This window comes from Mytilus galloprovincialis, chromosome 7, assembly GCF_965363235.1.
Source record: "Mytilus galloprovincialis chromosome 7, xbMytGall1.hap1.1, whole genome shotgun sequence".
In the NCBI taxonomy this organism is placed as follows: domain Eukaryota; kingdom Metazoa; phylum Mollusca; class Bivalvia; order Mytilida; family Mytilidae; genus Mytilus; species Mytilus galloprovincialis.
This window is the reverse complement of record NC_134844.1, coordinates 39,468,313-39,540,401: the sequence shown is the minus strand read 5'-3', so window position 1 is coordinate 39,540,401 and position 72,089 is coordinate 39,468,313. Positions and strand designations below refer to the sequence as shown.

The following is a 72,089-nucleotide window of genomic DNA, read 5'->3' as shown; positions in this document are numbered from 1 at the left end:
TTCTATGTTGTGTCATGTGTACTAATGTTGTCTGTTTGTTTTTTTTTATTTTTAGCCATGGCGTTGTCAGTTTATTTTAGATTTCTGAGCTTGACTGTCCCTTTGGTATCTTTCGTCACTCTTTTTTAATGTAAAGAAAGCTTTCAATATAAGAACAACGAATGTGACCTTGTATTGGAAGATTTTTTTTATATATTTTAAAATGTAGTTTGCCATAAAGAAATGTTATATGACAACAGAATACTATACTCAAATTACAATATCTGTGTACCCCCCCCCCCTCTTTTTTTGGAAAAACAAATGTATTGGCAAGAAAAAAAACGACTTACTGTACTATCAGACTTAAGAAGGAATGTTTTCTCTCTTATGCCCTGGTTTTTGTTTTTGTTTTTGTTTAAGATTTAGTTGTTTTTCGTTGTTGTTTTTTGACACTTTTAGAAGTATGTCCCCTTACTTTAAAGTTTACTCCTATGCCACCGAATGATAGCGTAATATAGCACTGGGTAGACCTGATCTAATAAAATAGAAATGCCAATTTCCTTCTTTAGTCCATTTAATGCCTTCAAATCGTATGACAAATATTTTGTAGTAAGTCATTATTGTGTGAATTTTGTATTCTAAATGGACACACTTTGATAGCTAATTTTGTAACAACTTTTAATGACTCGGAAAGATTAAGAGGTTGACATATTGTATAATTGATATTACAAAATGATTTTACTGTTTACAAATTTTTTAATTTTTGGAAATACTAAGGCTTTTCTACCTCAGGCATAGATTACCTTATCTGTATTTGGCAAAACTTTAAAAATTTTGGTCCTCAATGCTCTTCAACTTCGTACTTTATTTGGTCTTTTTAACTTTTTTGGATTCGAGCGTCACTGATGAGTCTTCTGTAGACGAAACGCGCGTCTGGCGTATATACTAAATTTAGTCCTGGTATCTATGATGAGTTTATTTACAATGAGTTAACATATATTGATAGCATCTAAATGATATTCAAATCGAATGTTAAATAAATGCAACAGCAGTATACCGGTGTTCAAAAGTAAGAACATTGTTTCATTTGTATCTGAAATACATAGCATATGATAGAAGTTTGATTAAGGTAACGAACATTATATTCACCTAATTAAATTTTGTTAGAAGGAGGGATATGTACTTTTTTGTCAAAATATATACAAATCTATGTTATTAGGGCAATTTATATTTGGTAAAATGTTAATAATTTGACCCAATGTAGTCAGAAACTAAATGTACACACATGAATATATGACACTGCGAATAACAAAAATGGTCCTGATAGGTAGTAAATTCAGATAAAATTGGCCTCACATCAAATTTAAACGCAATCCTTAGAACATGTGTTTTCTATTCATAAAAGTCTTGCAACAACTTCCTTTTTGTACCTTAGTTTTTCACTTGCAATAAGAAGAAAGAGCAAAAACTGGTTTGTCTAGATTTAAAAAAATGGGTACGGAATGTCAGTTTATGTCAATAGAATAAACTCATCATAGATACCAGGACTAAATTTAGTATATACGCCAGACGCGCGTTTCGTCTACAAAAGACTCACCAGTGACGCTCTAATCCAAAAAAGTTAAAAAGGCCAAATAAAGTACGAAGTTGAAGAGCATTGATGACCAAAATTCCTAAAAGTTTTGCCAAATACAGATAAGGTAATCTATGCCTGAGGTAGAAAAACCTTAGTATTTCAAAAAATTAAAAAATTTGTAAACAGTAAATTTATAAATATAACCATATCAATGACAAATCATGTCAGCACAAAAAGTGCTTACTACTGGGTTTGTGATACCCTCGGGGAAATAAATCTCCACCAGCAGTGGCATCAACCCAGTGGTTGTAAATAAACTCATCATAGAAACCACCCTTGTCAAATTAGGAGTATCTTAAAATAACACAACACTTTATTGCAATCATTACTATTGTATTTAAATTGCCAAAATAAAACATTATACGTCGAATTGATATTATATGTATGTAATATGTTGATGCTTGCATGAATTCAAGATACCGAAATCCTCAAATGCAAACCCAATTAACATTATATATACATGACGTTTATAATTCAGGAGGTATATATTTTTTTTCAGATTGTCAAGTTAAAAAATGTCGCAATGTATCAAAATCCTTAAAAAGATCCACGCCAAAGAAATACATGAAGATGAATTTGGAAAAGCAAAGCAGTTTGCATTATTTAGCATTGCTCGTCCGCACATGAGGAGTTTCCATTCATCATGGTTTTGTTTCTTTATGGCTTTCACATCATGGTTTGGTATCCAACCTTTGCTTCCCACAATCAGGAAAGAGCTTCATTTATCGAAACTAGACTTGGCTAACTCCGGTATAGCAAGCGTAGCTGCCACTATAGCTGTACGTGTTATAATCGGACCTCTTTGTGATAGATTTGGACCAAGAAGAACTATGGCAGGTTTACTTATGACTGGATCAGTTCCTATGGCACTATCGGGGTTAATCAAAGATGGAACAGATCTAATAGTCTTGCGACTTTTTATCGGGGTTCTTGGAGGAACATTTGTACCTTGTCAGTTTTGGACAAGCGCCATGTTTAGTCCCAAGATTGTTGGTACGGCAAACGCGATGGTTGGTGGATGGGGTAATCTTGGTGGTGGCTTTACATTCTTACTAATGCCCGGATTGTTTCAGTTAATGAAAGCTTTAGGAACAGATGCATTTCTTGCATGGAAACTGGCAGTTGTGGTTCCTGCTGTTATCTGTGTAATTTTAGGTAAATATACACTTATATACATGACTGTGGTTTTTTGGGAGAATAGGATCGTCGTTGGGCTGCTATTACATTAACCTATAACCCCATGCATCATATAATCTATATCACTTCGGAAAGTAAAAAAGACAGTGCATAATAAAAGAGGGACGTAAGATAACAAAGGGACAGTCAAACTCATAAATCTAAAATAAACTGACAACGCCATAGCCAAAAACGAAAAAGACAAACAGACAAACAATAGTACGCATGACACAACATAGAAAACTAGAGAATAACCAACACGAACCCCACCAAAAACTAGGGGTGATCTCACGTGCTCCGGAAGGCTAATCAGATCCTGCTCCATATGTGGCACCCGTCGTGTTGCTTATGTGATAACAAATCCGTTAAATAGTCTAATTCGGTAGGTCACATTCATGAAAGGGAAGGGGATTGTAGTTACGACGTAAGGAACATATCGAATATCATTTATGAAACGGTATGCATAACAGTCCACCAACTCGTGATGGCGTCCGTAAAATTTACGAATGGATGATTTCAACTTCACCATTTGGAACTCTTGGTTTAATAGCTTCCTTGTGAGCATCAACCCTCTATTAAGAAAATCATGATAGGAAATGCAAGCACGGGAATATCGTATCAATTGGGAGATATATACCCCGTATACAGGTGCTGCTGGAATGTTGCTACTTAGAAATGGAAATTTCACAATTGGAAAGCTGAAATCATCTCTTTTGTCGTAAAGTTTTGTTTTCAACCGACCCTCATTGTCAATTTCTAGATGTAAGTCAAGATATGAGGCTGACTTAACTGTATCTGTAGTATCCTTTATCTCTAGTTCGATGGGATAGATGCGTTCCACCTAGTCATCAAATTTTGAATTATTTAGTGAAAGAACATCATCTATTTAGCGGTAAGTAGAGTTAAACTTCTTATATCTCTTCCTAAGAAGTGCCTGCATGAAGTCAGCCTCATAATAATAAAGAAACAAGTCGGCAAGTAGAGGGGCACAGATAGATGCAAACATTCATGATATTTGATATGTTGTTTTTTTTTAACCAGGTCGAAATTCATATTGAACTGAAATAGTTGACGATCAACTGTCCATATTATGAAAATACTGTATTCTACTGAATGCATGTATCTATACAACAAACAGCTGTTGGATTTTTAATTTATAATAATAATATATTTGACTTTATTTTCTATTTTTTCTTACAGGGTTCTCAATTATATTCACAACAGACGATTGCCCACAAGGTCACTGGTCGAACAGAAAACTACCAGAAGTAACAATAAATATCAGTAAAGATGAAATTGTTCAAAACGAAAAGGGCGTCCCAAATTTAGGATTCCAACCCGACTTACCATACAACGAAAAACAGAAGGAAGGTACATTGTAGTTGGTCATAACAAAATATGTTATAATATAAATAGATTACCAGCTATCTAACCTGCCTTATAATTATGTAATATTCAAAACTTTTTTCTTGGGGAAATGTATGTACCAAATTTAGAATACGATTGCAGTTTTCCGTTTATTTGTTTGGTTGATATAGTTTTAAAATTTACCTTGGACTTTTGTAAATATTTTATTTGCAGTACTGTTCTTTGCATTTTTCAAAGATTTTGTTGCAAAAAGAATGAAAATATTCAGTGGGAAATAAAAATTTCTTTTGTGGGATAAGAATAGACAGCACAAAGAGTAAGTAAGACGAACCCTAACAAAAATCTGGGATGCTCCGAAAGGGAAAGCAGTTTAAATTTCAATTGTGGCGCAAACCGAGTTATTCCCTACAAATAAACACTCGATGAATTACATCAAAATTGTATGTTAAAGACATTTATACAAATAAGAAGTTATGTAACATTCCTTATGTTTTTTTATTTTTTTTCAGCTATACAAGAAACACAAGTTGATGTTACGAAAACAAAAGACCTTTCGGAAAAGAAAGCAGAAGACCCCACACAGAAGGGCGGAAAATGTACATCCGGTGGATGCTGTACAGTTGTAACGGTAGTTATTCTTATGATGCAATATGGGATGTGCTTTGGAGTGGAGATTGCCGTAAACACAGTAATGAATCTATATCTATTATACCGATTTAAAAAAGCCGATTGTGAGCAAGGTAATGTCCCATTTTTTAACTCTTCAAACATGACAACTACAATACATATGGTGCCAGAAGAAAATGACAACGCATGTAATATTTTGAACCAAGACACGGCAAGTTTAATTGCATCTTTGTTCGGGCTGATGAATATTTTTGCGAGAGCTCTTGGTGGAGTGTATTCAGACGTTTTGAGAAAACATTTAAGTCTAGCAGGTCGTCTTATTGCCCATTTTACATGTTTAATTTGTGAGGGCATCATGCTCATCATATTTAGCCAGATAAACAGTGTTCCCTCTGCCATTGGTGTAATGGTTCTGTTCAGTACCTGCGTACAGATGACAGAAGGAACAACATATGCGATTGTCCCGTATGTTTCCACAAAGCGAATCGGTATAGTGGCTGGATTAGTCGGTGCGGGTGGAAATGCTGGCGCCCTGATTTGGAATACAATATGGCGGCAATATGTTGAAACCGATCCGAGTGGATGGTTTTGGCTCTTAGGTATCATCGTTTTATGTGGCAGTACTTTGACATTTTTCATACAAATATCAGGCGAAAGCATATGGCATGCGTGTCTACGTTGTAAATCAAACAAAGACAAGTATGAAATGTAAAAATACCTCATTCACAAACTAGTACATAATAGTGTTATTTGTTCTTCGTCTTAGTTATATCGTTACTGTTTGTATATAAAGTTATACATCTGTGTATTATCATGAAGATAATCATATTAGTTTTGTTTAATAAATAAGAATGTTAAAAATGTTTTCATCTTTGTTTAAGTAATAGGCTTCCCTAACCTTTTGACGTATATCTTGAAAAGTATGTTGTTCTCATAAATCATCGATATTTTGTGTAGAATTTATATCTATTAAAACCTGCGATCGTTACCTAAAGAAAGATGTTTTTCAACTTCTTCTGTACAACAGACCATTGGCGAGTAGTCATCTGTATTGTTGATCATTCTGGACATGCGAGACATATATTTTTGGAATGGAGTCGTGAAATGCAATTCATCGTTTATCATACTCTATGGACGTTGAATTATTCTCTCTTATGTGCCGTAGGTGACACATTATTTTATACATAGTTAGACTACTTACCGGATTTGGTATCTCATAAGCAACACGGGGGGTGTCACATGTGGATTACCCTTCCGGAGCACCTGAGATTTCGATTTATGAGTTTGACTGTCCCTCTGGTATCTTTCGTCCCTCTTTTACAAAGACTGCTCAAATACTCAATGTAACAATCTTTCCCTTTCTAATAGGCTGTCTAAATATCTAGACATCCATCTCTGTGGTTGGCCTATATAGCTACTTTGCGATATGTATATAGTTATTTGATAATGGCTTTGTTAAGGAAAATCGTTAAATGAGGAATTTATCTATCCCCTAAGTCCCCACTATATATGAGGTTATATCTTACTTTACATAATATCATACATGCATATCAGACCGAATAAGCCGCATGTTTCAGAAAGACTAAAGTAGATACAACTGATTGCACGTAAAAGACACCCTTGTCGATTTCGAAAAAGAGTAGGCTTATGCAGCTACAAGGCACCACTCGCACCCGCAAAGTGGAAAGGGATTAATATAAGTTGCAAAACTTGTTTCCCAATCCACTATAAATAAATATGTTTAAACTCAGATTGCAAAGAGTGTTCTTACTTTTGGTTGATAGTTGATTAAACAAAATGTATAGCAACTCAGTGATAATGGACGTCACACTAAACTCCGAAATATACACAAGAAACTAAAATTGTAAATCATACAAGACTAACAAAGGCAAGATGCTCCTTACTTGGGACAAGCTAAAAAATACGGTCGGGTTAAACGCGTTTTTTGAGATCTGAACCCTACCCTATACCTCTATCCAATGTAGAAATTCACAATAATACGCACAGTAAAACTCAGTTCTAAAGATGTCCGATCCCGATGTCAGAATAGGTAACAAAAGAAACTAAACAAAATGACAACAGGCGAGGATCCAGGGGGGTCCGGGGTTTTAAACCCCCCTTTTTTTGGACGATCAATTCATTTGAATGGGGACATATAGTTGGAACCCCCCTTTTTGTCCTGGGTTAGGACCCCCCCTTTTTTTTGAAATTGTTGGACCCGCCCCTGGACAATGATACATAAATGAGTAAAGGACTACTAGCAGTAACTGATATGCCAGCTCCAGACCCCAATTAAACTGATTGAAAGATTATGTCTTCGTCATATGCATATCAAGTACCATCCCTTCCGTTAAGGGTTTAGTATTATACCATAAAAAAATATAAGATGAACATATAACCCGTATCATGCCAATTAGAAATATGTCGTGTCTTTTCTGGAAGAGATGAATTAGCAATACATTCATTTGTAAAAACGCTGGAGACATCAGAAGAACAAGCAATCATTAAGTAGCTGAGAGACCGATACATGTGTCATGGCAAAAACCAAAAACCAACGAAAAACAGCAAAAGATAAACACAGTCAATATCCAGCATTACAGGAAAAAAACACTGAGCAACACGAATCCCAAATAAAACCGGGGTAGTATGAGATACTCCTACAGATCCTATATAATTCTGTTACTACGGGCTTGAAGGCCTTTGGGCTGATATTGGGATATCGGTATGATACGACATGTGATATGGATTTTGCCATGCATTGTTCTCTATATAACGCATTACATAAGTACTATCTCCAATGAAACACTGAAAGCTGTGATCACGAATACTAGCACAACCAAACCTACAACATCCACTAAAGATAAGATGGTGCTAGAACCGGCTTCTTCTTTTTTATTGGTCATTTCATTTCTTTAAATACACAAAGGTATGTTATTGAGATAGCTATAGCTGTAATTTTTACAGAATTTTGTATATTACTGTGAAAAGTGGAGCTGCTTATGAATTAATGATTTTTATTAAACCATTCTAAAAAGGCAAACGAAACCAAATGGACATTCAATATAAAAAAAGAAGATGTGGTATGATTGCCAATGAAACAACTATCCACAAGAGACCAAAATATAACCGAAATTAACAACTATAGGTCACCGTACGGCCTTCAACAATACCGCATAGTCAGCTATAAAAGGCCCCAAAATTCAAGCTCATTCGTAAAAATGCAAATAAAAGAAACTACACACAATATAGAAATATTCAGACTTAACAACGCGAACCCCACCAAACAAAACATGGGTTATTAGGTGCTTCAGAAGAGTACAAATCCTGCAACACGTGTGACCACCGTCCTGTCGCTAATTTCAATACAAAACCGGTGATACGTCTAATACGGTATTGCACATTCGAAAAGATGACGGATTGTGGTTGAAGGCTTTTCTAAACTGAAAGATAGATCTAATATCTATACTATTAAACGAAAAGACCTCATTTTGTGTGTCGCTTCTCTTCCTTCCACAATAAACCAATCATCATGCCTCTGTATCCTATAGGTAACATGCATAGTTGCATTTGTCCTCCATTCTTATGATTATTCAGATTGCGTTATTTTGGGAGAAAAACGACAAAAAAAGGAGTCCGGATATGATTCCGTCATCAGACTGACTATTAGTCGTAGATATGATTTCCGGCTTGAAACATGCATAAATACAACCAATCGTATGATAGATAACAAAAATGAAAAATAAATAAGCCAATCAGAGCGTTCTCCATATAATGGTGTTTAGATCGCAAGGACCACAACTATTATACCTCCTTATAGAGGACAATTATTTTTCGCTTTTATCTACATGTAAACCACGATTATACTACTTTAATATATAGATACTCTCTGTATTCTGTCTACTGTTTTCTTTGAAATGTTTACTATTTAAGGGGTCATACCAGTTGCATATATATTAAAATAAGTAAAACAAGTACAACCAATCGTATGATAGATTTAAAAAATGAAAAATAAATAAGCCAGTTAGAGCGTTCTCCATATCATGGTGTTTAGATCGCAAGAATCACAACTATTCTACCTCCTTAGAGAGGACAATTATTTTTCGCGTTTCATATATATCATGGTGTTTGAATCGCAAGAATCACAACTATTATACCTCCTTAGAGAGGACAATTATTTTTCGCGTTTATCTACATGTAAACTACGATTATACTACTTTAATATATAGAGACTCTCTGTATTCTGTCAGGGACTTTTTATGTAAGTATAGAAAGTCCCTGATTCTGTCTACTGTTTCTTTGAAATGTTTACTGTTTAAGGGGTCATACCACTTTCATATATATATATTAAAATAAGTAAAACATGCTCAACTTCATCTAAAACTACCTCGACCAAAAACTTTAACCTGAAGCGGGACAGACGGACGGACGGACGACCGAACGCATGGATGCACAGACTAGAAAACATAATGCCCATAAATGGGGCAAAAATGAAAGTAAGGTAGAGATTAGAGGGAGGAAGGACCTTTTTCGGGGCGTCGGTATCGGGTGTTTTTAATCTCGGGATTTCGGGATTGATCCTTACGGGATCAGGGAATATATTTTTCGATTTCGGGATATGAATTTCTTTAAATTCTGCATCTCGGGATTTCATGGTTATAAGCCCGGGATTTTGGGGTCATGACCCCTCCGACCACCCCTCAAAATAGGCTAAGTCGGTCTTAGTCATTAATACATGATTCATATCCTACCAATGGCATGTTAATAAGGCTCTTTAAAGAAAAAGCACTGATGGGTTGTCCTAGAAGCATATTTTGTTAGACTCATAATGGTCTATATACAAGCAGTTACATTTATTACATGTTTGAAACGGTGCAAATTTTTAATTTGATTTAACGAAGTATTGTAGCAAAGGAGAAGAATGATTGTGGTCTGAGGACAGAAACACGAAAATGAATTGAATTTAACAGAAAGGAAACAAATATCGGACTTTTGGTACCTTTTATGAAATTCTTCATACATAATATCTTTTACAAAAAATCATCCTACAACAGTTCACAGGCTGTATGCCCGCGATTTCGCGGGTGTGTTCTAGTAACATTGAAAAATAAAACAATCGTTCATATTAATAGTATAAAATCAGTTTTTGGATTATAACTCTGAAACCAAAGCATTTGGAGCAAATCTGACCAAGTAAAATTGTTTACTAGGCCAAGATCTATCTGCTTTGAAATTTTCAGATTAATCGGACAATCCGTTGTTAGGTTGATACCCCTGAATTGGTAATTTTAAGGAAATTTTGCCGTTTTTGGTTATTATCATGAATATTATTATAGATAGATATAAACTGTAGACAGCAATTATGTTCTGCAAATGCAGATCTTCAAATAAGTCAACATAACCAAAATGGTCAGTTGACCCCTTAAGGAGTTATTGCCCTTTATAGTCAATTTTTAACAATTTTTCAAAAATTTTTGTTTTCTTTAACAAAAATCTCCTATCAAACCACTAAGACAGATTTAACCAAACTTTCACTCATCATTAGAGTATCTAGTTTCAGAAATGTGTCCGATGACCCCGCCCGCGAACCAAGTTGGCTGTTATAGCTAAAAAAAATACATAGGGTAGAATGCAGTTTTGGGCTCATATCTTTGAAACCGAATTGATCAAGATCTATCTGCCCTGAAAATTTCAGACCATTCAGGCAACCCGTTGTTGGGATGCTGTTCCTGAATTTGTAATTTTAAGAAAATTATGCAGCTTTTGGTTATTATCTTGAATGTTATTTTAGATAGAGATTAACTGTAAACAGCAATAATGTACAGCAAAATAAGATCTTAAATTAAGTCAACATGAACAAAATGGTCAATTGATCCCTTAAGGAGTTATTGCCGTTTATAGTCATTTTTTAACAATTTTAATAAATTTTGTAAATTTTTACAAAATATTTTCCACTGTAACTACTGGGCCAAGTTCATTATAGATAGAGATAATTGTTAGCAGCAAGAATGTTCAGTAAAGTAAGATCTACAAACACATCACCATCACCAAACACAATTTTGTCCAAAAACATATGTGTCCTTAGTTTAATATGCACATAGACCAAAGTGAGCTCTTTAGAGCCTTTACTTTCTATTTTGTTATTTAACATACGTTCTACTTATCATTTTTTTCTTATATATAATAAACCCTTTAATTCGTAAAAAGTTTATCTTAAAAGAGAATTAGTTTATGGTCTGAATGCTACAGACTCTATTGACATAGCTCTTGTCGATTTAATCGCAACATTTTTATCAATATGAGTACACTTAATTATGTCATATAAACTAAGTCTAAGAAGCATGTAGTACGTCAAGGTTTAATAATTGAGAAAAAATAATCTAGGTCAAAGCATTTAATTATATAAACAATGAATATCTGGCAATATTCTTACTTTTCTAAAAGACACATATATAGTTCAGTAAATATTACAGAATTTTGTATGATATTGTACAAAGTGGAGTTGTGTCTGAACTTGTGAATCTTATTCGCAAAATAAAAAAGATTTAAACGATAACAGAGGGACATTCAAATTCATGCTTCGAAAAAGAACTAAATAAAACCATAAAAGAAGAGAAAAACGACCATAATACAACAGTAAACTATTCACATTATAGAACAACTAAGACTGAGACACACGAAAACCACTAAAAAACATTTTATAATGGTCAACCCACTCCTGATGGCGTCCGTAATTTTTCAAAGGGCTGATTTCAACTTCGCCACTTGGTTTGAAAGCTTTTGTTGCAAGCAGCAATCCTAAATCAAACTCATGATAGGCCATGCAAGTTCTGGCATATCGCGTTATATAACTAGGAGATATCTTGCTATTCAGTCACACTAAAAAAGTTGATATTTTTCTATTTCAAAGAAGTGTCCTTTTGTATTGTTGATAGCAGATATATGTTTTGTCTTAAGTTGAGTTTAATAACAATCACATCTCAACTCCAAATAAAATACATTTTTATGGACGTTATATGTACAAGTAGACATGAAAGATAGAAATATATAGGGACAAATATTTTTTTTATGACCTTTATGTATTTCAAAGGTAAATTTATTTTGTGAACCTAACAAATATAATCAAACACACTGCTGATATAAAATAAACTTATTCTATGTAGTAGCCTAGACTAGTCATACAGATCAGGTTTTTTTCCTAAATAAATTTTATATATTTTTATAACCAGAAATAGTGTGAGTATAAAATAAATTTATTCTGTGTATCAACCTTAACATACAATGTAATTACTGTACAAAATAAATTTATTTTAAATAATCATTTTACTTTTAACCCACATTGAATGTAGAATACACCTTAATACAATTACTGTATTTTCAGAATAAATTTATTTTATATATTATTATATAAAACAAAAATCACATTTAATGTAGAATAAATTTATTCTTTGTCTCAGACTCAACATAAAAATGACTTTACTTTTAGAATAAATTTATTTTATATATTATTGCATAGCAATATAATATTTCCCACAGAAAGTAACCAAAAATTAGCGTGCAATAATATCAGATTATTACATGTCATTTTTCATATCGCATGTATTATCAGCCCTAGGTTCAATATCAGCCCAAGAGCCGCATGGCTCGAGGGCTGATATTGACAGAGGGCTGATAATACATGCGATATGAAAAATGACATGTTATGATCTTTTTATCATATGCTTCAACAGCAGAGAAAAATAACAGATTCATATATTGATCCTTTTACGTGGTTCCCGAAAAGAAGTTGAAAGAGTAAAAAGTTCACGGACGTCGGACCCAAAATTTGATACATTCAATATGAAATCTTTCTATAATATGCCTCAACAGAGAAAAAAAAACACATTTTAATATGGACGAATCTACAAAAAAATAATTCAACAATATACATAATGAACATTGTTTGAAAAAGTCAACTTTTTTAAAGTAACTTTCTAAATTATGTTTCAGAAAAACTTAAAAAATGCATTTTTTTTTTTTTTTTTTTAATTTATTTAATTATTTTACTCAATATACTTTCCAGTATTCAAATAATTGTTTTGTACACTACTTTGTAATGTTCTTCACTGAAAACGTAGCATTGAAGTGTATTTTCCGGAATTTGCCGAGTATCACCGGAATGCCATGTGATAACGTTACGGAAAGGCATGTGATAACAATCGAAGCATGTGATAAACTTTTCATATCAGCCCGCTAAGCACCAATTCGAAAAATATGGAAAATACTTTAATTTAATGCTACTATCATACGGTAAAAATCATATGTTATTTAGTCTAAGTATATGATAAATTCCAATATTGCACTAGTGTAATAAATCTTGGCGTTATCAACGACAAAATCTTAGTTTAAACCAATTTTTACTTTCAAATATTATATTGCTATACAATAAAAGGGTCATTGCATGAATATTGGGGAATAGTGTCCCTCGTAGAACATATATTGCACTCGCAAGCACGTGCAATATAGAATTCTACTCGGGACAATATTCCCCAATATTCATGCAATAACCCTATATTATTATATAAGACAAAAATCACATAGAATGTAGAATAAACTTATTCTGTGTCTCAGCCTCGCCGTATAGATGACTTTACTTTCAGAATAAATTTATTTTATATATTATTATAATCATAAATCACGTAGAATGTAAAATGAATTTATTCTATGATTTTCTCGACTAATAATAGATATTAAGGTGGTATCCAACACCTTTACAAAAATTAATTTGGCTCTTTTAATTTTCATGAAATTTTGACAAAGTATTTACTTTGACCCTTTGACAAAAATATTAAAGTTTCAAAACTTTTGAACCAACCGTTGTATCACAAAAATTATACTGTTTATATAGCAGTTTGACAAACAGTAATTTTGATCATTGAGAAGCTTAATATTGCCTTCACAACGCAACGTAATTAAAATGTTAGCTGATTTTACAGAGTTATCTCCCTGTAGTGTTAGGTACCACCTTAAGGCTCTATATAATAAATTTATTTTATAATTGATCATATACAGAAAAGCACCATGAATTTAGAACAAATTTATTCTATGTTGCATCCTTTACAGAGAGTTGACTGAAAATGGACAGCAAAGCGTTGAACTCAGTATAAATTTATTTTGAAATGTAACATATAAATACTAACATAACAGAATTGTCTTTGTTTTTCAAGTTTTTCTCTTAAATACATGGGTTATGGAATAAATTTATTACGTTCTTGTCCGAATTTGTCCTCTAATTGCACTTGTCAGAAATTAGAGTGAAAAAAGAAGAAAATATTTTTTTCCATTTTTATTCTGCTCTCAGTTTTATATAATTATGTTTTTCTGACAGTTCCCACATAATTATCTTTCTTACTTTGATATTTAACATATTTCTTACTTAATACTTTTTATGACATATAATAGACATTTCAAAAATTATTCATATTTTTTTTTATTGTGAAATAGAATTATTTTATGGTCTGACAATGCAAGACTGCATTAACATAACTCTTGTCAATTTAGATGCAACATGTTTATCAATATAATTATAAGTACGTTAATCTTGAACTCAGGAACGTGTACAGTGTGTCAATGTTTAAAAATTGAAACAAAATCATTGAAGTTCAAAAAAATAAACCTTTGATTTCTAATTGAACATTTCATTTACTTTAGACACAAATATATATAACAAAAATACATAAACTGACTGTTTTATATAACTACAAAATGTAACACATATTATGCGCATACATGTTTTTTTTAAACACGTTTCTTCGGCATGTTTTCTTACCAATCATTTTTTATTTAAATAAATTATCAGAGTGAATACGAAATACTTATCCTTTTCCGATATAAATAAATCAAACTGTGAAGCATTATTTGATGTTTGCATATTACTGTTTAACAATGGAAGTATTATATTGACAGGAACTCCAACGAAAAATTAGCACATTCCCATCCCACTGATTTCTTTAAGAAAATAAAAGGTTCCGACTCAGTTTGTCAAGTACGTAATAACTCCTTTGTGGGGTATCTGTGATGCCGCCTTCGCCTGTTCTCTTAACTGAAGCTGGTCTTATCACGTGATTTGATATCGATTGTCTTTTCTACCTGCCAATGTAAATAAACGCGGAAACTCCCGTGGTTATTTGTGAATCGCCACATGAATAACAACACCTGTTTCCGTTCAACAAATGAAGAACAACGCTGAAAAGATCGAAAAAATCGGTCCATATTTAACAGAATGACATAAGAAAATTAACTGCATTCGGAAAGAGGGCAAGCTTATTTTTAGTTTTGTTGAGTATGTTTTAATCATTGGAACTTGGAAATCGGGAAATATCCGATTATGAAAATTACATGATTCTGAAGCAGAGTGTTTGCAGAAAATAATGTGATGCGCTTGTAGTGTGCCAGATGGTGCCAGATAACTCAAATTTTAAGTTAAAGATTGTAAACTTTTATCGAGTGTTACACAAATATTTATGGTTTTCTCTATCGTAAAATGTTGTTAAATTATTTATCAAATATGTTTTAAAGACTAAAAGAGGTTAATAATTACACGCATGTGATGACCTCTACATAGCAATATCAGGTTACGAGACATGCAGATGAATTGTTACACCTTTTATGATAATTCCAAAGTTGTAAACAACCTTAAACATAACCTAGTCCGAGATTACTCGATCTGACGTCTGACAGATTTATTTTTACGGATGGCTTTTAATATTTCTGGATGCATTTAAAGAACGATCACCATGATGGGCCCTAAGCAGTTTATTTTTTTTTATCATGGAAACCAATTTAGAATTTAAATGTATTTATGTGTTTAAAAGCTTAACAGTTCTGAAACATCTTACACCGTTTGCTAAGCAATTTATGTTTCTGTTTCTCGATAAATTGCATGAAATATTTACCATTGTACTTTCAGTAAACAATAAATCAAAATATTTGGTATTTTTTTCGGATCAAAGCTCTTTATCACCCCCCCCCCTCCCCCCGACCAACTTTTGGATTAAATTTTTGTTGGAAATTCTTTCATTAAACACTTCATTCAAAAATATTTGTCAAAGTTAGCAGTAAAACCTAATAATAATTACTGATAAAAACTTTTCCGTTTACTAAAGTACATGCGAATTTTATGATTTTCAAGCCTAACATGTACATAACAGTTACGCGTGTCTAGCCAACGGCTCTTTCATGAATAAAAATCTTACTATTTTAAAATTGATTGCAACTTAAACTGAAATGTTTATGGCTTGTGAGTATTTTTACTCTTCAGTTTTTTGGGAATTCGTTTCTTTTCTTTTTATTTGTTTTTAAGCAGCAAAACCCGTAAAAACTGACATATTTGTCATTCACATGGTCGGTAAATTCTTTCCTTGACAATTAAGTACACATCCGGTTATTTCGGTATGTTCCGTAATTACGATCATTCACGAGGTTCCAAAAATTTGATCGGAACCCATGCATCCATAAGACATGTCGAGTTAATTAACAGATACTTAACGATTTTGCGGCATCGCACTATAAACGTTTGAAGTCCGCTTGTTGGAGTTCCTGTCAATATAATACTTCGATGGTTCTAGTATTCGTGATCCGTGATCACAGCTTCGAGTGTTTCAATGCTGATATAGTACTTATGTAATTCGTTAAACCATGGAAGTATTATATTGACAGGAACTCCAATGATTAAAACATACTCAACAAAACTAAAAATAAGCTTGCCCTCTTTCCGAATGCAGTTAATTTTCTTATGTCATTCTGTTAAATATGGACCGATTTTTTCGATCTTTTCAGCGTTGTTCTTCATTTGTTGAACGGAAACAGGTGTTGTTATTCATGTGGCGATTCACAAATAACCACGGGAGTTTCCGTGTTTATTTACATTGGCAGGTAGAAAAGACAATCGATATCAAATCACGTGATAAGACCAGCTTCAGTTAAGAGAACAGGCGAAGGCGGCATCACAGATACCCCACAAAGGAGTTATTACGTACTTGACAAACTGAGTCGGAACCTTTTATTTTCTTAAAGAAATCAGTGGGATGGGAATGTGCTAATTTTTCGTTGGAGTTCCTGTCAATATAATACTTCCATGCTAGAACCTACAAATTCCATTAAGGGCATACGATACAGTTACTTATCGCACCGCGGGTAAATTATCACGTTGTGATTGGTGTAACGCCCTCACATGGTGACCCCTAAATGACCGTAGGGGGTAAGTAAATTTCATAGGGGGTTCATGACGCGTTAATGGTGACGTCATCTATTAATTTTTTGTGTTACATTGTTTATTTTTCAAAAAAAAACGCAGCAGAAAAAGTCCAGCGTGCGATAAATTCGTTATACGGTTGACTACTGACCCCCTACGGATCCATAGAGGGTGAATAAAATTCATAGGAGATTCGGCCTCCGGCCTCACCCCCTATTGATTTTACTTACCCTCTATGCATCCGTAGGGTGTCAGTAGCGAACCATATATCTTATGAGGGAAGGTAATGACGTTGCTAACGTAAATTGTTATTTTCGCGTCGTCAAACCATGATCACTTATCGCGAAAAGATTCAGTTTTCGACTGATTTTTATCATTCAAACTTATTCAACTTGAAAACGAGTTCATGAACCCCTCTTTTTAAAAATGCAATTTGGTTTGATTACGCGAGAAGATTATGTGTGCCAATTTTCATGAAAACGTAAATAGTGCATTTTTTTTTTAATTTGATAAAGAAACAGCAAAAAAAATATGTTTTTTTCTACATTCATGAATAGTTGATACACAATATTGACTGCTGTACCCCTATTTTTGACATTTTTTACTCTTTGAGTATGTTTATTTTGTTCATGCATCGTTGACAATGTAATGGAATTTGATACGACTGTCATACAAGTGAGAGGTTTAGCTAGCTATAAAACCAGGTTCAATCCACCATTTTCTACATTAGAGAATGCCTGTACCAAGTCAGGAATATGACAGTTGTTATCCATTCGTTTGATGTGTTTGGACTTTTGATTTTGCCTTTTGATTTTGGATTTTCCTTTTTGAATTTTCCTCGGAGTTCAGTATTTTTGTGTTTTTACTTTTTGATAAATATGAGTTATTTCTGAATAAAAAATGTACAAATTTTTATGATACTTATAAAATACAGAAATTACAAATTATTTAACAAAAAACAATTTGTGTTTATCTTTTAAAACAAAAAAGTTATGTCTTTCTTTCGAAAGGGAAAATACGGCCACAAATCCGAATTTTGAGCAAATATACAAAAATTTCGTCCTCATTTTACTCAAAAAATAGCACATGAAGGTATATTTTTTTATAACATATAAATAAATTATTTGATTTAATCAGGTAAAAAATAGTCTATATGGAAATTGTTATCAAAATGTGAATACGGGATCAACACTGTATCGTATGCCCTTAAAGATAAGATGGTGCACGAAACTGCTTCCTCTTTTTTATTTATCGTTTCGTTTCTTTATAATATACGTTGTATGTTATTAAGATAGCTCTAGGATTTTTACAGAATTTTGTTTGATACTGTAAAAAGTGGAGCTGTGTATGAATCAATGGTTTGTATTAAAACATACAAAAAAGACGAAACCAAATGGACATTCAAGCTGATTCGTCAATATGCGAATAAAAGAAACTGCACACACCATAGAAATATTCAGACTGAGCAACGCGAACCCCACCAAACAAAATATGGGTTATCAGGTGCTTCAGAAGAGTACAAATACTGATACACGTGTGACCACCGTCCTGTCGCTCATTTCAATATAAAACCGGTGATAGTATCCTACGTCTTATTCGGTGTGCCAGATGCAAGGAAAAGAGGGCGAATTGTTGTTAAAGGTTTTTCTGAATTGAAAAAATAGTTCTAACGTTGAAAAATATATTAAATAATAGTATTAAATCTTATCCATCATCAGTATCCGTTTCAATTTTTATAGAAATGATTCCTTCACAATTGTTTCTATTAAAAAATAATCTATTCCTATATGTTACTAAAGTTGTTTCTTTCTCTGTTTCCTATTACACTTACTTTTATAAACAAAAATCTGACACTGTTTCCACATAATTCTCATTTTTATTTTGATATTTAACATATTTTCCATTTAGTATTTTTTTTTTTCTTATAATATATCCTGTTAAAAAAGAATAATTCGTATATCGTGAAAGAGGATTATTCAATGGTCTGAATGCGACAAACTGCATTAACATAGCTCTTGTCGATTTAATGGCAACATTTTTATCAATATGAGTATACTTAATTATGTCATATTTGAACTAAGAAAAAAGTAAAATCACAAAAATACTGAACTTAGAGGAAGAAGCGTGTAGTACGTCAAGGTCTAAACATTGAGAAAAAATAATCTAGTTCAAAGCATTAAATACACGATGAACATTTGAGGACTTTTTTACTTTTAGACACATATATAGTTCTTCAAATATTACAGAATTCTGTATGAAATTGTGCAAAGTGGAGCTGTGTCTGAACTTGTGATTTTTAATTGCAAATTAAAAAGAGTTAAACGATAACAGAGGGACATTCAAATTCATTCTTCGAAAAAGACCTAACAACACCATAAAAGAAAAAAACGACCAAAATACAACAGTAGTAGAGTAGTGGTTTGTTACACCCCTCCCCAATATCATACATTGGCATGACTCATTAACGGCACATGTCTTCATTTGGGGGTGTATAATATTTGAACCCCAACTAAATAGATATGTCATCAATTTATAATGTCAAGTGTTGGGGTGTTATAGCTTTCGTGCTTCTTTGAGGGTGTGGGGTTTATAATGTTTGTGGAATATTTTGCCAATTTTTAAAAGTATCATAATATAGATGACAGATGTTGAGGGGGGGGGTTTCTATCGAAGAGGGTCGGTATAAAAGCTCAATCCAATCTAAAAGACGTAATACAAAAATCTGTGAGCTTGAAAGCAATTCAAACTAGAGAGACTAACAGTTAATACAAGAATTTCTCTATTTGTGTTCAAATATTCAACGTGAAATTTGTGGTAAGAATCAACTCAAATATTTTGAAAAAATATATATGTTTTATTAACCACAACATGACAAAAATATATTTAATCTGCTGATTACAACAAATCTACATAATTGTTTATAAGAGTTCCATAGATATAGCATAATTACAATGTATGTCCACATACTGATAGAATCCTGGGCACACACACAGTCACACAATCAGTTTTTTTTTTACATTGTCCTTAAGTTTGAGAATGTAACTTTTTTCCCGATCACTGCTTTTTCTATTTGGTCTGTTAAGCGGCTGGCCTCCTTTAAATTATCTTCTATCTTCCCCTGTATTTTTTTAATTCCTCCAATAAAGTTTTACCTTCATTTGTCTTCTTAGTTTTACATCGCATTCGTTTTTCAAGTTTAACTATTTTATCGTAGGGGACGGAGCTGGAAAAAAAATATGTGATATTAGAAAAAAACATGTATAAAAAAGGGGTTATTTGAATAATATACATGTATACGCGTATTGATACATATATATGTACCTGTGTGTCTATATTTATAATATGTCTGTTGTGTTATTTTGACGATAATCCCACAGTTTTGGAATTTAATCCATTAAAATATTCTGTACAAAGAGGGGGGAGGGGTTACTCAAATTACATGTCATATAATGAATGATCCATTAACAATTAAAATAGACTTAAAGTGTTAAATATGATACACGTACCTGCATCCTTTTCCGACTGTCTTTCCAGAGAAGTTAAAAAGTGGAAATGTATGGGTGTCGCCCCAATCTGGTGACTGACATTGTGTCTCCATCGAAATCGGGCCCTCGGAAACCATTCTATAACACAAAAATGTATAAACTGTATTATGAAATAACACGTTTTCCTAATAATCTTTAAAGAGAGAATTAAATATCTTTTCATTAAAAAAATGTTCACGTTAATAAAACAAAATTTTGACTAGTAAATAATTAATTTTGAGACTTACACGCTTGGAGCTAAGCTTGCAGTCTGTGTACTAAACGGTAGCCATGGGTCATTTTCACGGTATTCGGGACTCGGTAGAGTTGGAAATTTAAAATGCCTGGTATCTTCAATTTCTTCACCAAGATTGCAAACTGGAGGTGTCATGCTAAAGAGAAGGAATTCATCAGAATTGTAAAATAGCCCTTATTTAGAAAAGAATGTATGCATTTTGCAGAAAGTGAAATGTGTTATTTATATTAACATCGACGAGATTTGGTTTTGGATGAGGGGAAAGTTGTCTCATTTGCAATCATTCCATATCTTATATTTTGTACGAATTAAATGTTTTAGTCATAATCTTTAATAGGGAGGGGAGGGGGGATAAGTACCTTTTTTCGAAAAGATCGCAGCCGTCACTTATTTCTCTTAGGAGTTTTTCAAATTCATCATGATCGCGCTTTTCAAGAAATTCTTCTGCCATTTTCTCGATTTTGGAGAGTGTGTGTGTTGCTATACAAGTAAGAATGTTTTTATATGATTTGAAGAAGAAAGAAATGACTTAATATGATTATTTTTAGAAAAAAGGTAACTTAAACGATGACAATAAAAAAAAAGCAGATGTGTTTTTGTCCGAAATTAAAAATCTTTACAGGTATCAATATTTCCTTTTGTTCTAAATATTGTTGACCGAACTATCCGTGACCCCAACTCTGTATTGGACTTGCATACTATTGTGAAATGTATCGGTATATACACCTGTCCCGAACTGGTCATCTAAAAAAAATTAATGTTGTCTTTATTTCCCAAACGAACAATTAATCAAAATGAATAATTTACTTGACTTTGTTTTAAAAGAGAGAGGCAGATGTCCAAAGAAATTGCGCCATCTTCGTTTTTATATAAAATGTTCACCACCTTATCAATGTAAAAATTTGAGTGGCTAACATTCACAGTAAGAAGAACCAATGATTGTTTCAAATGTATTTTGTAACAAAAAGTAACGCAAAAAACTATGAATAATCATATATTTCGAACTAGGTCTATCAAAATTGAAAAAGATGAAATTCATTTCGTGTACACTATGCATTTGACAAAGCACTGATAACTTTCGAATGTTACGATACCCGTCAGAATCAACTAACACTAGGATTTTGAGATGCGTCTCCACACCCAATGTCCGTGTGTAAACTGATACTTATTTTTTTTATTTCTTCATGTAGTATTAGTTATATTGTTTTTATATCATTTATTTTTATGATTTTTTTTTTCAGTTTCAATATCTGTTCGTATAAGGCTACATTTTTAGTGTGAATCCTATATACCGTTTTGTCAACCGTAACATGTAAGGGGTCATCCATAATTGTCAACCATTTTCCAAAGTGTACAAAACGTACACTTGGGGGGAGGGGGTTAAAAAATCAACATTTTTACCGTACGCTTTTCTTCTTCTTCTTCCGAATACGGGAGTAGACTCCTAGGTAGGAGTGTAAAACTTCCCGGAACTTGTGTGCTATGTACATATGGACTTAATTTAAAAATAATATGACAAGAAAAATCGTTATCAATAACATATATACATTATGTACAGTGGCTTTAAAGTTTAATAAGTTGCTGTGGATCCTTCATATGTTAGAGTAGATATGCCACTTTTGAAGGATTCCAGGGTGTCTGACATACCTATTGCTTCAGGTAGTGAGTTCCAGTCCGAAATAGTGCGAGGATAAAATGAAAATTTATAGAAATCTTTATTTGTTGATATTTGCCTAAATTTATGTTTCCCCCTAGTGCGTCTATCAGATATTGTTAAGTTGTCCTTAGGAACTTCAACTAACCCCCAATTTATTTTATACAGCATAGTTAATCTAGCCTTTTTCCTTCTTAATTCTAAATTTTCCCATTCCAATGATTTTATTAAATTTGAAACTGCTCCAGGTGATCTGTCTTTATAATCATTGAAGACAAACCTGGCTGTCTTACGCTGTACCTGCTCAACCTGAGTGATGTGTTGTTTTTTGTACGGATCCCAGACAGGGGATTTTTTTTTATTTCCAGAATTTATTTCGTTTCCGTAGGGAAGGTCGATGTATAAAATCGAGAATTGGCTTGGGTGTGTTCTCTTCTTATTTTTTCTTTATTATTTTCACTTGATGATATTTATTTTTATCATAATTCTCCTCAATCCGGATTGAACGATTAAAAGATCAAATCATATGAAAACTAAATCTTCAAAAATGAAAACTTGTAAAACATTTTTAACAAAAAAGTTTGCAAGCATTTCTCAGTATACCCCCGATAGTCAATTTCACCTGCTTTATTATAGATCGTTATCGTTTCACTCTGTTTAATAAACAAAACTGATGGAAACACTTAATTCTTCGAATGTTTTGATTTTGACAAGACGCCATTTTGTGAAAAGATTTTAAACTGGTCCTTCGATTAATTTCCTTGTAATGTATTCCAAAACAGTAAACCGGAAGTAAACTTATTTTTCTTAGTATAAGCCTCCTTTAAATAGGAGCACCTCCATATGAAGTTTAACCTTAACCTTAAAAATTATCCGATATATGTACACGTTACAGTATATATACATAAACGATAATAGTGCCATGAATGGCATATTATTTACAGGGACCTTTTAAATAGAAATACAGGTGGGAAATTAAAAACTTCAAATGTTTTAAAACATTACACTTTTATTGATTGCTGTCTTGAGCTCTGATTCCATCAAAAACTGTCAGTCCATACTTTACCAATGCAATATAACCATGCATTTCCTTTTCTGTGATTCTTAGCATTGTTTATGTGCCCTTTTGTTAATCTTTTGCATGCTCTAGGTGCCCTTTTTCATTGGAGTTCACACTGTGTGATAGGGGAAACACTAATCTTTGAACGCTCTATTCTAACAAAACACAAGCATCACAGATAGATGTCATCAAATAAAACAGTCAGATATGTTTTAGTTTATTTTAAAATTTAAATTTCTATATGAAACTAAAATATAATAAACAGGATCTTCTTTTTATTAATGATTGATTCCTCTCTTGAAATCTGAAAATGGTTGATGTACACTTTTTGAGGGAGGGTGGGGGGTCTGAAAAAGTGTACGTTTTGTACACTTTGGAAAATGGTTGGCAATTATGGATGACCCCTAAACACTTTTACAGTTATTTAAAAAAACAACTTTAAGGTCAACAACGGTCAACAACAATGAGTTAAATACAATACCCCATTTTCTCGTCTAATACTCAATAAATTAATTCAAATCAAATGTTAACGGGATTTTTACGACTTGTAAATTTATTTTTGATAGTGTTACAATTTTAAAGTTTAATAGCCAGTTATACGTTTGACTTTTGTAAATTTAATGTATATAGATTGCTTTAAGCACGGTTTCATCTGTGAGGGTTGTTAGACGTTTACACTATCTCTGTGTGTGTGTGTGTGTTTTGAGAGATAAAAGAGAGTAGGAAAGATAATATTATTAGTGTTCAAAAATCTATGTTGAAATTGAAAAAAAATAAAAATGTAAATATGAACTAGTGGTTTGTCTTATCTCCTCTAAATATATATGTGTATATATGAACTTCAATTGCCACCTTTTTGTTGTTATACATCTTACTTGATCGAATATATCATCACTGCAACATGTATCTGGTATAGTAATGATAAATAAGCAGGATTTGAGAAACATTCCCTCTACTATAATCTGAAGCTAGTTGCCCCCCCCCTTTTTATATCATTATTTTTTTTAACTTTTTTGTATCACATTTCTCTTCTCAGATGGAAGGGTGTCCGATTCTAAGAGAATGGTTAAGTAACCAAGAAAACTACGAGTTTCACATGTTATATCACGAGACAATTCAAGATTTTGACTTGAGTTTATTTGATGACACTCCTCCTGACAAAAATCATATAGAACCGACTAATAAAAGGACCATATCCATTCCCGATTCATCTGACGTTTACACACCACCTCCAGCTAAAAAAGCAAGTTTCCCCTCCGACCAGTATGGTGCCGGTGACGACAACCCTACAACACACACATTTCACAAGAAAAGAGAACGCACCTATGCCAACAATGGGGCTACAGACATTACTTATGAAGTTAAATTTTCTAATCAGTTGCAGAATAAAAAACTGACGGACATAGTCGACGATTTACACAACGTATTCGACGATGTTCTCGGTCAAGTCCGTGTAGGATCTCAAGACAACAGTCTTGCACAACTTATCATCGAACATAATGGTTTAACGGACCCAATCGTCGTCCCTTTACAAGAACTTAATACAATGGATGCCTCCACGGTGATGGATGAAATAAGCAAAGTCTTGCAAAGCAACGAAGAGCTACCTGTAAACGATAGTTTTTCTGTTACGGTAGGGCGAATAGATATTCCGTCCGGTGGTGGTCGAGTTTATATTACAAAATTGACGGGTGACGATAACAGTTTAAAACGTAAACGTTCTATTGTCAGTAGGCCTAGTGACACAATGTGCATGCCTATGGCAATATCGCTTTGCTTCCTGAAAACCTGTCGCGTTGTATCCCCTAGTGAATGGCGAACACTGACGTCAGACGACACAGAGTGTATGGTAGATAAAGTTCTGAAACACAGAACCACCCCGAAATGGTTCTACAATCATGTACTTGATAAGGGGAGAAAGGAATGTATTAATTTTGCGAAACGTCTCTGTGTATTAGCCGATGTCAGTACGGAGAAACAATGTAGCATTAATGACATAGAACGCTTTGAAAAGGTGGTGGACTTGCAAATTTTAGTCATTTCATCAAAACTAGGTAACAAATTCATTCGGGTTGGTGAAGGAGAAACGGACAGAAAAAAGGTGTTTCTCTACCTTATTGAAGAGAACGATTGTGGACACTTTGCAGCCATATTGAGTATATCGGGCTTCTTTTCTTGTAGCTACTTCTGTACAGACTGTCTTAAACCGTACAGTGTCAAAGATCAACATTCTTGCCAAACGCATTGTACCGTATGCTGCAGTTTGGATTGTGTTCTGACAGGGAACAGTTTGTCTTGTCGGGCTTGCAATAGAACGTGTAGATCCATCGCTTGTTTTCAAAGGCACATAGAGGGAAAAGATAACAAAGAAAGGAGTTTCTTACACGGAATGTGGTAAAAAATACGAGTGTAAAACTTGTAGAAAAGTGCTAGTCCGAGAGGAACGCCCACCCGAACTTCACCAATGCGGAGAATGGAAATGTGTCTGTTGCCATGATTATAAACCCGAAGAACATTTATGCTACCAGAGGGCAATCAATACCGAGAGAACCGACAGACAAATGATATTCTTCGATTGTGAAACGACACAAGACACACTCATACAATGTGAAAACGGGAATCTACTATCCACTTCGAGATGCCAAAATTGTAAAGACAAAGAGGAAGCGTGCAATCAGTGTACACTTTGTCAAAACTGCGGCAAATCTTTGTGTGGTTCAAAAGAACATAAAGTGAATTTCATCTGTATGCAAACAGCATGTGACCACTGTAAAGACAAACATATATCTAATGAACCAAAATGTAACTTTTGCGGTGTTCGCTGCTCGATGTGTGATAAAAAGGACAAGAAAGAATTTAAAAAAGAACCATGTTTCAAAACATGTGGTTTTAGGGAAAAAATATTTCGCGGTGAACACGCCACTGATGCATTCTGTAGAAGAATTTTTACGGAGCAGTACACAAACGCAGTCGTGTTGTCTCACAATGGATCTGGTTACGATAATTATTTTCTGATTGACTGGTTGATAAAGAATTCTATTCGCCCAGACGTTATCTTCAATGGATCCAAAATCATGTACATGGCGATAAATCGGGGTTTAAACATCCGAGTTTTGGATTCGTTGAACTTTTTACCCATGAAGTTATCGAAAATTCCGAAAGCGTTTGGACTAAAGGAATTGAAAAAAGGCTACTTTCCTCATTTTTTCAATACAATGGAAAACCAAAATTACATTGGCCCATACCCGGACAGTACATATTACGGTTGCGACTACATGAGTAAAGATGACAGGAGTGATTTTTTGTCGTGGTACAAAACGAAAACAAACGAAGTATTTGACATTGCAAAAGAAATGAAAGAATACTGTTGCAGTGACACGACGATCTTGAGGGAGGGAGTGTTAAGATTTCGTGATTTGATGTTGGAGGTGACAGGAACGGGGAAAACGAAAAACACACACGGACAAGGGGTTGATGTTTTAGATTATGTGACCATTGCAAGTGTGTGCATGGGTGTTTACAAGACTAATTTTTTAAAAGAACAATATGACGTGGAAGTATTGAGGCAAGACACTGACGATATCGACCAGACACCCATGACATTTACAGAGAAAGGATTCGACGTTTTAGATCATGACACTTGGAAGTCTTCCGAAACATTTCTCTCCGAAAATCCACAGAGTAAATTTGGTCAGCGAAAATTCGTCAAAAGTCCGCTGGCCCACGTACCATCAGAGGGATACACCAAAAGATACAATCATAGCAAAAGCTCGAGAGTATGGCTGGAATGGATGATGAAAGAAGAAAAGATGTCTATTCAACATGCCTTGAATCGAGGGGAGTTTAAAATTCCTGGAACAAAGTTTCATGTCGATGGGTACTGTCAAGAAACCAAGGAAGTCTTTGAATTTTTAGGGGTAAGTTTTTCCTTTGTTACGGAGGGGGAGGGGGAGGCCGCCCGCCCGCCCGCCCGCCCGCCACCGCCGCCGTGAGAGCACAGATTGTTGATACGCGTTTTAACGGATAACTTAGATACGCGTATTGAGGGAAACGTTACCATGGGGGCGTCACTTAATAACGCGTTTTTTCTTACCAAAAGGTGAACTGTCATTTACTGTTTAATCTTCTGTTTCAGTGTCTTTGGCATGGCTGTAAAAAATGTTTTCCGTGTGAAAGAAGCGGAACGAAAACATCATTAACGAAACAATCGATGGAAGAACTGTATGTGGTTACCAAAAAAAGGGAGAAGACCATACGAGAACTTGGCTATAGATATCGCAGGATATGGGAGCACGATTTCGCTAGTCAATTGAAATCAAACGAGGGACTGAAACTATTTGCGGGTAATCTGGATATCGAAGAACGTCTTGATCCTCGTCTTGCCTTTTTTGTAAGTATGCCATCCTTATTTAAAAAAATATAAATGAAAAAAAAATCATTTATCTTGATTGCTCTATTGTTTGTCTTTTTGTCACCATTTTTTTTTCTTTCTTCATTTTAATTATTATTATCTTTTTTTTCATTTACAGGGCGGGCGAACAGACACGACAAAACTGTACCACAAAGTTGAAAATGAAGACAAAATTAAATACGTAGATTTCACATCTTTATACCCATGGACAAACAAATACTGTCGCTATCCATTGCATCACCCAGAGATCATTACTAAAGATTTTGAAGAGTTGGGTTCATATTTTGGATTATGCAAGGTGAAAATTTTATCACCCAGACACCTTTATCACGCCGTTTTACCGTACCGATGTCACGGAAAGCTCACTTTCCCGCTATGTAGAACTTGCGCTGATACAAAACATCAAGGTAAATGCACACATAACGAACAGGAACGCAGTATTACAGGAACGTATGCTACACCTGAAGTAATGGTAGCGAAAGAAAAAGGGTACCGTGTGATAAAACTGTACGAAGTGTGGCATTTCCTGAATGATACACAGTACGATGAAAACACTAATTCCGGAGGATTGTTCACAGACTACGTCCAATTGTTTCTGAAAATAAAACAGGAAGCCAGTGGATTTCCACCACACTGTCAGACAGAGGAAGACAAACGAGAATACATTCGATTGTATAAAGAAAAAGAAGGCATAGACTTAGATTACGACAGCATCAAGGTAAATCCAGGTTTACGTAGTCTTGCCAAACTGTGTCTCAACAGTTTCTGGGGAAAATTTGGACAACGCCTGTTCATGAAAAACACCAATTTTTTCACGAATCAGAAGCTGACAAATTCTTTCAGATCATATCAGACCCTACTAAAGTAGTCGAAAATTTCCACATTGTTTCAAACGACACAATACAACTAGAATGGACACAAAACTCTAAGTTCCCTCCTGTGGATGCAAAGACCAACATCTTCATCGCTATTTTCACAACGATGTGGGCTAGATTAAAACTGTATGAAGTTTTAGACATGTTGGATGATAGGGTGCTTTACACAGACACTGATAGCTGTATCTACGTAAGCCAGAAGGGAAAACCTGAACCGTCGTTAGGAAATTATTTGGGGGAACTCACTTCCGAAATACCGGCAGACGAGGGGCATATAGTAGAATTTGTGTCCGGTGGACCGAAAAATTATGCGTATCGGACACTCAAGACTGAAACGTGTAAAGTCAAAAGTTTTACACTTAATTTTACAAATTCTAACATTGTTAACTTTAATGCTGTCAAGGAGATGATCACATTGGACAGGGACATGTGCAAAACGTTAACTAATCCAACTAAAATAAGTCGACTACCTCACCAGAGAAAAATATTCAGCAGAAAAGAAAAGAAGAAGTATAAATTCGCGTATGACAAACGTGTTATTCTTGACAATTACGATACCGTCCCTTATGGGTATATATAAAAAGAAAGAAAAAGACTATTACACGATGATTTTATTGAATAAAAAATATCGTATATGTTGTAAAAATAAAGTTAGTATTTTATCCAACGAATCTGTTCTTTTTTATGTGATATGCCAGGAATGACGTCTCTCCTTCCCTTCCCCTGTACGAATAAGCCTCCCGTCTGTGTTAAAGGTTTTTTCCTCCGTTCTGCAAATAATCTCTTTGGTACATTCAGTTTCCTCAAAATGGCTTGAAAATCCGTACTTCCAATTGGCTTTTTTCTATGGAGTGTTGACACGACGTGGTGAATAAGATCTACAATGTGCGAGCCAGTCATTGTTTTCCCGTTTACTAATAATTCGCCTTGTTCATTATGATTCAACAGGTTGTTGTCTTGAGCTAAAACGAATCTGTAAAGATCGTTCGCGCGTTTCTTTACTTTTTGGGGTAAAGAACGATCTATCATTGGCAGAAAGTTAGCTATGGGTTTTTTGTCGTGGTCTGTTTGATGGTGAGTTTCTGGTTGATTCATGAGACGTTCTTATCTTTCCCTAGACACGAGTATGAGCTCTTGTGCCATTACTGTTCGTTTAGAAGTGACAAAACCGGTTTAATCAAAAGACAAGTCAGAGTAGGATGTCTCACTAAAATATTCCTTTTCCGTGTGTATGTGATCGATCGGGATGACAAGGAACGAATGTGAAGGATGTAAGATCTAAGCTTTCTTATATGAGAGGGGTTCACCGGTAAGCTTCCTCTGTATATATTTAATGCTATTTCCGATATGATATCGATTTGATCATTCGAAGCTGCCTGAATTAACACTTTCTGTTGTCTAGGGTTAGCATCATATACGAATTTCAGAAATGTACTGTATGTGGTGATCCTTGACGGCATCTTTCTTGTGAACTGGTGGTGTAGGTGTGCTTGTCTCCGGTTTTATTTCTTTGGGGCATATACAATGGTGACGTCATCAGTTGGAAATATCGAAGTACGCAAGCGGTACTTTTTATCCGTATAAGGGGATAAGTCGCATACCAGATATCCCCCAACTGAAACATAACTGATGGCTTTATCATAGGCCTCTTTGAAATATTTCGTCTCACCGGGGAATGCCTGACTTGCAAAGGCGAGAAGTTGTTTTTTATCTCTGTTATTGGCCATAAGTACAAAAATATGGGTATTCAAACTTATCGATCTGAAATGTGTTCCTTTTTCAAACAGGTTTTGGGTTATGAAAATTACCGAACAGTTCCTGTGATGTGATAGCGCGGTTGACAGGTGTAAAGCCTCGTCATTCTTACTGATCAATCTCATCATGTCATCCAGTACAAGGACTGTGTGCTTGTCCGGGTTGGTCCATTCTATAATGTCACTTCTTGTGGGGAAGCCCTCGTACAGTAACAAATTGGGTATAGTTTGTTGAACTTGGTCAAAAATGGGTTGAAACTCCGTATAACAGTAAACTATTTGAACCGGTGGGGTATTAAACATGACAGATGCTTGCCTTAGTAATTTCATTACAAATGTAGTCTCCACTTTGAGTCGCTCCCGATATCATGAAAGTGCAAGGACTTTGAAAAGGTAAAATATCGTGAAAAGTTGTCATCTTGACGTCCGGATAAGGTATGAGAGCATTTGACACAGGACAGATAATTTAACACGATGGACGCATGATATATTTTATTGACACAAACTATAATAAGTGTTGACAAAATTAAATACAAAATGGTTGTTAGCATAAACGTTTGAATCGAAAATATTGACAATACTATTTAATGAATATTTAAAACATAGATTCAACATGAGAAAAGTTAACACAAACAATCCACAATGAGAAGACGACTTTGGTTGCACTTGTACATTAAAACACTCGTATTGTTTCACGTAACAGTTCAGAAAATGTGTTAATTCTTCTCCATAGAATTCCGGTGGTTTTCCAAAACTGTCGAAAAACACCCCATGTGATTTACTTTCTAACACAATTGCCATCCAATGTTCCCCTGGCAGATCACTCGTATGGTTGTTGACAATGTAGGCACTGGGGTAATGTATTTTTCCTGTTGGTAAATTGTTCCTTGCAAATACTCCTTTCACCTGCATTTGTATACACGAATTGGATCGGATGGCACATTCTAGTTCGTTCCCATTCATGACTGTATATAGCGAACGTTTCGGGAATGGTCTATCTCTAGAAACGAATCGAATACTCCAAACGCTATGCACGTGACAGCAGAGGGTAGTCCCGTCTTGAATTTTATTTCAGCTTTTACGTTCCCATGCTTCACCAAGTTTATATAGTCATCTCCAAGTCCTTTCGGGTCCAATGGAAAAGCATACAAGGTGTACCCTTTTCCATAGTCTTCTCTAGTAATGGTGAGTCCTGCGTCTCTATTCATTTTTTCACAGACCTCAAATAGATTAGCGTATGCCGTTGCATACTGTCTATTATCCCCAAAGTCAAGTTTTAACGGTTTCGCTGGAACGCTCTCTCCGTTTACGTACAGTCCTACATCAGTTGCATTGTAATGGTTGAAACAGAAAGGGTTAGTATCGTACGTTCCATTTCCGCTTTCTTGTGAGATCAGCCCTAAGACCAGAGTACTTGGGCGGATGTTGAACATATTGTCCCAAATAAACTCCCTTGAGTCTTTATTGATAGTGTTTCGTTTCACTTCTGTCCTTTGAAAATAGTAACGGACTGGTTTGGTTTCTATCTGTTTCATATGGTTAACAATAATGCCAGGATCGACTTTAATTTTGCATGCCTTATAAACACATTCTAACAACTGTAACTTGTAGGCGGGGGCATCTTCACCCGAAATGACAAAAAACTGGTCGCTACTACGGTAAAGTTTTATATACAAATCGACGCCTTGTATTAAATGGCGATCCAGTGAAAATATGTCTTCAAACAGCGGTCCCTCCATTTCAAATTCTCTACTGTTCTTGATAAAATCTCGACGAAGAATCAATCCAGTGTTAGCTCCGTTTTTTCCATCCGTATTCGCTAAATCACCGGAATCTTTCATGAACAATTGTGACTGAAGTTGTGATTTCTGTTCATCGGTCCCACTGGTAAGAATAGTGTTAATATAGGCTTTCTATGGGTAGTTTGACGTATTTAAAGACACTAGTTTATTGTTCATATACACATCCATTTGTGTCCACATAGCTTGAAGAGGCAAATTTACAATACTCGACGTATCGGTATCGTCAAGTGCCGTTCCATCGGCCTTGACAAGTTTTGCACGAACATATAATCTACTCCGTCTTAAATCCATGTATTCGGGACCTTGTCCAGAAACGAAAAAATCTACTGTAGATACATCTGGCGAAGTAAAGTTTGACATTGGCCTAGTTTCCGAAAAAAATATCCGATCAATAGCTACTTGATTTTTTGGTTCTTCAAACAAATCCAACTCCATCGGAATGCTAATGTCTTTATTTTCGTCGTTTAAATACGCCATTTCTTTGCTGCTCCTCTATTAAAAATGGAAGGTTCAGTTTCGAAATCTATTTTCCGAGGTTTATTCCTTGTAGTGTGTTTTTTCTTGCTCGGTGCACTGTTTTTAGCTTTCTGTTTTTTACCTGTTGCCTCTTTGAGGTTTCCAACTTTACTGTTTTTTGGTTTTGATTTCCTGCCTTTTATACCGTCAGATTTAGCCTTTTTCCCTGTAGGACGTGAGGGTCTTTGTCGTTCTTCTGTTGTTTCAGTTCTGAAGCAGCACGTTCTTCGATTGCCACTGTTGGGGCTATTTGCTCCACCTTGGTTTCAATTTTAGGTAAGTTTTTCTTCAGAATGACAAATCGATGTCTGCTGTAACGTCTAGGAAAACCCTTTCCTAATTGATTATTGTGTTGTTTTTTTTTTTAATATTTGGCTTGATTTATGGCCTCTTGCCATACCAATGCATCACTGATGTAAGGAGATTTAGACATCTCTACAGAAAGGAATACTTCTTTAAGTGAAGTGTTACACAGGCGTCCAAATTGACAACTGAACACGGTTGTCCCTTGTCGTCTTTTAAATAGATATGAACTTGGTTGAATTGTCCCTAACGTACAGGAACATAATAAGGAGTGTTAAAGATGATATGTGACCTGTAGTGTTTTTTCTTGTTAATGACATGTGCCTCCGTTGCGTCTTTACTGATGTAAATTTTTCGAAGGATTGGTTTCTCAGTAGATCCGACAAAACTCTCTTCACAAATGTTTGAATAGACGTAAACATCGTCTATATATTTTGACGAGCTTTTATAAGTGAGATCGATTTCTGTCAATGCCACTACCCAGTATGCTTCAAGATTTATTTGCCTATCCAATTGTACAGTGAAGTCGTGAGCCATGTTCTTTTCAAACAAATCGGAACCATCGGACGACTTGAGAACCATACGTATACTCATCTTGAACGAAAATGACGTTGTGTTAAATGAAGTCGTGTTATTTATTTACTTCTGGATGTCCAAAGCGGGAACCCATGAGTCGAACTTTTTAGGGTAGCCAAGCCAACGAACCAATACCTGTTTAACGCCATTCTTTTGTCGTCTTTTAACAACCTTTTCTATTTTCCATATGGTATCGCCATCCTTCCGTACTTTCTAAACTTCACTATCTTGGAAGGTCCCTTCTATTTCGTCATTTTGAAGGTCAACGACCTTATACAGACTAAGATTTTGTCGAAAATACCGACGAGAAATCTTGAATATCTCCTCTGTCCATTTCTGTAGATAGCCACGTTGAAATGGATGACTTTTGAATGTAAGTCGGACAAGATCATTTATTTTATACCTAAAGCTTTTTTTCCTTCTTTTGATCTCTGTTTTTTTAATAACTTTCTTTTCCCTTTTCTTAGGATTTCGGGCAAGATACGCACTTAAACGAACTTCATCTGTATTGCGTTTAGTCACATCAACCGGTGAGAAACCACCAAGTGTACGATGCGGCCTTGCGTTATACCCCTTGACCATATCTTGAAGAACATTTACGTATTTATACGTTTGGTTGTGTCTGAAATACCTGAATAAAATCGACTTAACAGTTCGAATGCTTCTCTCGACAATTGCACATTTCGTATCGTTAAGAGAATAATACGTGTTTACCCCCTGACTCGAAAGATACTTCCGTACGTATTGGTTTTTAAATTCTTTTCCTAAGTCTGATCGAATGGAGGTAGGCTTCCTTTTTCCACTCATAATTGTTTTCAAGGCATTTAGTACACTGGTGTGGGTTTTATCCACAATTGGTTGTATCCATAGAAACTTTGAAAAACAATCAATAACAAATAATAAGAATTTGTTTCCCGAGTTGAAGGTTTGGAATTTATCTAGTTGGGCCAAGTCCATTTCCCAGAGACTATCTATTGTATCCACAACATATCGACTTTTTTTAAATTTGTGTACATTATTTCGTGATAGACTGTAGGTGTCCTGGTCTTGTAGCCATTGCTTTATTTTGTGCCTTCCTATTTTAATTTTTCCTTCTTGTTTCACTATGTTATATAATTTGTCAGAACCCGTAAAGGCAGCAGCATGTTTAGGGTCATGCCATATTTTTTGCAAATAGTCCTCGTAGTTTAACGAACTCATATCGAATAATACACTTTATGTGAACCTGTTATTTATAACGATTTTGTTTTTTTCGTAATTTCCGGTTGCAGATTTCCGTTTTTTTTTTGTGACTGCATTTGTCTTTGTATACCGAATGAAACAAAGCTTTCGTAACAGTTTCAATAAATACAAAACATTTGATCTTTTTTTCCAAAATTTATTTATTATAATATAAAAAAATACATAAATAATCATAATCAAACAAATTTATCATGTCTTTTGTCTTAGTTCTTCACCAGCTCTTTTCATAGCACTGTTTATATTTGGTTCCAATCTCTGCCAATATTTCCATTGTTTAGGGTTGAACTGTATACCGCACTTTTTAAAATGTTTAACATCCACCCAGACTTGTTTTCTGATTGAACATACAGTGACTTTATAGTTTCCCGGGAGATCAAACTGTTCAAAATATCTACATGTCCTATTGTTTATCATCATCATATTTCTGTTCGTATGATCTATCGAAATCCTTTTACAGTCTGTCTGGTTATTGGATACTCTCCGGGACATTTCACTGGTTACAGCTAAACTTGATGACATCAGAGCAACAAGTACAACGACACCAGTCCATTTAATCACGTCTAAATGCATTGCATATTTTTCATACATGGAGGAAATGTTGGACGCCAAACTTAACTGAGAAGGCATTTTACGCCCCATATTAAGCATTAAAGGTTCGTTTCGTTCTACAGACTCGAACGATATTTCTCTTGAATTCATGTTGTGTTCTGAACCAACAGGAGACGCAATGGATCACTCAGACAGGTTTAACGCTTTTATACCTCGTCCTTCATAAAGGTTCGGCAAATGGGTTACAGTTTGAACACATGAGCATCCCTTCTTGGTTTTGATGGTCTTCTGATAAAATACAAGGGGTCGTAGTTTCTATTTCAGGAACAGTCTCTCTGACGTCAGGAAATGTCCCTTTCAACGCTTCCCACTTGTCATATGTGAGAGAAATGCCCTTCTTTGTTGAAACTATCTGATTGGTTTCAGGTATCTTCCAGCGTTGTCTGACATCAACTGTTGGGTACGTTTTGTTAACAGAAACGTACACACCTCTACCAAGATGAAAAGTCATTTCAGGAACCCCTGTAACGTCATCAATCATCTGACTTATAGCCTCTTCGATTTCGTTAACATACATTTCTAATAGCTGCCATTGGTTCAAATCCAGTGCGATTCCCTTTTTTATAGGAACATACACGTCTGCTGAATTCTTTTCGTATTTACGGATGTGAATCAACACCTTGTCACGCCATTCATTGACGACGACAAATATATCTCCTCCTATAGGTAACATGGCTCTATCTTTTGATACTTCTGATTTAACCTTTGACTCTTTCAAAAGATGTACTAAACTTGACTTGCCTTCATCAGTCAGTGCTGTACAAAAACATTCAAATGCCCTTGGGCCCCTTCTCTGAAGTGTTGTAATGAGTTGTCTAGTTTTCGAATAAGAGTTTGAATTCTGTAAAATTTCTTCCCTCATCTCATCTGTCAGGATCCCATTCTGATACAAATGATCAACAACAAGATCTGTTGGTGTTTCTTTTACAAATTGCACGTAATTTCTCTTTAAGGACTGTCTGTGCTCTTCCTGCATGTTGACGATTGGATTGTATTTCTTATTATGATACCCTGAACAATTCCAGACGTGTATTTATAATGATCTGAGAGAACAGGTGCTAGAGGGCTGAAAATCTACGGATTGGGGGTTATAATATCTGAAGGTCGTAAGTTTTTATACACCCTTTGTCTGTGGTCTTGTGATAAAATTGGGGTACATATCTTCTCCATTGTAAAAATACGTCGCCTGAATCGATCGGCATCAATGGCGTATGTCATCCAATGCCCCTTTCGTGCCTCATGGTTTGCAAACGACCAAACTATCATGGGGTGGATTTCTTTAATTTTTTCATCCGATAGAAAGCGAACCTACAAAGAATTAGATTTAAACAATAATAAATTTGGGGGGCGACAAAAAATAGTTTTTTTCACAATAATAAATTGGGGGCGAAATAAAAACAATATTCAACATATGATATTTTATAATCCACGGCTAAAGAAATAAAATAAAAACAAAGAACAATAAAAACACGGGGGGGGGGGGGAAATATTTTTCAAAATGTTTATTATAATTAAATTGGGGGCGAAAAAATATTTTACAATTCACAGTTTAGAAAAGAAAAAATAATAAAGACAAAACAATGTAAAAAAATATTGAAGGGGAAAACTTTTTTTTTCATTGATATTTTACTCACCCTCTTAATTTCTTTTGAAAGAACGTTTGACATTTTACATCAATTGCATAGATAAAAAAAATAACACGAAAGACTGATTTCTATATATAGTAATCATTTTTATGATTACATCTATTGATAGAAGAAGAAAACACAGGTAAATGTATTTTGAACCAACGGACTTTGATGACATGAAAATTATAACCCCCAACAGGTGTTTATAACGTGGTAATTATATTCCTTAAATCTATAAACCCCATCATATTATACACCCCCAAATAAAGACATCTGCCGTTAATGAGTCATGCCCATGTATGATATTGGGGAGGGGTGTAACAAACCACTACTCTACTAACAGTAAACTATTTAAATTATAGAAAACTAAGACTGAGAAACACGAACACCACAACAACAAAACCGGAGCCACTGATCTATCGCTCATGTCGGTACAACCCTGGCGACTAATTCGGTAAGTCACATTTCAGGAAAAGTGGACGGAATTGTGGCTACGACGATTGGAATAGTCCGTCGTCATCTGTGAAACATATATTCTATAATGGTCAACCCACTCGTGATCGCCTCCGTAATTTTTCAAAAGGCTACTTTCATCTTCACAACTTGGTTTGATAGCTTTTGTTGTAAGCAGCAATCCTAAATCAAAGAAATCATGATAGGCAATGCAAGCTCTGGAATATCTCGTTAACTAGGAGATATATACGCTGCTGTAAAGTTCACAATTGAGAATATGATACCTTCTCTTTTGCCGACATTGTTTATTCTCAACCGATCCTAGTTGTCAATTTGTAGATGTAAGTCAAGAATGTGAAGCAGACTTCACTGTATAGCAAAAACTCGTTTAGGGATTACATAGGATGTATTGATTGTCTATATTTACATAACATTGTTATGGTTAAAATCTCAATTTCTGAGATTAATATTCCAGATAAAATTATAGAATTTCTAACAATTCGGATTAAGACACTTTTTCACATTTATATTTGTCCAGGATAAGTTTTTTCCTTCCTTTCGTATCCACAAAGATTAAAAATTACATAGTGGAAAAAATTCGAAAAGAAAACTCAAATGTACCACAATAAAACCTTTTGTTTCCCCATATTAACCAAAGTGAGAATGACATACTAACAGTTTGTGTACCAGTTTTCTCCATAATGTATGGAATGTTCTTATATTCGAGTGTAAGGAGGTGGCACTTCACTGTCAACAGACAAAGTATTTTGCCCTTCATTACTGTAATAGGTAGCCTTCGGATACTTCTGAATTAAGAATAAAGCATGGGAGAATTCCGTCATCTTCGCAAATACGAACCGCTAACGTTTTTACTGCAATTTGCTAATTTTGATGCAGATATATATACAGACTTTATGTGGAAATTTTATTTTATGGTAATATTTGTGTCTTCAAATGCGGAATGATTTTTGTCTTTTTCTTACTTTTTTATAATGTCTATGTGATATGAGAATAAAATCAGATTATTAATTGAAACTATACCAAAGGTCTACATGTGGTACCGATGAAAAAACAAATGTTTCCGCAAAAAGTATTATTAGATTCAGGTTGAACAAATTGAAAGTACCATTTAATATATCTTTTCAACTTATACAATGCAGGTGAGTCTCTAGTTTCTGTTTATTTCTAAAAGAGCTATCTCTCATAACTTATTTCTGGATTCTATCTCTTGACATAATATAACATTTTCCGTATTTATTTTGTTACAAACTTTAAGATTTTCCACATTCCGTAGCTTAGAATATACACGGTGAAAAAGGTTTTCTTTTTTGTTTCGTTTTTTTTTTTTAATTACCACTATCACAATAAAAAAAATATTTTGACAATTGAAATTATTTTATTTATTTTTATCAAATGGTTCAAAGTTTTTAAGATATTTTTTTCGTCTAGTTGTCTTTACATGTAGTATATACAGAAATAGTTTCACCACTACAAATTCTTTTCTGTCAGGTTCACGTTTTTATCGTAGATGGGCATTATGTTTTCTGGTCTGTGCGTCCGTTCGTCCGTCTGTTTGTCCGTTCGTTCGTCTGTCCCGCTTCAGGTTAAAGTTTTCGGTCAAGGTGGTTTTTGATGAAGTTAAAGTCCAATTAATTTGACACTTAGTAAACATGTTCCCTATGATATGATCTTTTTAATTGTAATGCCAAATTGGATTGTTTACCCCAATTTCTCGGTCCACTTAACATAGAAAATGGAAGAGCGATTGGGGCTTCCGTGTTCTATGGACACATTCTTGTTAAATATGTTTTTATCAAATAATTTGATGATATCAGGTCTGTTGTCGTCTGTAATAAATAATAAATTCAACTTTAATTTGTAACGTGTCTTGAATTAGGTCGACAAGAAATCTAACTGAGAGTCTGTTCAATCCAGTACAACTTGAGTGTATACGTTCTAGGGGAATATGTTGAAGGAACCTACCCAATCAAACTTGCAATAACAGATACACCAAATACAGTTAAGTCTGTTTCTTATATTGACTTACATCTGGAAATTGACAATAATGGTAGCTAGGTTGAAAAAACAAATACGACAAAAGAGAAGGTATCATAATACCAATTGTTAACTTTTCAGTAGTACCTACATATACATATATATTTATCTCCAATTTGATACGACATTTCAACACTTGTATTACCTATTATGATGTAACTGATAAAGGGTTACTGCCAACAAGGAAGTTTTTAAACCATGCAAGAGTTCCAAGTGTTGAAGTTGAAATCATCCCTTCGAATATTTTGCACGTGTCCAAAATTTGAAACTTCTGTTTTGAAAAATCTCTTATTGGAGCCGGTTTTACAACGAACAAAAGTTTATTGAGGCGATTAATTTAGTTGTGTTTTTTTTCTCGTGAAAAATATGTTAAAAAAGATTTCACGGTTTATTTATATTAAGTACATCCGAAAAATCATCACCACCACAGCAGTTTTGTGTCACTGTGTATACCGTACATCTCTTCAAGACTTCCAATCCATTATAATATTTTTTTCGGAAGCTTCCTTTACGCGTCTGCATGATTCAATTATTTTTTTTAGGTATATGGATTTACCGGGCTGAAGTACGTTCACTATTCACTTTTCACTATTCAAAATTCATGAATAGTGAATTGTGTTTTTGTGCACTATTCACTATTCAAGTTTATTCTTATTGAATAACTTTAATATCTTCTTGTATGTCCTGGATATATAAAAAGAAGATGTTATATGATTGCCAATGAGACAAAACTTCACAAGAGACTAAATTACACAGCAATTAACAGCTACAGGTCATTGTACAGCCTTCAACTATGAGAAAAGTTCATACACCATAGTTAGTCACCGAATAATAACGGCCTTATTAATGTACAAAAAATTCACGAAAAACAATAAAGTATTTAACACAGCAAAAAACGACAACCACTTGATTACACACTCCTTACTTGGGACAGGTACATACATGTATACAGAATGTGGCGGGGGTTAAACATATTAGCGTGACCCCCCCCCCCCCCTAACCTAGGATAGTGGTGAAACAGCGCAACATAAGAACGACCTTATACAAATGATTTGTGTAAGGCTAAACTAAACTCATCGAATGAATACAAATAGAAATACATGTAACAAAAAACATAGAGTAATCGTGGACAGATAGATATACGTGTACATCTCAACAACAAAAAGACACTAAGTACAGTTCTGAGAGTACTCGCAGCTACTGATACATGTATAATACATTCTATGCATATCTACAAGCTTACGGTACAATTGTCGCACTTAAGTTGTAACATATATTTCGTAAAGGGGGGAAAAGGGGGGTCCACTTTTATTCATCAAGCATTAATCTTATCATTCGTTTCCCCCATCATTACTCTATCGGGTTGTTCCCACCAAATGAAACCCACCTGCTGAACGGTACACATTGCCTTGTGTAAGGGGAGGGCAAACTATTTATAATGTCTCAAAGTGCCAATAATTCTGTTCTAAATCTCATTATCCAATTTAATATAAATACTCTAATCTCATTTTTTCACATTTATGCATAAAACATGGAAAACTATAAATATATATATATACAGGTAACAAAAGTTTCGTATAAAAAAAGTTTCGTATAAAAATCTAATAGTCGCACTAAAAAAGAGGAGATCTACCGAATACCGTAAACCCTTGAATCATAAAACATAAAAAAAAATACTTCCAAAGGACGTTACGATCGAGTTTTGAACCCTCGAATCCCCTAATTTCAGGTATATCCTATATGCCATAAGAAAGCTTATAACATGAGGAACACAAGCTATTTTGTGAATAAAGTGCACGGATTCGGTTTAAGGGGTATTACGGCGCCCAAAAATAAAAAACGGCCAAAATCAAGAAAAATTAATTCCAAAGGACGTTACGATTGAGTTTTAAACCCTCGAATCCCCTAATTGCAGGTATATCCTATATACCATAAGAAAGCTTATATAATAAGGAACACAAGCTATACAGTGAATATAGTGCACAGATTCGGTTTAAGGAGTATTGGGGCGCCCGAAAATAACAAACGGTCAAAATCAAGAAAAATTACTTCCAAAGGACGTTGCGATCAAGTTTTGAACCCTCGAATCCCCTAATTACAGGTATAACCTTATGGATTTGACGTGGTGGTATCAGGTTTCCGTGCTTGTAATATATTTCATAAATTTTGCTGACACACATTATGATATATATATACACGTATGGTTAGTGAGTGCTTTATGTCACTTAAACCATTCGCCAGTACTTGTTATTTTTTACTTTTTCTTTTTGTCTATCACAACAAAATGTATCAGTTGCGTTGGTTTTTTCCCCCTCATTTTTTGTCATTTAATCCTACTTAAATCTTGTTCCTATATGATGTTTGTTACGAGGTCAACAACGTGTAGTTTTCAAGAACTATACCTCTTGATGATAACACATTTAAAAAAAACTACTGATATGATATATTAAATGACATTATATGTTATACATTGCTATTCAGAAATGAGATTTTGCAACGCTGATAATAAATGAAAAAAGTCATAATGAAAGAAAAAAATATAGGAGTCAAATGATGGATCGATAGTTTCCTAACATATTCAGTGGAGAGGTTTGACCCAGAGATTGCTATAAAATATGTGTTTATAGTAATCTCAGTTTTACCCAAATCTTCTAAGGAAATTTAGTTGCCTTTTATAATATATTTATAACACTTGTTCAAAGTTGTAACAATGAGTCCATTTACTAGCTGATGTTTTTAAATTACCAGCAAGCAGCCGGCTACCTATCTGGAACTCATAAAGTGTCTATATTGCAATTGGGAGAACTGAGAATACTGTTAATGTGGTTATAAGAAAATTTGTTTATCGTGTTGAAATTTGTTTTGAAAGAACATCCTTTTCTTGTTACTTATTTGTTTTGAGATTATCCCCAATTCTTATCCATTTCCTGTGTTGTTTTAGACATTAGTTGCTGAATAATCACAGTCATACGAACGCTTAAAATGAAATTAGATTACATTAAACGCTAAATAAACAAGGATCACATCATGATCGACCTTGACAAAATGCAGTGGTAACAGCAGACGTAAACTAGTCTTTGAGGGTCAAAATAGTTCAGGGACACTAACACACGATGGACGTTTCTCTGTCTAAAGTCGATGTACCAGAAATACAACATCTTTTAGATTTAGATCCATATCTAAGATTGCACGAAGGAGAAATAAGAAGAAGGTAAGTTATGCATGTTTTCAACTTCTACGCAGACAAAAAAAAAAAACGTTAAAAATTATAAATTCCATGATGCAGATATACTGAAGGCGTTAGATTTTTTTGGCATGTCAGCAATCTTGTGATTACCAGTTTCCTAATTCGTACATTTTTAATTGTTTCCCACGTTGTCATTCTCCCTTTACTCTATTCTAATACTAAAAAAAAAACATTACAGGCATTTAACCTCAAATTATGTACCTGATAAAACTAAAAGTACACTTGTAACTTGGTGACCAGTTCAACGTTCTGCAAATCAGTTCTCGAAATCTTCGAATTCGGTAACAGTTACTGAATTCATTATACATGTATGAACCATTAGGGAATTTTGCAACTGCAGAATTTGGTTTAATTTTTGCATTGATAAATGAATGAGAAAATGATTTTGGAACATTTGTCATCGGTTTTCATCAGCCTGCAGATAGATTTTAATTTTACCAGGCAGAATTTAGAAATTTGTCTATAGTTCTGTCTGAAATTGTTCCCAGCAAATACCAAAACCAAATAAACCTTGAATTAGTTAATGGTTTAGTTAATGAATTTGTTAAAGTCTGTTACTGAATTCATTTACGTTACCGAATTTGAAGATTTCCAGAACTGAAATGCATTAATTTAATTTTATCAAATTATGATTTATGTGATATTTTTTTTTCACCACTGGTACTAGTGTTTTTATGGTTTTACATGTAGCTAAGATTTTAGGATAGATTAGTCACTTTTGCATGAGATAAACAACTTTTTTGTCAGTTTGTGGGTATATTCTTCTGCAAACGGGAGTAGATTCATCTATATAGGTAGGATTGTCAACTTCCCAGTACAACCACATACATGTGTAACAGGAGGGTCGGGCGGCTATGCGTCACCAAACCCTGCTGACTACTAAAGTGTCTGATATTGCCACAACTACAGACTGACAGACTGACGACGGATGCGACAAGTGATGTACTTTTGTGTTATGTGCATTCAGACTGGTTCTTCCTTGTTGTACTGAGACGTATGATACTGGCAATGAGACTCTAATTTCAATCAGTTTTACATACTTTATTATCACAAATGTGAAACATAACAAGTGTAAAAACAAGTGTAACAGTTTACAGTATAAAAATAGATCTGAATAAATATTCAACAGTAATCTCAAAATGTAGTAGTAAACATAGGTAGTACTGGCAAGGACTACAACACTCACGACCCTAACGGATAATCAACCGCGAGAACACACTGTGGTAGTTAGCGAAAGTTAAATATTAAGTTACTTTTTAAATGTTTTTCCTAAAGTTTTTAAAGTGAAGTTTATAGTCTTTAAATTGCTAGAAACTTGTTCAAAAGAGTGAAAAGTCTACATTTTAGAGACTTATTTTTGTAGAGACTTCATTTATTGGTCGGATTAATGATAAATCCAAGTGTAATAAACGAATGGCGGATTATTGATAAATCCAAGTGGTCATATTACCTTTATACAGTAAAGTATTCGACAAATTACCAATGAGACAGTCATTTACTATAAGAAGGAAAACATAATATTTCTCATATGCGGTCTAAAACTGTATTTCAGTCTCCAAAATATCATCAAATTCTATTCTAAAGATACAAATACTACTTAAATTTCTTACATTAACAACTTATTTAACTAAATGACATACTTTATTTAGAAATTTATACACAACACACAAAATAATTCATCACCTTGTAAATCCGTCAAAATAAGGGGAAGTAATACTTGGTGTCATTCATAATAATTGAAAATCTACCCCTAACAAATAACCAATGAAAAACTTCGTATATTTAACTGCTAAAGTGAAAGGAAAATGTCAACAAAGAAGCATGGGAATTTTATATCAAAAAGATCTAAAGAATTACTAGCGAACACAGGTAAAATTAAGCACCAAAATGTATGAAATTAAAAATCAAAATGTGTGCAATAACCACATCTGCCACATTCCTTCCCCCTCAGAACAAATTAGATTTTTGATTATAATTTGTTCTAAATGCATTAATTTAGAAATAAAAGCACTAGTAACACGTGTCAAAAATATAGTAATGCATGTAGACAAATAGTATCAAAGTATAACATGTAATATATGTAAATTAAACAGTATCAAAATATTGCAATGTATGTAAAACAAAATAAATATATATAACAAAATAGTATAAACTTGCATAAATGCACCACCCCTTTTCACTGTCCTGAAAAGTTTATTAATGATCAAACTAAATTTCACCAACGTTTAACAACCTTAGCTTCTGTTAAGTTATTATTAAAATCCACATAGTGGCCTCTACACACTTGTAAATCTCCGGACGGTTGATCACGAACCGGTAAATTTTGTTCTCTATTGACTAATAAAATCCTGTCTAGCCTTCCTAGCGGCGTCCCTTGCTTCTGTGTTTACTTTAGAAACTTTACGATAGAGCACATTTCCAGGACAAACATAGTGCATGTTTTCTTCCTTTGAAACAGGTATTTGAATGGCTGAAACCATCTCTGAACTATATTTATGGTTTGACTTTAGATGTCTGTTCATTTTCCACTTCTCTGCATATTTCTGCTTACATTTACTATGTGGACAAGAGAAGATATTTATTTGCGTCACATGCTTTAGCTTCCAATGAGCAGTGTATTTGGCATGTGTTTTGAGGATAGGGCCTGTGCAACCCACTACCTCGCAACACATGCCCTCTGACGGCCAAATATCCCTCAAGTCGTCTTTAAAGGAAGAAACAATATCTTTAGACATTCTGTGAAATAAAATTTACTTTTAATTAAATGTTCAATATAAATAAAAAATACATTCATATAATTTTACAAATTTTTAAATCTGGGTAAAACACTTCCAGGATTTATATTTTTTGTGTTTAATTTTGTTTGTCTAATAGCCTCAGGCAATGCCTTTTTAGCTGTTTTATCATTTAATTTATGGGATTTCTTTAAGTGTTTCAATAGTTTACAGTTATTATTGAACTCTTTGATACAATTAGTACATTGTAAAATTTGAATTTCTGTTATATGATATCAGAGGCGGATTTAGGGGGGGGGCCCAGGGGGCCCGGGCCCCCCCTTTTTGGCCAAAAATTTGGTTGCTTATATAGGGAATCATTGAAGCGTGACTGGAGCAGGCCCCCTCTTAGGTCAGTCAGTGGGCCCCCACTTATGAAAATTTCTGGATCCGCCACTGGATATTTCTTCCAATGTTTGATGTAACTATTGTAGGAGGAGTATATATAGTCTGAACAATCTTTAACGTCACATGACATGCCATTGCTAGGCCATGGTAATCTTAAATCCTTGTCTAAACTCATCATTTCATGATCGTCTACGTCAATTATAATACTATCTATTTCGGCCATAATGAAGCGAATCTACAGAGAGAAAAAAAATTTAGTCATATTTTCTATCTTCAAAAGCTGGTACTTATATTCCCAAGCATTTATTTCGATAAATATATATATATATTTCTTCCACACTATTTAAATACACAAAATTAAATTGCTAAACCAAATACCCCTACTAATCTCGGAAATTTTGGCTTGAATGATATTTCTAGCAATTCTTATAAAATTAAAATATGATTCCCTACTACTTTCGGAAAAACAATTCTTATTTTAATTCAACTTCTACCATAACACTAAGTTAAACTATACTGCGCAATATAGCTTAATCTCGATCTCCACATAAATAGTGTTCAAGAAAAATATATCTCTACTTGGAAAAAATAAATTCTCTCCTTTTGTGATCCCTAATTCGGAAATATAAATTTAAAATTACATCCCTACTAACAGATCAATATTTAATTTCTCTCTTTATAACCATCAGCATATATTTCCGGTATACATTCATTAATATTCACCTTTAGAACTAATTGAGCTACTTGAATCATTTCATTTACATCGTATTGTTTTAATACAAGACTATTTACTCTCTTTTCCTTACAATTTTGATATTTGCCTACTTTTCATTCTATCTATATATCCAAGTCAACACCAAGCCTTAACGCAATAATGCGATATTTTAAAAACTAAAGTATATCAAGAAATAGTACTAAATTTATTCCTATTCTTAATTATTCAGTTCAAATATCCTACTTATGTAGAGAAGTTGTATTTCAACACCGTAAAGTTTAATCGATTAACAAAAGGATGGTACAAATAGCTACACACTGTTATCAAAATATATACATATTTACAAAAGGAACTCTGTTAATTCAGTAAACTCTATAAAGATGGTGAATATTTTATTGGTTTTTTAACTGAACGACCACAGCGTGTTCTGCGGGGAGGGGTTACTGGTCTATCATCTACAGGGATATCATTATTGACCCTCGCATCGGGAGTATTTAAACTCGGTATTTCCGTAGAACAATTCAAGTCGTCAGCAAAATCAATATTTTCGGTTTCATCCGGTAATTCCACAAAACTATTATCTAATTCCGACTCTTCAATTTCCCAACCGTTTGGCCTATTTAAACCCGTATAAGATTTAAGATGATCTACATGTATGACCAAAAATCGTCGTTCTGGTAGCAACCTAATTTTATATAAAACATCGCTTAACTTCTTTACGACATGATAAGGACCAGTCCATCCCAGGGCTAATTTTAATCCTGCCTTAGGGGGATACCAACGCCAAACAAAACTACCCTCGTCAAAAGCACGCGGTTTTGCACCACGATCATAATTTTTCTTCTGACGAGAAGCAGCTCTATTGAGGTTAGAGTTTACAAATTCATAGGTTAACGAGAGAGTGTGTTTGACCCATTCGACATATTGGACAGGACATAAAATATTTTCATTTTTTGGCATAAATCCAGAGATTATGTCTATAGGGCACATCATGTCCCTACCAAACATTAATTTATGTGGGGCGAACCCAGTACTATCTTGAATAGTAGACCTATAAGCCATCAAAAGGTATGGGAGATGATCATCCCAATCATTTCTATTGTCATTCACAAAAATTGACAACATTTGAATTAATGTCCTATTCATTCTTTCCACTAAGCCATCTGATTGGGGTCTATAGGGGCAGGTTCTGGTTTTATCTATATTTAATAAAACACAAATTTGAGTGAATAAATCCGACATAAACTCTCGACCTTGGTCCGAATGCAACTGACTTGGAACACCAAAACGACAAAACACCTCTGTGACTAACTTATCTGCTACTGTCAGGGCTGTATGATTACTCACTGCAAACGATTCAGTCCACTTTGTGAAGTAATCAGTAATTACAATTAAATATTCATTTGCATTTCTTGTAACTGGACAAGGGCCTAAAATATCTATTGCAATTCTGTCAAAAGGAAAACCAACCGTTGACTGTTGTAAATAATAATGACCTAAACCAGGACCAGGTTTTGCTTGTGCACATTGATTGCATGTTTTACACCATTGACTAACATCCGAAGTCATACCAGGCCAGAAAAATCTACGTCTGACTGAGTTTAGTGTCTTATCCCTACCTAAATGTCCAGCCACATGAGCATTGTGTAAATGATTCAATATTTTAGATCTTATCACATATGGAGCTATCAATAAGTTTTTAACCTCTGAAGTGTCAGTTTCAAAAAGATAATATAAAACATTGTTTTGAACTATCAAAAGATCCCAAAGATTCCATAAAGTTCTTACAGAATATGAACACCCTTGAATGCACTCCTTTGGAGGTTTGGCTAAATGTAGCGACTTTAATTCAAAAATGATTTTAATGTCTGGATCAGCTTTTTGCCAGCATGAAATTTGTTCCTCGGACCACATAGACAACCAGTTAGGAATTGAATCATCCTCTATATCGTCATGTACTGCAATTGAAGTCTCTCCTGGGTCTGTTTGAATAACCCGTATAGGAGTAGGAATTTCTGAAGCTGCTTTTGTACTGCAAGTTTCAGTATTCTCAACCGACAACAAATCTGCATTTGTACAATCTGGACAATCAATCCTTTTACACTTCCTATGGGGACGTCTAGATAAAGTATCTGCATTGCAGTGTAGGGCACCCCTTCTATGTTCGAGAACCATGTCATATGTATCTAAGACACTTATCCATCTAGCTACCATTCCTTCGGGATTTTTGAAATTTTTTAACCAAATAAGGGAAGCATGGTCTGTCCTAACCTTGAAATTTTGACCCCATAAATAATGCCGAAACTGTTTAACAAAAGTGACAACTGCTAATAATTCTTTATATGTGGTACAATATTTTCTTTGTGGCTCATTCAAAGTTTTACTACTATAAGCTATTACTTTTTCATGACCATCCTGTATTTGTGATAAAACTGCACCTATTCCATTTGCACTAGCATCGGTATCAAGAATGTATGAACCCTCCTGTTGTGGGTAGGATAAAATGGGAGCTGATATTAATAATTCTTTTAGTTTTTCAAAACTTAACTGGCATTCATCTGTCCAAATAAATTTTCGTGCCTTTTTGGTCAACCCTGTTAATGGGGATGCAATTTGTGAAAAATTTGGTATAAACTTCCTATAATAACCAGCTAATCCAAGATAACTTTTAACCTCAGTGACTGTTCTGGGAATTGGCCAAGTTTTAACAGTTTCAACTTTTAAAGGGTCGCAACTCACTCCATCTCTTGAAACAACATGACCCAAAAATAAAACTTGGGTTTGAAACATGATACACTTACTGGGTTTTAATTTTAAATTGTGCTGTCTGAATCTTTGAAAAACAAGCTTAAGATTTTCTAGTGTTTTTGCGAAAGTATCACCAAAAATAATAACATCATCCAAATAACAGAGGCAATGTTCCCACTGATATCCTTTTAAAACAAGTTCTATGAGCCTTTCAAAAGTGGCTGGGGCATTACAGAGCCCAAAAGGGAGTACTTTAAATTGGTATAACCCTTTATGAGAAGAAAAAGCTGTTTTCTCTTTACTTTCTGGGGACATCTCGCACTGCCAATAACCAGAAGTTAAATCGATGGTACAGAACCATTTGTTGCCTCCCAACGCATCTAACGAAGAGTCAATTCTGGGCAATGGATAGGCATCTTTTTTACTTAAAGAATTTAAAGCTCTAAAGTCCACACAGAAGCGAACAGAATTGTCTTTCTTAGTCACGAGTAAAACTGGACTTGACCAAGCACTATTACTAGGCTCAATAACATCGTTCTTTAACATTTTGTTAATTTCGGTTTCAATGACTTGTTTTTGACCTAATGGAATTCTACGAGGTGGAACGCGTACAGGTTTTGCATCTCCTGTGTCGATAGAGTGTTTAACGATGCCAGTACGACCTAGTTTACCATCAGGACTAGAAAAAATGTCCTGATATTCAAAAATACATTTTTCTAACTGTTGTCTTTGTTCACTAGTTAACTCTGGTGAAGCATTATCAATAAGACATTTTAAATGTTCTGGTAAACATACTTGCTCTATATTTTCTTCTATTTTATTTTCCTTTTTAATAGGCTGTATACTAACTACAGTATCTAGCTTCCCTATTAAGGTTTCTTTTGGCAAATGTATAGCCTGACTTGTCAAGTTAATTGCATTAACAAAAATATGCCTATCAGATTCATGACATAAAGTTCTAGTCATTAATAAACCATCTTTATAAAAATCCTTTCTGGGTTCTAAAACAGAAGGTGTATTTAATTTCTGTCCAAAAACATTGCCTTTTATAGTTAATTCTGACTCAGGGGGGATAACTACTTTTTCAGCTAATTTAATGTGGGCACAGGTAGTAAACCCTAATTTATAAAGTCTAATTTTATGACCAGCAATTATCATGTGTGATTTTGAAACAAATAAAATTGCATCAAATTTTTCTAAAAAATCCATGCCAAAAATTCCAGATGTTTCATAAACTTCTGCTACCACAAAAGTATGAACAAAAACTTTATTTGAAATTGTAAATTTTAATTTAATTTGTCCATAAACTTTGATCTCTTCACCATCTACAGCTGTCAAGGTCGTTTGAACCTCTTCTAACAGAGCTGTAGACAGTTTCAATTTATCAAATGAAAATTTTGAAATCACACTTGCTACTGCTCCAGTATCAACTAAAAAATTTAAAGTACAATCCTGTATTTTAGTTTTGGCAAAAAGGCAATTTTGTTTAATATAATTTATTTGAATATTGGGCCTTTTGGTTTGCTGAACTTTTTGGACTGACTCTTTGGCCACAGAACCAGCCCTGTTTATTTTTTTTCGTCCTTATCTTTGGAGTCTTTTTGAACTTCATCATTTTTATTTACAGATGTCTTACTGTAACAGTATCTTTCAATATGACCTTTCTTTCCACATTTCCAACATTCAATTGGTTCCCTTCTGTCTCTATAAAAACTCTTTTGATTTGTTTCCCTAGTGGGTTTCTTAATATCATCTAATTTTTCTGATATTTTTTCAAAACATTTATTGAAAGAAGTGATTATCTCTTTAATTTCAGAATTGTTTTGTACCTCTACTTGTTTTTCAAGTTTTTCTTCTTTATTTTGTTTATTTTCTTTATTTATGGCAGCGATTTTGTATGAGAATTCTTCCGCTTTGGGTTTTCGAGGCATTTCTTGTGCATTTGTAAATGCTTCAAACTCGACTGCTTGCGCTATTGCTGTCTCTAGAGTAGTTGGATGAGCGAATTGGACATGTTTTTCCATTTCTACATGTGCTAAACCCAATATAAATTGGTTAATAACAAGTTGTTCCAGAATATTGCTATATTCGTCATCTGGATATGCCAACCTCACTAGACGACGCAACGCGTAACCAAAATCTGGTATAGCTTCTCCTGACTTTCTTTTTCTAGCCCGAAATTCACATCGATATGCCGTTACTCGTTCACGAGGATTAAATCTTTGTCCTAAAATGTCTTTTAATGCGTCATAATCATTTACAACGGAATATTTAAGATCTCCGAGTAACTTTTGAGCCGTACCTCGTAAGCTCATAGACAGTTGTTGTGCCTTTTCAAAGTCCGTCCACCTAATCCACTTTGCGGCTTGTTCGAAATGAACAATATAATCCTTCCAATCGGTTGATTTACCGTCAAATTTTTCGGGTTCTTTTTCCCTCCTTACTACGGGAGTAGTGATACGAAATCGATCAGCTCTTAACGATGGCGGTAGACCTTGAAAATCATTCGCTACACGATCATTAATTCTGGGAATGTTATCTCTAAATTGATCTTGGTCGTTTGATATGAGCAATTGCTCATGATATCCACGATTTAACCGTTGATCATGCGTTCTACGTTCATTCTCTGAATTATTTGAAATATCAGATGCTTGTCGAGAGATATCGTACATTGGACGAGATATATCATACGTTGACCGAGAATTATCATACGGTGGACGAGAAGTATCGTACGTTGGACGAGATATATCGTACGTTGGACGAGAGATATCATACGTTGGACGAAGGATGTCATACGTTGGTCGAGGGATGTCATACGTTGGACGAGGTATATCATACGTTGGACGAAAAGTATCGTACGTTGGACGATTATCATACGGTTGACCCAAATCGGTTTGCGACATTGGCGTACTGTGCCGAACATAGGGATAACTTGAATGTGCAGACAGATCATATTCTGACCTTTCTCTGTACAATTCTGGCGTATCTGGCACAGTAATTGACGGAAACGATGATCTGCTTTCTCGTTCTAAAGAGTTGTCCACATACAGATTCACACGAGGTTGTGGTGGTCGCGGTGGTGGTGAATCATCTCTGTAAAAACTTACTCGCTTTTCCCTTCTACTGTTTTGATAATCGGGCCTATCAGCATCTGATCGCGAATTCTCATATCCACCATCAGCCATAATCCCTTACTTTATTATTCCTTTATTTTTTTTTTTTTTATTTTTTTATTTTTAGTTCCTATGACTTTCTTTTTAAATCGTTTAAGTTACTCAATGCCAACATACACACGTTCTCAGATAACACATTGGCCACCAAAAATGTAACAGGAGGGTCGGGCGGCTATGCGTCACCAAACCCTGCTGACTACTAAAGTGTCTGATATTGCCACAACTACAGACTGACAGACTGACGACGGATGCGACAAGTGATGTACTTTTGTGTTATGTGCATTCAGACTGGTTCTTCCTTGTTGTACTGAGACGTATGATACTGGCAATGAGACTCTAATTTCAATCAGTTTTACATACTTTATTATCACAAATGTGAAACATAACAAGTGTAAAAACAAGTGTAACAGTTTACAGTATAAAAATAGATCTGAATAAATATTCAACAGTAATCTCAAAATGTAGTAGTAAACATAGGTAGTACTGGCAAGGACTACAACACTCACGACCCTAACGGATAATCAACCGCGAGAACACACTGTGGTAGTTAGCGAAAGTTAAATATTAAGTTACTTTTTAAATGTTTTTCCTAAAGTTTTTAAAGTGAAGTTTATAGTCTTTAAATTGCTAGAAACTTGTTCAAAAGAGTGAAAAGTCTACATTTTAGAGACTTATTTTTGTAGAGACTTCATTTATTGGTCGGATTAATGATAAATTCAAGTGTAATAAACGAATGGCGGATTATTGATAAATCCAAGTGGTCATTTTACCTTTATACAGTAAAGTATTCGACAAATTACCAATGAGACAGTCATTTACTATAAGAAGGAAAACATAATATTTCTCATATGCGGTCTAAAACTGTATTTCAGTCTCCAAAATATCATCAAATTCTATTCTAAAGATACAAATACTACTTAAATTTCTTACATTAACAACTTATTTAACTAAATGACATACTTTATTTAGAAATTTATACACAACACACAAAATAATTCATCACCTTGTAAATCCGTCAAAATAAGGGGAAGTAATACTTGGTGTCATTCATAATAATTGAAAATCTACCCCTAACAAATAACCAATGAAAAACTTCGTATATTTAACTGCTAAAGTGAAAGGAAAATGTCAACAAAGAAGCATGGGAATTTTATATCAAAAAGATCTAAAGAATTACTAGCGAACACAGGTAAAATTAAGCACCAAAATGTATGAAATTAAAAATCAAAATGTGTGCAATAACCACATCTGCCACACATGTATAACTAAATCAGCTATTGTTTTCTTTTACTTTATCATCACTTTATTAGTAACTAGCTATAGTTTAACCATGAATAAAAATATAGCAATAATGATTTACAACATATATGCAAGTCTAATTCAAAAGATTAAATGAATGTACATGCAATGACATGTACACATGTAAAATGTAGCTGTCATTCATTAACTTATTTTCACCAAGATACAAATGTATAAAAAAACAATAAAAAAAGCAACAGATACTTCATGTGTACTTAACAGATAAATGAGCTAGACAAAGACTAGACTATAATGCATATAAATAGATTCACATGTTCAGTGTTCATTATGGTAACAAATGATCATTAAATTTCAAGAAAGATTTTCGCATTGGGTGACATACTTAATGGTCATATGACAATGCCGTTTTCCAGATTTGTAAAAAATCTATATCTGCTGTGAAGTAACTCTAAAACGATCTGGGGCATGTGGGGAGAACACTGATTAGTTGTTTGTTATTTATCTTCAATGAAATTATTTTAATAGATATGGATGTTTCCAAGATGTTATTAGACATATTGATAGTACCGAAGGTGGCATAGAAAAGTTTAGTCGAGGATATGAATCATTTGGTCTACACAGAACGCCAGACAATGGGATATGTATGAAGGAATGGGCACCGGGAGCAGAAGGATTATATCTTAGGGGAGAATTCAGTATGACATTTTGTTTAACTAATTTTTTTAAGGACTTTGTTCATTATGAAAATATTTTATTGTTTATTTTTTTATACTTGTATCTTTTAAAGTAGCGACTACTAAAAGTAAGGTCATATATTATATTTCAACATGTTCAAGGAAACAAAATTTTGTTGATTTGCAGAATTTCAAATCAATTACTAACATTAACAAATCAATTCTAAATCCCCCCAAATAAATGAAAAACATGAAAAAAAAATAGTTTAAAAAGACAATTTTCATCATGTTCAAATTGAGGCAAAATTGACTTCATTGTGTCAAAATTTTTCCCAGAACCTGCTGCATGTTGTATATTGCAATCCCCTGTCCAGGCAACATATATTTCTGTCACACCTTTCTAATGAACAGAATGACTACATGTTTGATCAGCAGCTTGAGAGTGATTAGACAGTTTGCTTTCCCATACATTAAACTTTTAAGTGTGTTGAATGAAAACAAATGTTTTTGTTACCATCTTCTGATCAGGATCTACTAAATATAATGACTTTACATTTGGTCAGCAGCTTCACATTGATAAGTTGTATAGTGTGTGAACTTTAAGGATCTGTCAGACACTCTCTATCTATTTACTAATACTTTGAATTATATATTTTCACAAATAAAACAATGTAGTTGAGCTTAAGATGCTAATTTCTTAGATGAATCAGTAGTTGTACTGTTAATGTTTTTATGCCCTACCTAAGATAGTAGAGGGTCATTATGTTTTCTGGTTTGTGCGTTCGTCCGTTCATCTGCCTGTCCCGCTTCAGGTTAAAGTTTTTGGTGAAGGTAGTTTTTGATGAATTTAAAGTCTAATCAAGTTGAAACTTAGTACACATGTTCCCTATATATACTAGCTATGATATGATCTTTCTAATTTTAATGTCAAATTAGAGGTTTTACCCCAATTTCATGGTCCACTGAACATAGAAAATGATAGTGCGAGTGGAGCATCTGTGTACTGGGGACACATTTTTGTTATACTGTTTAATACTATAAATTCAGAAATTATTGAACGATTTTTATTAAAGATAAATGCTTTGACTGGTTGATTATCACAATAATAAAAACTTGCATTCTGAAAGCAAATACAGATATATATATGTGTATGCAGATTTTCTCACAATATAATCTCACATTTTTGTCCTTATAATATCACAATAATTTTTGAATTGCCTGTAGGTCAATGTTTCATATTGTTATATTTCAGACAACTGGAACCAAACACAATATCCATTTACAAGACTGGAATTTGGCAAATGGGAAATAAAAATCCCTCCAAATCAAGATGGTTCATGTCCTATTCCTCATAACAGTAAAGTAAAGGTAAATTTTCCTATAGTAGATTTCTGTTTTTACTACTGGAATAATCATGATTTTGATCAGGATAAGTGTTTGCCAGAAAGTATTTAGGAAACTGTATCAAGATGAAACACATTATCTGTAGTAGAAAAGTAAAGAAAATCATCTTTATCCTGTCTGTTTAACTCCATTTGGTGTATAATTATTTTGACAAGGTTAAACCTTGTATTCAAAGGATTATGCTGACTAATTATATAATTAGAGTTATAAATCAATTTTATGATCACGTTTACTACAAAATCAATATTGTTGAATGCTCTACTTGAAAAAAAAAAGCATTTAATAATATGCAGGAAATTGGGACTGCCGAAGAAACTGTTTTTTAGATTTATTATACCCCGCTGTATCGGAGGGGCATTAAGTTTTATCCTTGTCCATTCATATGTCCCATGTTGGTATCCTTTATCTAACTTTAGGTTGCCTCAACCAAATGTTATTAAACTTTTACACAATAAATGCTTATTACCACAAAACACTGATCAAGTTTGAATTTTGGTGGCCTCTCTACAACCATTCTAGAGTTATGCTCCTTAACAATGGAAAAATCGCAAAATTTTTCTTTACTGTTCTCTAATTTAAGTTAGTCTCAACCAAAAGTTTTGAAAGTTATACACAATACTTATTACCACAAAACAGATATATACACAAGCATGGTTGGTGAGTGCCTTATGCCACTTTAAGTACAAATTCAGGTACTAGTAATGTCACTTAAACCGTTCTTCAGTTTTGTCTCTTTTATAACTTTATATGATTGGAAGCAGGGGCATCAATTGTTCCCCATTTATTTGAGAGACAGTTAATCTTCAAAAATAAATGATCAAAATGACAGTCATGTCATGTTGTGGTAGCCTAATTTATACCCTTCAATTTATTATTGATATGCAAACTGTGACAATTTTTGCCAGAATTTCTAATTAATAATTATTTAAAAGTTGCTTAGTAGGTATCTTTAGTGATAATGTATTTTAACATCCAATCAAAACAGCAATTTAATTGTCACTAAAATGTCAAAGTCAAATGAGAAATGCTTGACCTAAGGAATTTGTTTTATATTTAGATCTATTTGAAATAATACAGTACTATAGTTTGTGTGCATGTACATGTAAACTCATTTAATTTGATTTATGATGCATTAATAAAGTCTGATTTCAAAGGAGATTTGTTCCTAACAGTGCATCAGTGATAAACCATGGTGTTGAATAGTTAAGTCTGTCAGCACTGCAAAAATAAAGCAAAACAATAAACACACACACACACACAAATCAAACTGGACTTTTGGAGAGTTTAAGATTTATTATAATTCATTACATTTTCAGTTAGTTGTAAAAACCAAATCAGGTGAATTAGTAGACAGAATATGTCCATGGTCAAAAGTAGTAAAGAGACCAAAAGATGTGCCTATTTTTGAACAAATTAACTGGGATCCTCCAAAGGAGCAGGTCAGTAAACAGTGATTTTGCTAGCGCTCGTCACTTTCGTATTTTACGAAAGGGTTTTCTCATTGACGAAAGTATTTCAAATCAATTTCGTCACTTTAATTTTGAAAGTGTAAAAAAAATTTCGCAATAAAAACTATAAATCTACCTGTCTTCATGTTTTTGACAAGTTTATGACCTCCAGGTAATTAACATTTTCAACAGGTGTTACAAGTTGTGATTACAACTAATCCGCTTATCGCCATTAGATGGGTCACTTATCAGTAATTTATTAATTAACCTCTAATTGAATGACCATCATAATTATTTCCCCAGGAAAATCAGTCAGTCGACATTTCAACAACCAGGAGAATAATTTCGTCATTTAATCAAAAATGTAACAACCCGGACAGTTTGCATTTGAATTTCAATATTTCCCAAACAATCACAATCTGAAGTTAGTTTGTCATAGATTCGTCATTCGAAGGCATTTTCGTCATATTTTATTTAAATTTTCATCAAAAACTTTCGACAATTTCCATTTAAAATAAAGAACTTTAATGTGTTTATTCAAAAAGTTCACGAGAAATGTTAAACAGGTGCTTCCTGTATTGTGTTCTACGCATGCGTGAAAGTATTCCTTTGACTATTTATAGACATTAAAAACATAAAATACGAAATCATTTAGAATCAATTAAACGAGAGAGACGAATATATATCTCTTACTAAAGGAATTTGAATCGAAAAATGATAATTTCCTGATGAATCCGGACTCGTTTTTGAATTTATTATCCACGTGTCACTTCCCGTTTTCGTTTCATTTTAAAACCGAAAGTAGTAAACGTGATCTATTGTTGATTTGTTTACAACCTCCTTTCAGTCATTATAATCGTTCCAAAAAGGATTTTATACATTTCCAACTTGATAGAAATGATTTCCAAATATCGACTTAGACGTTTTATAAGGATAATGATTATGCAGTGAAATAATCATTGCAAATTAATTTCTGCTGTGATTCCTTGTTTAAAAAAAATAGAATCCAACTTTTGTTGATCAGGAATGACCCCTGGAACAAACTGAAGAGAAATTGTGAACTAAATTTCTGGATTCCATGTCAGAATCTTTCATAATAATGGCCAATACAGTCAAATCATACAATAACTGCCAATAATGCTGGTGCCTCAATCCCTTAAAATCTGACTAAGTCAAAAGATGAAGCTAGTAATATACATCATTGGTCCATTGCTTTTACACAAAATAAGGTTGATTTTAATAGTGCGCAAAAGTGACTAAAGCCCTCAAAATCCTAGCTTAAACCCTGACAGTAAAGAATTTATAACTAATGACAGGAGAATGCATTTCACATGTACAGCTCTGAAATATAAACAATTAAATATAAAAAACTGGTGTTCATGAGATTGTATAAATATTGAACAGAAAAATCCCATTGTATCAGAAAGACAAATTGTAATACAAAATTTACATTACAATAGCACTGTGTTTAAACTGCTGTGGGTAACTTAACCAAGATGGTCTGTTTATTCTTACATTCAATAGGTAATCACATTGTAATAGAAAAAAAAACTTAACAGAAAATCACATTGTAATAGAAAAATTACATAACAGAAAATCACATTTTAATAGAAAAATTACATTACAGAAATCACATTGTAACAGAAAAATTACATAAAAAATAACATTTAATAGAAAATTACATTGTAATAGAAAAATAACATTCAAATAGAAAATTACATGGTAATAGAAAAATTACATCAAAAACAGAAAATCACAATGTAGTTGAATAGTGTTTCAGAACTCATGATTAATGTCACTGTAGAGTAATATAAAAGTTGATTATAATTTTAAAAAAAATAAGTAGTTTAATAGTTTAGATGATTCACAAATTCTATGCTCTTCCATTATGAGTGTTTTTTTTCAGCCAGGAATATTTTCTAACATTGAACAGAAAAGCTTACAAAATAACAGTTTCATTCAGATGGTATTACTAATATAAATCATTCTTCGCCAGATTGCAGCAACATTTTAAAATATATTTTGTAGCTATATCAGTTTAAACACAGACGACCAGATAAACCAGCCTCATTACGTATCTATGAATCTCATGTTGGGATAAGTTCACACGAAGGAAAAGTTAATAGCTATAAAGAATTTACAAGGGATCTTCTACCTCGAATACATGATTTAGGTAATGAATTTACTTTGCCTGCAATCAGTTATTATAATCAGTCTTCACATGAAACGTTGGCAGCCAAAAGCATGAAAATTCTATATTGATTCATTTGCCCTGCAGAACATTAGAATTTGAATTATTATTCCTATCACCATTGTGAGTAAACTATTTTTTTGCATGTTGTCAATGGTGTTTAAATTTTATTTCTCTGACTATGCCTGTTGTATTAGTTGATGATCTCTGCTGTAAAAGCTGTTGAGCATTGAAATGAAAATAATGCTGAGTTCACACGTAATTCGAATTCGATTCGCATTAACTAATTCGAATAAATTTAATTCGCATTCGAAACGTTATACGTCCTAACGTCAATTCTAATTCGAATTACAATGCGCGTCAAATTCGCTTTACTGTCCAAACAACGTTAACTTTTACTTTGTATTCACAAAAGCGTATTTCTAATGCGAATTTGATAATTCGAACTAGCCAATTCGTATCAATTCGAATTAAAAAAAGAAGAGTGTGTGAACACGATTTGCGAATTCGATTTGCCTTCGATTCGCATTCAATTCGAATTAAATGTCCGTGTGAACGAGGCATAAGTCAGAATTTTTGTGATGTTATTTTTTTCAAAATTGGATGGGATAGGTGTTGCAAAAATAAAACTTGCATATTATAATGATTATGAATATTGATTGCACTAATGATATGCATCACTTTCAGAAATCATAATAATTAAACTCACATTTTGTCCTTTGCTCATCATCAACAATAGCAATAATGATTGCGCACAAAAGTTCTGAATTTGCAATAATAAAATTATTTAAGGTTATGTTTGCAAGAGACAGCAATTTAAGAAAAAGATAAAGATATGATCTCAAATGACACATTGAATAAAAATGAATAACAATGTTAATATTAAGGATTTTTCTATTTTCATTTCAGGTTATAATTCAATACAGTTAATGGCCATTATGGAACATGCATATTATGCTAGTTTTGGTTACCAAGTCACAAGCTTTTTTGCTGCCTCTAGGTAATTATGTTTACATGACGCAGACTTAAGTTGATATTTGGGTATAGATTTTTGTGCGGAGGGACCAAATTCTGTATTATTAGTTGAAATAATAATTTATAACCTCATTTTTCTATTAAACCTTTAAAAGTACTAGATAGTTTCTGTCTTAAGTCATTTTCACTGAATGAAGTGAAAGTTACAGCTTCTAGACAACAGGAGCATTATGTTTTACTCTTGTCTGTCAATACATCCTAATTTATTTTGGTTTCCGTTATCCAACTTTATTTTGCCTCAACTAAATCGTATGAAATTTATACACAATGCTTATTACCAACAAACACAGATCAATTTCTTATTTCATTCTTGAGTTATGTCCCTTTCAAATGGATAAATGGCTGAATTTGCCGTTTCCAAACCTTATCTTATCTCTATCAAATGATATGAAATTTATACACAATGCTTATAATGCTTATTACCACCAATCACAGATCAAGTGTAAATTATGGTGGTGTCACTTTCACTGTTCTTGAGTTATGTGCCTTTATTTATGGAAAAAATGCTGAATTTGTCATGATCATATATTTACAAATTGGGGCACATGTATCCCATTGGCACATTCTTGTTTATTGTTTCATAACCACTTTTAATGCTCCATTTATGGGCATGATGTTTTTTGTTCTGTGCGTCCTTTTGTCTGTCCGTCTGTCCTGCTTCAGGTTTAAGTATTTGGTCAATGTAGTTTTTAATAAAGTTGAAGTCCAATCAATTTGAAACTTGGTACACATGTTCCCTATGATATGATCTTTCTAATTTTAATGCCAAATTAGAGTTTTGACCCCCAATTTCATGGTCCACTGAACATATGATAGTGTGAATTGGGAATATGTGTACTATGGACACATTCTTGTTGTACATGCTCTTGTTAAACATACAGTATGTTTGAAAATTATTTAATATTTTTATTTTATTTTAGTCGATATGGAACGCCAGAAGAATTAAAAGAATTAATAGATACAGCCCACTCCCTAGGTATTGTAGTATTATTAGATGTTGTACACAGTCATGCCTCAAAGAATGTTGTAGATGGATTGAACGAGTTTGACGGAACCCAAACCTGCTTCTTCCATGATGGTGGACGAGGCACACACGATTTATGGGATTCACGTCTTTTCAATTATACTGAGTAAGTATTGGAATTTATACTTGAAAACAGAGGTTAAACCTTATATAGTCCTTTTATATCAGTTGTGATTTTTTATCCCTATTTAATTATGTTTTTTTTAATTGTGCATTCAGTTTATTCATTATTATTCATGTTTCCACATTTTGTCAGTTTGCTCTTTAAGATATATGCATATTGATTGTTTCACTAAAAAATTGCTGAAATTGTAATTTTTGTATTTTTTTAGACATGAAGTTTTACGCTTTCTTTTGTCCAACTTGCGATGGTGGGTTGAAGAATACCAGTTTGATGGATTTAGATTTGATGGGGTGACATCTATGTTGTATCATACTCATGGCATGGGTAAGTTGTAAATCTATCACATGATATATTTAAGATCATGTGATCTTATATAACACAATTATGCAATGTCGAACATTTCTACATTTATAGGAAGTAAAATAGAATATGCAAATAAGACAGTCAGAAATTATATCACTTAGAATGAACATAAGCTGACTATACAGTATAGGTTTTTCTCATTGTTGAAGGCTGTATCATTTCCTCTATTTTAATAACTACATCCCCTTCAATTGAAGATTGGTGGATAGCTATCTCATTGGCAATCATATTGCATTTCCTTTTTTTTTTTTGTAATAATCATGTATTTAAGGATTTAAGGAAATTCTATATATATAATTTTAGACTACATGTTCAGTTGATAAGTTTGAAGTGTTCTTTATATATGATTCAAAGGTGAATTTTTGTATTTCTTTTATTTACCACAGGGATAGAGTCTCTTAGTCTGATCCTTTTTTTCAGGTCATGGGTTCAGTGGCGACTACAATGAATACTTTGGCTTGAACACAGACACAGATTCACTGGTCTACCTAATGGTGTCAAACTATATGTTACATCAGCTGTACCCAAATATGATAACGGTAGCAGAGGTATGTATATATAAAAAAGAAGATTACCAATGAGACAACTCTCCACAAGAGACCAAACAACACAGAAATTAACAACTTTAGGTCATTGTACGGCCTTCAACAATGAGCAAAGCCCATACTGAATAATCAGCTATAGAAAGCCCTGAAATGACAAATGAAAACAATCAAACGAGTAAACTAACAAACTTATTGATGTAAAAAAAAAAAGGAATGAAAAAAAAATATGAACAAATGAGACATCTCCACTATTTTTTATTATGATTTGAAATGGGTCTTTGGCTTTTGTGTTGTTGGCATCCTACCTCAATGCTGTATACTCCACATCAACTGTTCAAATTATTAAGCCTTAAAATTTGGCTAAATATAATCCTAACCTAAACATCAAAGTCTTCTTTAGTTGTTGTCTCTTTGACACTAACTTAGTTTCCATTCTTAATTCTGTTCTCTTGCTGGAGTGATTTATGAATTTCCATGCTGTTTGCAAGAAAAACAGAACAGGGTTGATTTACATTTTTATACTCAAACTATGATAGTAGAGAGGCATTATGTTTATTAGTCTGTGTGTCCGTTCATCTATTCTTCCGCTGATCCCAATTTAGGCTAAAGATTTTGGTCATTGTAGTTTTTGATGAAGATGAAGTCCAATCAACTTTAAAATTAGTACACATATTTCCCATGATATGATCTTTGTTATTTACCAAGTTATAATTTTGACCCCAATTTCACTGTCCACTGAACAAAGAAGATGATAGTGCGAGTGGGGCATCTGTGAACTATAGACACATTCTTGTTTATATTATTTCCATGCTTTTAGCATAAAATGATATCTTATTCACGCATTCATACTTAAAGTGATTACACAACAAAGTCTTTCATTCTTCATTCAGTTTATTTTTAGAAGTGAGTGGAAATGACCATAACATTTATATTTTATTAAGGTTATATATTATTGTTTGTCTTTTTAAATGTCAATATGTTTTGATTAATATGAATAACTAAAGTTATTATATTTATATAAAATAAATTCGATAAATACAAAAGAAATCTTTTATAATGGGAATTTGAGTAAATGTTACATTGTCTACATAACACAACTTCTAAAATATATTTGAAATATATTTTACTTTATAGGAAGTTTCTGGTATGCCAGCCTTATGTAGACCTGTTGAAGAGGGAGGAGGAGGATTCGACTATAGATTAGCCATGGCTATTCCTGATATGTGGATAAAGGTTTGTGTTTGATCTAAGTTTGAATTTCTGAGGTAGTTTACATGATATTGTTGCATTGCTTTATTGGAAGATCCTTTTTTTAGTGGATTAGTCCTTGTCCATTTGAGTAGAGCAAGGATTAAGGATAATTTTATTTAAGAAGCAAACTTTAAGTTATTTTAAAAGTAGTAAGGGCTGTTCCATAATAAAAAAACCCAACACATTGGACCTAGGAAAGGCACTTCCAAATCTAAACTATGGGTGACCATCATCTTTTGTTTTTGCATAGGGGAAATGTAAGTGAAATTTTTATTTGCCTCTATATATGGTTATCGTCTGTGGGTACCATGCATGTTTTAATGGAACAGCCCTAAGTTGTTGTAGAATAGAATTGAGAAAGAAAAAAAATACAGCTATAGAATGATATTGAACAAACATACTTTTGGTACTTAAATTCTACTTTTTATATTTTTCAGTATTTAAAAGAGTTTAGTGATGATGACTGGGATCTAGAAAAACTGGTTCATACGTTGATTAATAGACGGTATAGTGAGAAGTGCATTGCTTATGCTGAGAGCCACGATCAAGCCTTGGTTGGTGACAAAAGCTTGGCATTCTGGTTAATGGACAAAGAAATGTACACATCTATGTCAGTGTTATCTCCCCCTAATCTGGTGATAGACAGAGGATTAGCGCTACATAAAATGATACGTCTAATTACAATGGGTTTAGGTGGAGAGGGATATTTAACGTTCATGGGTAAGAATTGTTTACTTTAAAATATTCTGACAAAATATTTTTTAAGCTGATAATTATATATACATCAAATAAATAATGTATTGTACATAGAATACCACCAATTTCTCTCATAATCATGAAAAATTTCAAAATTAACCTTTTAATTATAATTTAAAAATTCTGTCCATATAAATAGTGATGTTAAATTCTGTGAGCTATGTTGTGGTAGTTCCTCACTTTATGAGAAAAGGCTTTACAACGCTTCATATGTGACATGCTGCAACAGTAAAAAATATTCTATCATGTCCCCTAGTTCTCCTATTTTTCAAAATTTAATTGATTGTTTGTAGGAATGCTAATTCAAATAGCCAAATGTTTTTTTTTTTGAGAAATTCACACACACACACAACACTATTGAATTTATACTTTAGAGAAAACTTATTTTACCGTTATAAATGTTTATTTTATAGGAAATGAATTTGGACATCCAGAATGGTTGGATTTTCCTAGGATAGGAAATAATGAGAGTTACCATTATTGCAGACGTCAATATCATTTAGCAAACGATCCAAACTTGAAATATAAATACTTGAATCAATTTGACAAAGCAATGATGCACCTAGAGAAAAAATATAATTTCCTGAGTCATGGCCAGGTAACAATCTATATTTAATATAATACATATATTTCTCACTGTGTTGTGTCTATTATTGTTTTTTATTTAAATGTTTTTATGATACTAATATTGAAAGAAGAAAGCTGAATAGATTAAAAAAAAATAAATTTGGGATCGTATAATGGTATGATGTTGTCGTCTGCGTCGTCTGAAAACACAATGTTTCCAGACAATAACTTTTGTGTAAGTGAATAGATCTTAATGAAATTATTTTAGAAGGTTCAATACTACAAAAGGAAGGTTGGGATTAATTTTGGGGATGAATGTCCCAACTGTTTAGGAATTAGGGGCCCAAAACAGCATTTTTCTAGTTTCAGGATAATAACTTGTGTAGAGTGGGGTGCTCATTTTCGCCGGGGACACAATTTGCCGTTTAAGGATTTTGAGGTGTAAAAACTTCAAAGGATGGCTGAAATGGAAGAAATGTACCCGTAAATTATATTTTTATAACAAATATAATATTTTTTTAAACTGAGACAAAATTGCGGCTCCTACCGCAGTGATATTGTTTGCCTCAAATAACAGCCGAAATTCGGCTTTTTCCCCTAGAGAAAATTCCCAATTACTAAAAAAAATGGCTTAAAATTCCTCCCAAAAAGGTCTACATTTTCCCCAAACAGTGATGGCATTGGTAGTAATGTTTGTAAATATCGTATTCATGTTATTATTTTGATATTATAAAGCACTTTTGAGATCCGGTTTTCTGATCAGAATCATCATGGTGTTTGTAACACATGTGGTTTTCAATGCATTAAGTACCATCATTGCTTCTGTTTCTTTCCCTCTCCGAAAAGTACCTTCCGGGTTGAAAATGTCTGACAACCAAAATATACATGAAAAAAAACAGTGCAAAAAAGATAGCAAAGGTCAGCAAAAAATCGGAGATGTGTTTAGAATAATATTTCCCAATTTCAATAAAAAATATGCATTTTTCCCAATAAAAAACGGTAGAGGTAGTTTTGAAAAAAGACAACAATATCACTGTACCGAAAATGACCGAAAAACGGACAACAATTTTCGGAAAATTTCCTGAATAAAAAACACGATTTCAAAGAAGTATTTCTAAGTAAATATTTGACTGAATGCCCTAATTTTGAATTCTTTATACCTTTGAAATGTCTGCTATTCATCTATAATGCAATTGATTTGATAAAAATTGTTAAAAGCTGCGGTTATTTGGTTTTAAATAGATGTGTAAAAACGACGAATATGTGTCCCCCATTGACAAAACATCCGGAAATTTCAAACACCCTTTAATCTAACTTTTCAGATGATTTTCTTAAACAAACCGGTTTTCAAGCTTAAGTATATTTTGCATTAGAAGTTATCTTCATATAGAAATATCAGTATACTTCAAAAACATTTAGACCTGAACATAAACTGTAGAAAACATGGAAAGATGTGGCGAAAATGAGCACCCCACTCTATAAGTATTTCAATTGCTGTGAAATTGTACCACAATGTTTAAAACCGCAAGTAGAAGGTTGGGATTCATTTTAGGGGTTATGGGACTAACAGTTGAGGAATAAGGGCCAAAAAAGGACACATTCTTGTTTTTCTTTTAAATCACAAGTCATGCTAAGTCAGAGCAAAACAACTTATATTTAAAAGATGAATATATTACCATTGTTTGTTAAACATACCTGATGTTGTACTTGTCTTATTTTTCTTTTTAGAATTATATTAGCAGAAAACATCAGGGTGATAAACTTGTGGTATTTGAAAGAGCTGACAAATTAGTGTTTGTATTTAACTTCCATCCAAATAACAGTTATACAGATTATAAAATAGGAGTCAACATTCCTGGAAAGTATCCTTTAATACAGTGAAAACTTTGAAATAAAATATAATATTACATATGTCTTATTAGACATTGTATTGCAATATCACAGTGGACCAGGCACAAACATGACATTGTCAGTTTATTTTCGATATATGAGTTTGACTCTCCCTCTGGTATCTTTCGTTCCTCTTTTACATGGATTTCATTTTATAGAAATCTTGCTATTATATTTTCAAAAATCATTTTGAATCATATATAGAATGCATCTCCAGATTCCTTGTATGGTTTGGCTGTAATTTTAGTCCCTTTTCTAGATCAATCAAATCTTCAACATTTGTAATAAGTTTTTGGTTTTCAAATATTTAGGCCTTGAGGGTCACTAAGAAGACAATTGTTGTCAAAATCAAGATCTCCTGCAGTTAAATTGGTACAGTCATTTCTTTGGCAAGGAACATAACACTTTTTCAAATGAAGAATGTTGAAGAATGCTAATATGGATAAAATGATTTAAATATATTAAGGAATGAATATTTATTCTATGACAAAAATAAAAAAAAGTACAATAATTTGCTCAGATTTGTTACAAATACTGATATTTTTACAAAAAATGTCTTCCTTGAAATTGTGGTACAGTAACTTTCAACAGTGAAATCTTCAATAAAATAAAAATTGAACATTAACTTTGTCAGTTTTCAAAATAATAAATGTGAATTCTGTTTGTTTCTTTAACAATGATAAGATATAAATTAGTACTAGATTCTGATGCTGAAGAGTTTGGTGGACACAAAAGATTGAATCATGATACAGATTTCTTTACAGCTAATGATCCCTGGGACAATAGGAGATGTAGCTTAATGGTAGAGTATTATCATTCATTTTGTAAAATTTACTTTTATTTATGTAAAAAAAAAAGAAAAGAAGATGTGGTATGATTGCCAAAGAAACAACTCTTCACAAAAGACCAAATGACACAGATATAAACAGCTATAGGTCACCTCACTCTTTTCCTTTTATAGGGGTTAATCGTAAAAACATGAAATAAGGAAACCTTTGAAGATGTCCAAATGTATAATGTTGTGAAAACAGTAAAAATTGATACCGAAAATTAAATTGTCACTTTTATGGTAATTGAATGAGGCATAAAAAGTTATCAAGGGTACCAGGATTATAATTTAGTACGCCAGACACGCATTTCGTCTACATAAGACTCATCAGTGACGCTCATATCAAAATAGTTATAAAGCCAAACAAATACAAAGTTGAAGAGCATTGAGGATCCAAGCTTGTTTTGTAAACAGGAAATTTATAAAAATGACCACATAATTGATATTCATGTCAACACAGAAGTGGGCTGGTGAGATACCCACACAAATGGTTTGAAAAGATATTTAATATAGGGTGATAAGATTTGCCAAAATGATTTTATAAAATCAAGTTTCATACCTATGGTAAGATTTCTATTCTTTGTTTATATTCCTAATAGTTTATAATTAGCCAAAAAAAATGCCCCTATCTTCCACCTGAAAGACTTGGTTGGCCAAGGTTTATGAGGGGCTACTTTTTCTGTGCCAAATATTTTATAAACTTTTATTTGTTTAAACACCTGTTTAGCTGTGCTTATAAAAAAAACCCACACTATTTTAATGTTTATAACCTTCTATTAAATGTACATGTGTTGTTTTGGTTGTTCCCTGATGACTTGTTAGTTTTCCAGTTTCACAAAGTCTTCATAATGTCTTACTCTGATTTGTATACATCATTATCTTAATCAATGGAATATTTTTATTTGTAGGTTTACATTCCTTGTAGAACAGCATTTGTGTTGGCCAAAGTGGACTGAGAAAATTTTGGTGCTCAACTGCAACCTGCCATAAAATATCCAAATATCAAAGTGTTATCCTTGTTTTGCTAGTCAAAACAGCTATTCACCAAATAGGCTATATGTTTTATGCATTATAATCATGATATATGTTATTTTTTGTATTGAAGTACATATATAAAAAAAAATAACCTGTGATTTGTCAGCATTTTGAAGTATTTATAATTCTAAGTCACATTTGTTTTATATTCAAATTTGTTGCTGATCTAAGCTCATTTTTTAAAGCTTGGCTGTGAAAATCATGTAATTTAGTCTGAGATTGGTAATTCAACTGTGTATTGGATTTTGGTAAAAACACTGTGTTAAGCTTTTTGCATAATCATTATAACAAAAGTGCCATATATATTTTCATGTATATCTTCTTGTGTCTTTTATACTCCTTTATACAAAATCAATATAATTTGGGGTCATTATTTTTTATCCATATATGATATTTTTAGGTTTACATCTGAAACAAAAGTATTTTAAATAAAAAGTCCTTATCATAATTGACCATGTTATTGCTAAAAAAATGAAAGGACAACATTTTTCTGACTTTGGTCTGAAGTTTATATATCCAAGGAGCCTATTACTAATCAATGTTAGACAATCTTATAACCTAATTCTTTTTAACATGGTGTGGATACCAATATAATCATGTATATTTGTTGGTAATTTGCTTTTGAGTTTACATAGTTATCTATAATGATCTTTAATACCATATAAACTCATTTTCATTTAGAAATGTGATGTTGATCAGGAAAACATAATTATAACTACTGGTGTGTTATATTATTCAGTGTACTTTTATTCAATGCACAACCAGAACAATGTATTTAAAGATTTATTTTTTTAATGTATCATATATTTCTCTAATTTAAGAAAATGCATTATACATGAGAGAAACTGAATTGTAAAATCATAACTTTTTTTAAGATGGGTGTTGCCCAGAGAATCGGTATGCAAGTTCTATGCAGGCAGAGTAACATTGCTGTCAATGATCTAATAGAATGAATGAGATTATTGTTGGAAGTTTTTGAAATTGCACATTTATCTTAATTATATACATTGACAAAATGTGTTTCCTTGATTTACTTTTACACTAACTATCAATAACAGGGAGGCTTCCTATTTTTATCATCAAACTTTCGCTCTTATAAAGTTTTTTTCTGCTTTAATCATGTTAAAAGGCTCTTGAACTACAATAGTTCATGAACATGTCTTGCATATTGATGTCAGAAACATTCACAAATAAGTTAATGGGCATTATACATTGATTTATATGATACAAAAAATCCTTAGAATTTGTTCCACATTTTAGCATTTATTCTTCTGTGTTAACTTGATATTCATCTCCAGATCATTTATCTCTTAAAAATAGGATTTTTTATATTAATAGATAAAGATATTAAAAAAATGACATCTTATCTACCTCATTTTAATAGCTTATTTTGATTATTTCTTAATATCTAAATTTCAAGAACAAATTGCAACCAATACAATTATCTTGAACAAGTTATATAACAATTTCTCAAGATATTAAAAGTTTTGGTTGTAGTTATTATGTCAAGAAATTGTGTTCAAATACTTAGACATATATTCACATGTATGAACACAGTACTACCACGACCTGAATAGCATCTTAAACACATTATTATCATCGCACATAGATAGAAAGCATCGATCATAAAATGAAAAATGTAAATGATATTAGATGTTTTTGGTATAAATTGTTTTTCACACTCATATTGTAACATATTCTGTTGTTATGTTTCATGTAATGAAAGTATGTTTTTGTGTTTGATAGGAAGGTTTTATTTGTTATTGTTACATGCAAAATGATTTAAGTTCAATTTTGTTACAGTAATCATTTGGAAATGATTTTTATATTTATTTAAAAAGAATTCTGTGGAATTTTCCTACTTTTGTTTTTGAAAACAAGATCAATAAAGAAAAATCAAATAAAAATAACAATAAACTAACTTAGATATTGGAAGATGGGGTATGAGTGCCAATGAGACAAATCTCCATCCAAGTCACGATTTATAAAAGCAAATCATTATAGGTCAAGGTACGGTCTTTAACATGCTTATTTCTAAATTACATATGGAATGAATTGTTTTGCATGATTTGTTACCAGATTTTAGTGCCTCACAGTCTCGAAAATATTTTGGTTAGTAAAAAAACTGAATTCATTTTAAAACTTTATTTCAGAATGTATAATTTGACTAAAATTTTGGCTCTTTTACAACAATGTTGATTTTTTTTTCAGAAAGAATGAAGTTTATAAACACAACAATATCCTGAAAATATAAGCTATTGTTTTAATAGCTTATATATGTAAATAATTCCATGAAAACTTTTACTCTATATATAAATGTGAAACACTTGAGATCCATAGAACTGTGATGTCGTTCACAATGTCAGTAATAGTCAATGACTGTTATTAGTCCTACATATAATACTGGAGGAATAGGCTGTGATCTTTCTGCAAAGTCTTCCATAATACTTATGCTTGTTAGTCATTGTTTGAAGTGTTTTATAAAAACCTTGTTACACTGTACATGTAGTTGTAGTACATGTGCTAATGCTATTATTGTGACTATTGTACTTGTTACATACTAAATATTAAATAAAATATCCTAAAAAAAGGTCCTTTGTTTGAAGTTATAATTTCTGACATGTATACATGTATCTATGAGTAGTATGTTAAAATTTGGTAAAAAAAATAAAAAAATCATGCTGGGTCAATTTTCTCCTGAAAAATAGGAATCTGTACTTCTACACCATTTACTTGCCATGACTCGGATAACTTATAAAAAAGCTTCACCTGTTGTATAGACTTTTTTTTGCTATCTTTTAAGCCCTTGTGTTACCTTTTATTTGCCTTTCAGTGATTTTTCCTTTGTTCTTGCTAATATACAGCATATCTAATTTTATTATACCCCTGCTATATTGTAATCACCTTATGTGTCTGGTTGTCCAACACACATTTTCGCAACACTCCTCTCTAGAA

General features: G+C 33.2%; 1 protein-coding gene and 1 long non-coding RNA gene across 2 annotated transcripts; one reads left to right on the top strand and one right to left on the bottom strand.

Moving 5' to 3' along the window:
* Nucleotides 1-19,848: 19,848 nt before the first annotated feature.
* LOC143081680 (uncharacterized) lies at nt 19,849-21,054 on the bottom strand. Its single transcript, XR_012980026.1, has 3 exons — nt 20,788-21,054; nt 20,522-20,638; nt 19,849-20,238 (listed from the first exon to the last, which is right to left on the bottom strand). It is a non-coding gene; the product is annotated as an uncharacterized LOC143081680 (long non-coding RNA).
* A 21,707-nt stretch (nt 21,055-42,761) lies between these two features.
* Nucleotides 42,762-71,725, top strand: LOC143082957 (1,4-alpha-glucan-branching enzyme-like). Its single transcript, XM_076259018.1, has 15 exons — nt 42,762-42,944; nt 54,524-54,693; nt 55,925-56,040; nt 57,393-57,515; nt 59,553-59,697; nt 60,625-60,715; nt 61,671-61,880; nt 62,107-62,222; nt 62,682-62,809; nt 63,941-64,039; nt 64,495-64,777; nt 65,227-65,411; nt 67,109-67,242; nt 67,955-68,072; nt 69,008-71,725. Exons 1-15 carry the CDS (start codon nt 42,847-42,849, stop codon nt 69,053-69,055), a joined length of 2,064 nt encoding a protein of 687 aa, XP_076115133.1. The 5' UTR covers nt 42,762-42,846; the 3' UTR covers nt 69,056-71,725.
* Nucleotides 71,726-72,089: the final 364 nt, after the last annotated feature.

Bases quoted from the DNA above. Each gene is read 5' to 3' on its own strand.
- LOC143082957 (XM_076259018.1), top strand. From the start codon at position 42,847: ATGGACGTTTCTCTGTCTAAAGTCGATGTACCAGAAATACAACATCTT. The intron at 62,223-62,681 runs GTAAGTTGTAAA...CCTTTTTTTCAG, and splicing joins GTATCATACTCATGGCATGG to GTCATGGGTTCAGTGGCGAC. The intron at 68,073-69,007 runs GTAGAGTATTAT...TTTTATTTGTAG, and splicing joins ATAGGAGATGTAGCTTAATG to GTTTACATTCCTTGTAGAAC.